The sequence below is a fragment of the Hemicordylus capensis genome, chromosome 1, assembly GCF_027244095.1.
Source record: "Hemicordylus capensis ecotype Gifberg chromosome 1, rHemCap1.1.pri, whole genome shotgun sequence".
In the NCBI taxonomy this organism is placed as follows: domain Eukaryota; kingdom Metazoa; phylum Chordata; class Lepidosauria; order Squamata; family Cordylidae; genus Hemicordylus; species Hemicordylus capensis.
The window spans coordinates 47,612,416-47,684,107 of NC_069657.1; the positions used below are offsets into that span (position 1 = coordinate 47,612,416).

Here is a 71,692-nt window from a genome sequence, read left to right on the forward strand (position 1 = left end):
TGTTTGTTTGTTTGTTGTTAAATTTATATAACACCTTTCATTAAAACAATCCCAAGGTGGTTTACAGCAAAATTTAAAAACAAGATTGTAAAAAAGACACAATTAAAATATTACACTAAAAATACAAAACAAATCTGATTTAAAAATTTAAAACATAAGCATAAAAGCAATACAAAGTACAAAGAGCAGCAGCAGAGAAAAATCACATAAAAGCCCTGGTAAAAAGCCATGATTTAACATGCTTTCTAAAAGCTGTGATGGAGACTGAGGAGTAAATAGCCACTGGCAGAGCATTCTAGAGTCTGGGGGCAGCAACACAGAAGGCCCTGTCCCGCGTGCACAACAACCAAGCCTCCCTCATTGTCAGCACCTGGAGCAGAGCCCCCTCAGATGACCTTGTCGAGCGGGCAGCAACCCTTGGGAGCAGGCGGTCCCTCAGGTATCCCGGGCCCAAAACATTAAGGGCTTTAAAGGTCAAAACCAGCATCTTGAATTGGACCCAGAAACAAACTGGTACCCAGTGCAGCTCTTTCAAAATGGGTGTGATGTGCTCTCACCGGGCAGCTCCAGATAAAACCCTAGCTGACACATTTTGCACTAGCTGCAGTTTCCAGATATTCTTCAAGGGCAGCCCCACATAGCGCGCATTACAGTTATCCAGCCATGACATGACTAAAGCATGGGTAACTGTGGCCAGATCAGCCTTCTCAAGAAAGGGACGCAGTTGGCATCCCTTACTACCTCTTAAAAGACTCTCCTGTTCTGAGAGCCTGATTATTGAACTGCTTTTGAATTAGTTACCACTTTGGGGGTTTAGGAGCCTGGTTCCAGTTTACGTTCAAAGCAACCTAAACATTTTAGCTTTAGGTTCCATTTCAGTTGATGGGGGTGGGGAAGGCACGCTTTCTAAACCAGATTTGGGGTTCAAATTTGGTTTCCCCCAAGGGGCTCACAATCTTTAAAAAAATGTTTTGGGGAATAAAAGGGGCCAAATTAAATCAAAATGATATGGTGGCAGCGGCGGCACAGCAGCGACAGCCGTGGTGGTGGCGGAGAAGGAAGAGGAAGAGAGCTCAGTCCCAGATGTGGTGATGGTAGTAGAACTCTGCCCAGGAGGCAGGTAGATTCGCTCCCAAATATAGAAATGCTCCGTCCGCCTCCTCCAGTAGTAGCAGTAATGCCAATGGTGATGGTTGGAAAAGGTGCTGTAGAGTTCTGTTGCATTTTGCTGAGTTGCTGCACTGGTGTAACACTCTAACTTGAAAGAAAACACTGCTGCAAAGGAAGAGTCCTTGTATCTGTACCCCTCTGGTTTTCATCTTGCGTAGCATTCCATAGGATTGAGTTACATACAGAGCTGTAATCCTATGTATGCTTACATACGTGAAAAGACCATTAAATTCTGAGCGATTTTCTTCTGAGTAAACATGCATAGGCTTGGGCTGTTGTTCTTTTTCTCTAAACTAAGCATACCCAGTATATATGGTTTGGTTTGTACACAAGGAGTTGTAAAAGCCTGCCACACTTCCAAGGAAGTGGCTGGCTAGGTACAATAGAATGTCTCAGGCTGTGGTCTGAAGGCATATGATACAGTCAGACTGCTGAAGCTAAGCAGGTCTGGGCCTGGATCAGAGTTCTACTGCAAACCCCATGTATGCTGCCTTGAGTTCCTCTATGGAAGGAAAGTGGGATATAAATATAATACACAAATTCAGTTTATGCCGCTATAAAAGTGTTGGTCTTTAAGGTGCTGCAGGACACCTTTGGTTTTGTCTGTTCAATGTCTTTGGGTCCCCCATTCTTAAAGGAGCTGAGCATTGTATTGTGATCAGCAGCATACTCTTCTGAAAATGGAGATAGGAAAGGAAGGAAGGAAATAAACTTTATTCTAAAATCACATGAGATTGGAGAGTTCTTGTTTTTCCCATTTTCTTGGCCTTGGCCCTATCTGGAACCTACATTGCACATACTAGACACATCAGGCCCCTTTCCAATGAAATCTGGCATTTAGAGCAATGCGCTATGTTGAAAACAGCACAGTAAGGGGGCGGGCAGAAAGAGACATGTTATGATTTTGAAATATATTGAACCTACAAAGAATTCATAAGGAATAGCAGCGAAAGCGTTTTTCTTTCTCAAGGGCGTAGTCAGGCATTTGACACAGGCAGCCTACCGTGGCCTCTTTTTTCTGACAGAGATGGTGGGTTACAAATTCCAAGGCTGCAGTCCAATGATGATCACTTATGCAACCACGAGGTCTAGAAACTTACTCCTTTCTTTCTTTCTTTCTTTCTTTCTTTCTTTCTTTCTTTCTTTCTTTCTTTAAAATGGAGACAGGCATTTCAGTGTTATTATCCAAGTGTATCCAGCACAAATGTGTGAGACTCCTCTGGAAGGCTTGAGTACAAAGTCAACATTGCTCTCTGCATCAGGGAGCCCCAGCACTAGGATTTTTAGCTTATTTGCAGCCAGACCTAAAAAGGCATTACTAGGGGAAACGCCCCGTCGATTTCAATGGCATTTCAATGGCATTTGCCAGTGATGCATTAAGAAGGGGACGTTCCAGTCCCATTAAAATCGATGAAACGAAATCGGATGGGCTGGGGTGGGGGGAGAGGAGAGGACTTCCCCTCTATTCCAGCACACGCGCACCAAAAGCCAAGCCAAGCCTCCCAAATAAACCAGCCAGCGCTGGCAAGCTTGCATCTCTGGCCCTTTCCAAGCCGCCCCGCCGTTTCCTTCCTGCGATTCAAGGGTTAACCTTTTTAAAAATAAAATAAAATAAAATATTTTACCATCTCAGGAAGAAGGGAACAGGCGAGGGGCGGGCATGGGGGGGGGGTGAGGAGAGAGAGAGAAAAACCACGCAGAGCGGAGAGGCTGCAGATCACAAGGCCATTCTGATAGCCTCCCGTCGCCATGGCAATGGCAACGGCATTTATCAGTTCCTTATGAGAGCAGGCACAGCAAATCTGCATCGCACATGGCAGCCTTCCAGCCTTTCAAATGAAAGAGCACTTTGAACCGCTGCCAAGTGAGGAAGGAGCGGAGCTGTCAGGCCTACTTAATGCCGGCGCATTGGACTGGGGAGCCTTTCAGTTCCCAGAATCCTTCAGTGCCGCGGCGGGCAGCCGGCCAGGTCCTTAGCGGAAGCGAGCGAGGAGGGAAACCAGCCCCCAGCCAGACCATTCACTGCGGAGCAGTCAGGAATTTTCCACATGCACCGTGTCACAAATTCAGACTGTACAATGAAAGCAAACGCCGCCGCCGCCGCCTCATCTAGCTGCTTTGCAATAATCTGCGAGGGGATTCTCTCTCTCTCTCTCTCTCTCTCTCTCTTCACATGTTATGTTTGATATACAATCTATGCATGTGTTTGTGTACAGTGTGTACACTACAGATCTGTACGCACCTACTGTATTCACACATTAACACAGGTACAGCAATAGACGTCCATTTGTGCCCTGCATTTTTGAAGCCATGTATCCAGGTTCTCTGTCAAAATAGTCTGATGTACCAGTCATTCACACAAAAAAGTGTACATAGACATTTGTATGCAGGTACAACCTAATGTCTGGACAGGGCTAGAAAGAATTGTGTGAGCGAAATATATCTGGGAGGGCACACTGACATTTTTAAATTATGGCTTTATTGATGAGTGGTTCAAAACAAGTTAGATATAAGTATCTGGAGGAGAAGCACTGAGACCTGTGGAAACCGTTGTGGGGTTGTTCAGTGATGAGGGAAGGCACTCTGCCCATGCTCGCAAGCACTCTTCTTTTTTCATCTGCAAATAGGTGTTGGATCTAAACAAATTCAAATTAAGCTGAGGTAGTTTTGTTTTTTAAAGGAAAACTCTTGTGTGACTCTTGATGTAGTATGGTGTGAACTAGACAGGCAGGAAAAACCTTGTTTCAGATATCACCTCATCCAGAAACTCAGACTGTCTGTCCTCATCTGCATTATAGAGATAATAGTATTGATAGGTGAAGAAGGTAGGTTGTGAGTTTTAATTATATGTGCTTGTCTGAAACATTTATAATCCGGTTTTCCAACCTAAAGTCTAAGAGACGATTTGTATTTCCACGTAAACACTTCCATACAATATCAAAAGAGACTAAAGCAAACGGCACTTAAGGTAAAGACACAGGACAGCAGGAAAATCGACAGCAACTAACATGAAAAAAGTTAAACAAATACCCACCGAAGACTGAAGAAAACAGATGTGACTTGATGCCTAAAGGATAAGGGGCAAACTACGTATTAGGACGAACGCGAATATGAGGAATGCGCTTAAACCCAGAAGCGTCTCACATTTAACAACTGGCAGCCCGCAGGGAACGATTGATCCAAATCTGGACCTCGGTGGATGGGGTGGGGGTATTTTCCCTTCCCCCCTGCGCCATTTTTCCGTGGAAAAGCTCCTGCCGGCACCTAGTGTATGTCCCCCATAAGCAGCTATTTGCTGGGAAAGAGTTGGCAACTTGGCCGCAAGTGAATGTCTCTAGAAAGGATATTCTAAGATCGGGATGCCACCAGAGAAGAGCCCCGGTTCCTGTTCATACCAGGAAAAGACCTATAATACATGTTCTTTGGAAAGGGGCTATATATGTGCTGGAGTGCCTAACAACCTGAGGCTGTCCAGCTGTCTTTGGACTACAACTCCCGTCATCACCAGCTGAAATGTATTGCGTGTGTGGACGGTGGGAACTCATCCACACCCATCCAACAACAACAGTACAGCCTCGGGTTAGCCACCTCTGTGCTAAAGTCTAAAGTTTCTGCTGTGTCTATGTCGAAACGATCTATAGCTGCATACCAAGATGCTGTGTGACTGGGGGAGCGTCTGTTTACAAGGGGGATCGCAGAAAATAAAGTGGGCTAAATGTTTTGTCATAATCCCGCAATGTATTTAATTTATAGTAATCCAGAAGGAAAATCCACAGCTAGTGCGCCTTTCAAAGGTAGCACGCGTTACATATGAGAAATGATTTATTCTGCATCCATGCATGAGAGCTAGAAACTTAAAGTATTTTTAAAAGAAAGGTAAGATTTCCTCAATTTTATCAAGAGGGTGTCACATATGAATGCACACGTGCAAGATCGAGGTGGGATGAGAGAGCAAGAAGAGGCCAAATATTTTGGCTACCGATGAGTGCGAAATGTAGAGTTCATGTGTCAAAATTAGGATCAACCTGCGACAACACAGGGAGAGTACCCAACATCTGTTTGTCTCACTGGACTGCATAACAGAAAGATCGGCGCTAAAAGAAGGCAAAAGGCAAAAGCAATCGGGTCAATGGTGGCAGAATGCGCCTTTTATAGCAAACAGCCAGGAATTGCCATTGCCAACGGATTAGCAGAATTGTTGTACGGCACTGTGGCTGATATAACTAGATTTCTTCCTGACCTCGTTCTCCAGCATTTTGCTGACATTGTGAGAATCTCTGAAACACTCTAACGATGAATGCCGCAGTGGGAAGAAAAGGGCCCTTGAGTGGGTTTCTTCTCAATGAAGAGTTTTCATGGGAACTTTATATTGTTTTGCATTACTCAAAGCACAAGGGCTTCTATTGGCAATGGAAACAAACTGGCATAATTCTCTGGCTCCCCCCACCCGCCCCTCTCAAAAATCTTCCAAGAGATCAAGGGAAGGGCTTCATTCTCCAGCACTAGTCATGAGTGTCTAGCACAAACAGAATGAAAATCGACGCTCAGGAGGTTGGAAGGAGTTCAGGAAAGCGACGTCTGGCATTCATTCCAAAGTGGAGGTTTGGTTCAGTCCCAGCCCCATTAATGTCACGTTTACATTCCTCGGTTCCTTGTGTTAAACCGCACCAGATCCGGAAAACGAATACAAAAATGACCTCAGGATTAAAACGCATTTCAGAATTGTTCGAGTCAAAACACCAAGAGACAGAATGGGTGGAAATTAAAGGGGTGACGTTGAACCAGCCAGCAGATAAAAAGTTTTGCAAGGCTTTAAACCTCTGCGGGCTTCATCTTTAAGCACAGAGCTTAGATGACATGAACAATAAAAATTATGCAAAGTCACAAAGGATATGCCATGACAGCTAAATGAAGCTTCCATGGTCAGAGGCAGTTTATCTCGAGCATCAAACGCTGGGGATAAATATCATCACACTCACTTGTGATCTTCGCAGGGGCATCTGTTGGGCCACAGCTGGAGAGAGAATAGTGAACTGAATAGACCACCTTTTGTCTGATCCAGCAAAGTAATTCTTTTAGAGGCCCACGACAAAAATAAAAGTAAGCAACAAAAGGAATCTCACACACGTCACACGCCTGGGGGTTTCCAAAAGTTGTATCAAAGGGCTGGGCCCAACACAAACTGTTATGTCATTTTCCAGACCATTCATTATCAGAGGGTTTGGCCACTGGGTATAAGGAACTGCTTTGTATTGAATGTGAGTGGCTCGCAGTTCGACTACCAGCAGCCCTAGTAGTTCAGGCAAACAGTGCTCAGGTTTCCTAACTCTCAGAGAAGAGTTAGGAAAGGACTGTTTGTCTGAAGTTCTCTTCCAAGCAGCACCTGGAAAGCTCTACCAGAAACAGAAACCCCCGGGGTGTAGCTATAATTGAGCAGATGGGTTCAAAGAACCCGGCCCGCAGCTCCTGAGGGCCCAATAGCTCCTCCCCTCCCTATTTTCTTCATTATCTCCCTCACTCCGGCCCCCTCTTCCCTAGCTATGCCCCTGAGAACCCCCCTGAATGCGGAAAGCATTGCCCATCGCCCTCCATGGACCTCATCAAGAGAGAGTTAGGGTTATATACTTCCTCTAAAGAGCGTTCGGGTAGCAACCATGGGCTAACCAGGAGTGCAGACAGAGTGAAAGCTTGAGGAGTAACTCCTCACTTACATATTTTGAGGGGGAGAAAAATATTTGAGGACTGAAGATATGGGTGTTTAGGCTTGCAGGAGGGAGTTCAGTAAAATGAGGGGGGAACTCAGGGGAATGCACAGGGGAAGATGTGCACCCCTGACCGGCTCATCGCATTTTATCATTGCCACAACAACCCTGTAAGGTAGGTTAGGCTAAGGAATAGTGACTTGCTGGCCCAAAGCTGCCCAAGAACCTTCATTCATGGCCGAATGAAAAGTGAGGGCTTACTCAACTCTCCCAGTAAAACTAATGGGAGGGGAGCCATAGTAGGCCCCACAGCCAGTACATGTCACTTCTTAGGACTGCAGCCTTCAAAGGGCTTAACTTTGGCTGGCTCGTGTCTAATACAGGGGCTGAATGAGGCGCAAACCATTCTCTGATTAATTTTCCCAATAGCATTTTTTTAAAGCGAAAATGTCTTGCTGTCGCCCCTTTGCTTCCCCCCAAAATCAGATAAAAATCGAAACCATCGACTCCTCTTTAAATAAAAAATCCTCGTCCCTCAACCCCCATCTCGCGCTTTTCCTTCTAAAGCACTGCCTTAAATGATCATTTATAACGAGGAATATACCATTTAGGCGTAAGATGGGGGGGGGGGAGGAAGGAATGAATCAATTTTCTCCAAAGAGCCTTACTTAATGAATACAACTGCAATTTGCCAATTCACTGGACAGATTCAGTCCCTTCCTTTCCTTCTCTTTAAAAACTGATTTTATCATAATGCCTTTTCATTCCCACTTTAAAGGGGGGGGGGCTTTAAAAAAACTGGTGTATTTCTTTAATAGCGAGTAGAGGCCAAAAGTCGGGATCCCTGCCCCCCGCCCACCTCTCCCCTGGCAACTCGTGTTGATGAATAATCTTGGTACACACAGGCTGGAGGAAGGGGCGGAGAGATTGGGCAGCTGGCTTGCTGCGGGTAGCACCCAGCAGCAGCAGCTAATAATGTTTAGCGGATTCTGCACCATCACGAGAGTGTGTCCCTCGGTGCCTTGGGGAAGAAAAATTACCGATTGTGTTGCTTTAGTCGTGTTGATTGTTTATGTTCCCAGGAGGAGAGCTGAACACAGTCTATGAAAAGGGCGGCGTGGGAGGGAGGGGACGGAGGCCGAGAGGAGGAAGGGAGAAGGGAGACGGAGAGAAAGAAGGCCACTCGTGCAGGCTGAGCACACCGCCGACAAAGCGCCATCCAAGATCCAGGAATCGCTGGCAGAACCCAGAACTTCTTCTTCTATAAGAGCAAGAGGGTTCCTTTACAATAAGATCGGTCTTATTTGGGTTATGAAGTTGAATGTAAATTATGAGATAGGAGTGGAACGCTTTACACTGATGATGATAATGATGATGATGACGACGACGACACTAGTGGGACCTGCACCAAAATGCTGCAGGGTGTCCCCAGCCAGCCTAGAACAGGGACATTGTAGTACTATTGGTGTGTGTCTGTGTAGTTTCAGGAGGGCGGTTGAGGGGGGAAAGGACATCAACTCTGTATGGTTCAGAAAGGCGAATATGCAGACACCCCCCTAATCCCCATCCCCACCCTCCAGAATACATCCTGTTAGAAGACTGAGTCGGCCAATTACCCTCTCCCTACAGTTTCCTTTAAAAACAAAATCACAAAACATGTAAGCGTGCACAGGATTGCCGCCTTTCGAACTGAAGTGCACTGAACGGGAATTCGAAGGGTCCTAAGGGAGCCCGCAGATAACTTAGCCAACAGAGTGGTGATGGTGCACGGATTCGGAGGACAAACTGAGAAGTTCTGTTCATGATGTGTGTGGTGATCGGGTGTGTGTGTGTGATGTGGGGGGCAGAGAGAGTTGGGGTTACCAGGTGAGAGGCAGTAGTTGGCATCAGCAGGCAGAAGACTCGGAAGTAAAAGACCGTTTCGTTTTTCTGTTCTGTTACTGGAAGCAGCAATAATGCATAACGTTTAAGGTGGGGGGAGTCACCCGAGACAACAGAATAAAGGTTACAAAGCACTGGAGTAATTTAAATAGAAAAGATGAAACGGAAGAAAGAGAGAGAGAGAGAGAGAGAGTTTTGCATTTGAAAAAAACAGTACCTGTGAACTGCACACCTCAATTGAAATGAAATTAAAGTACAGAAGGGCGTAATTGCTCTTTTGCTCTGACTAACTTCGATGTTTTGACAGGCACCTTCTGGCAGTTTAAAGGAGAACTTTTAATTGGACCAAAATCTGGAATTAATTCCTAAGCATTTGTGGAATTCAGGAATACATTTTCCTGTCTCTCCACCGCGCACTGTTCGCAGTTCTCATCTTGCCCCCTTGGAAAACAAACGCTCTTGCTTGGCTGAGAGTATATTTACAGCATGGAAATCGCCCTCCTATTTGTTTCTGTGGAAGATCTCCCTCCCTTCCTCCTTCCCTCCCTCAAACGACTCGTTAGATCACTGTCTGATGAACCTGAGCGATAACGTAAAGGCGGGGTCGATGACTACTGAGCAAAAGATGGGGAAATATGTCTTTGTTTCAAAAATACCCCTACTGTTCTTATTTAGGTCAAAAGGCACCCAATGCCATATATTCAAGGGAGAGATTCCCTGCACGGTGTGATCTACAACCATTCAAATTCATGGGGCGTGTGTCCCTAGTCTGAGACACGCGAGTGTGTGTGTGTGTGTGTGAGAGAGAGAGAGAGAGAGAGAGAGAGATGGGTGAGGGGATAGAGAAGAGGGCGGAGGAGGGAGGAGGGAGCGCCAGGCAATCGTTTGCAACGAATATTCTTCTTGCCCTGAAATTTACGGTCATACGGAGAATCTGGCAGCCAATGCACCGAACTGAGACAGGCGTCCGGAATTGTTAGTCTCCCCGCCCCTTCTTCTCCCCCCTCCCGCCCCCCCAGACGCATATAATATTGTGCAGCATTCGTTTGATGACTCCGTAATGGGGCATTGTGCTTTCTCCTTCCTATACTCACTAATTGCATTGGAAAGGTGGCAGCTGGTTTGGGTTGGAGCAGACAACGCACCGCTTCCCTCCTCCCTTCCCACTTCCATATTTCATCCTCGAGGCTGGTCTTCCTGTAAGCCTCTCTGCTCGCCAACGTGGGCATGCAGGGGATGAGAATCAGAGGAGAGGCTGAGGAGGTGGACTCTCCGATGCGAGCCACATGCCCCCTCCCCCGCCCTTCCTCCCAAGTAAAGAGTCGGCAGGTTGGGCAGATTAGATGGCATGCAGTTGAGATCATCACTGGCCAGGCACGATGTCCTCGGGCAAGCCAGACAGCAGCCATATAAAAGGCTGGGTCTGAAACGGAAACGGACGGGGCAAGAAACGCGGCCTTATTCGCTGCTGCCATCAGAGCTCCTTCTCTCGCGCTTTGCTCCTTCGTGCTCCCTGCCTTTGCCTCCTTTTCTCCACCCTACCCCACCCTCCATCTTGTTTGTTTGTTGTAAGGCAATTCAGGCACAGTGAATAGTGCCATTGTTGGGACTCTTCTCCCCCCCCCCGCGCATTCCTTGTTCCCCCGAAACGCAAATTTTAATTCCCAGATTACAGTGGTGCTAAATAAACCTCTCCCGTCTCCCCTCTGCTGCTTCGAGTGTGCAGATCCAGAGACCGGGCACTGCTTGTTAGCCAGGCGGCTGTGACGGCAACAGCAGCAGGACGCTGGCCTGGAAAGGGAAGCCGAAAGTCACGCTGCTGCTGCTAATGCTGCTGGCGATCCCCGGAAACATGCAACCTCGGCGCGATCTCCTTTCCCTTCGCTTGCCGATCAGACTCTTTTTAGCTCGGGTTACCCAAACTGCTGCTGACAAGCCGAGTCCACCCGTGGAAAGTGCCTAAGAGAGGCGGGGCGTCGCTTCTTTCCACGCTCCGCTCCAGCCCTCACTCCACACTGTTCGCAGTCTGGGGTTAATGTTGAAGCAAAGAAAGGGGTGCCGGGTCTCACATATGCACACTACACATAGCTCTCTGATCTGGAAACTCTGGTCTCTGGGAGCCTTAGATGTATTAGTCCTCCTGACCCTGGGCAGCTCAGTGGTGAGAAAAGGCCTTTTGTGCATGCGCAAGGGCACTCTTTTCCTTGTTGTTCTTTCCAGAGCACCCTCCCCGCTCCTCCCCCTGCAAAGCTTCTAGAACTGAAATGTCCGTATTGCTAAATGAAGGGCCTTCAGACAGAGCAGGTGCTCATGGCATGCTCTCAAAGCCTAAAATCAATGCGGATGACTCATCAAGGAAAAACAAACAGGCATATTCGAGTACAAGGAAAGCAAAGGTAATTTGACTGGGTCACAATCAAGGATCGGTCTCTCCTTCTAGACACCGAATCGGAAAAGTGCTTATCTGAAGGTAGATTATGCCAAGGGCATTCCGGGAAGGTGTAGAATTGTCCCCAACAGACCTTGCCTCTTGGGGTCAGGAACCGTGTTGAGGGTGGGGGCTTTAAACCAGGGTGCCTCCAAAGCGGCAGGCGCCTTGGCTGTTGCCACGAAACCAACACAAAATCTTGCGGTACCCGGAAGGGAAGGCTAACCCACTGATTGTAGTTGCCTGTCGTCTACGAAAGCTTATGCTACAATCAAATCCCCGCCGCCCCACAACCGCTAAAACAACAACAAAAGTCTTGACTGTAGTCCCTGGAAGCTTATGCTACAGTCTTTTTTTGTATGTATCATGTATGTATCACACCACAGCGTGTGACGGAAGCCAAAAAAGGAGGTCGTCGAATTAAAGGCAGGCAGGAGAGTCCAAGCAGAAGAGCGGCCCTTTCCAAGAATAGAGGGGCAGGAAGAGGAAGCCTCAGCCTTGAACTACTGACTTAAGGCAGGCCTGCTTTTCGCTCTGCAGTGAGATCGATCGACAGCCACACGGCGATCGAAGGGAGCGAGGCGCGCAGCCTGAACTAGAGGCAACCTCCGTGCAAGTCGAAGCATTTGGGTGAACCCACTCTTGTCTGGTTTGAACTGGCTGGATTATACTAGCGCGGAGCCAGTTTGCTTCAGTTCATCAGGGCTGTGGCTGGCACTCCGATCTTTAAGCTCTTGAAGACAAGGGAACTTCCAGCAGTGGCGTGTGTGTGTAGGGAAGGGGTGCACAGGGCATTTATGGGTGGGCGAGCTGCGTGAAATATTAGATTTCTGAAACATAAATGAGGGGAGGGGGTGCTTGCCCCTCTTGCCCTCCCTCTGGAACTGCCCTTGAGCCTTACTTTTTGACTTCTAGGGAGAGGTGACCAGGCTTTCATCCGAGGGCGAGTCAGTGTCGCGCTTTGACCATCAAGGCAGCAGGATTCCTTTAGGCCTCATTAAAACCGCAGTGGGTGTCATGAAGTATACGTTTTTATAGAGGGTGGTTTGATGGATGCTCCTAACTGGGTCGACAGGGCCTTTCTTTCCTTCTTTTTACATTTATATTCTGCTCTTCCTGCAAAGAGCCCAGAGATGCTTACATGAGTATGCTTATCCTCACAACAACCCTGTGAGGTAGCTTGGGCTGAGAGATAAATGACTGGCCCAGAGTCTCATGGCTGACTGGGGGACTGAACTCGGTTTTACCTGCTCTTAAGGACCTTATCTCTGATTGACTGATTAAGTGTGGTCAAGTCAGTGTCGACTCTTAGCGACCACATAGGTAGATTATCTCTAGAATGATCATCTGTCTTCAACTTGGCCTTCAAGGTCTCTCAGTGGTGCATTCATTGCTGTCCTAATCACCTTTATCTCTAAGCAAGTGTATTTACTGGATCACAGCCTTGGGATTGTCCAACTGAACTCAGTGGGATTTATTTCCGAGCAGAGGTGCACCTAAGTAATTTTGGAGCCTGGACCTAAAGGCCTTTGGAGGCCCACCCCCACCCGCCCACACAGTATTTTTTAAACACATATTTAATATGATCACACCACTGGGGACAGACTAAAAGGGATTTGAAGGCCCCCAGGGCAGGGGTGTGGAGGCCCTCGACTTCGGCCCGAAATACAGAGATAAGAGCACCTTTGCTTCCGAGTAAACATAGGATCAGGCCATCTGACTGCAGCCCTGCAAAGGCTTAGAACGACCTGTGTGGACATTTGTTGTTAAGGACCAGCAATAAAGTCAGGCTGTGTTCCAGCTTCCAACAGGTTCCATCTTGCCTATCTGTTCTGCGCACTCCAAAGTTCTTTGCCTGGGCCGACGCTGCAGTACAGGCCGCTAAACATATCGAGACGGCGTAAACCTGGCGGGAATGACCAGAAAGGAAATGACTCCCTTTAAAGAGACTAGAGGACAACGAAGAAGCATTCTTGCCTCATGCGTTTCCTCCTCCATGTAAAACACAGCTTCCTCCATCGAACACGCCGGTTTGCGTTTGCTGCAAAGCTTCAGATACTCTCCCCCAAAATCGAGACAGCTCTCTAAAGTCCTGACCCCAAGCACATTTTAAGTGAAATACAGTCAAGTAGAAAGAGATCCCGAATAAAGATGCATGGACAAGATTCCTTATGAATTAACACTTCATACACACTCCGGGAGGCTTTGTTGTCATTCTCAGTTAATGCTTCTAGGAAAACTGGGGTTGGGAGTTGGGGAGGGGGATGGGTGTATTACTCCCCGTAAGTGATGGTTGTGAGAACAGAAGGAGGAAGTGGTAATTATTCCGGATTAACGCGAAACAGAAAGAGGTACTCCTGTGTATGCACTCTGAACACAGGGATTCTTTCAGTGTTTTTTCTCCCGCTCCCCACGGAAAGGAAAGAACAGAGTAAATATTATTACAAGGCGCTGGGTTATCCAGTCCAACCCTACTATAATATACTACTATTTATCCGCGGGTAGCATTATTTCTTCTCCCTGGGGAATGTTGACTCACTCAGGGCAGTTCTTACTCCGCGGCAAGGGCTGGAATGCGAGTTGGTGACGCAACGCAGATCGCTGCCTTTGCAACGACCCGCCTTTGCAAGTCGCTTCGCAACAGTCCTGGCAGTGAATGTTCATCACTAGTGTTATTTGGGGCGGGGGGGGGGCGTCTGGGCAGCTGCTCCAGGCTTTGCAGGCGCTGGGAAAGGGCTTGTGCCAGCTGGGAGGATACTCTTCCTGATCCAGCGCGGTGGTGGGGAGAGGGAGTGAGGAAGACGCTGAGTGGGGGCTTAGGCGGGCCACTTCGCCAAGAGAGGCAGCGTAATTTCCCAGTCGTTTATTTGCATTGATTGAGGCATAATTGCGCTTCTTGGGGACTTCAGAATGCAAACTCAGCAAGGGCGGCGGCGACTTCAAAGCAGAACCTGCAATCCAGTTACTTATGCCCGCCTGGCGGGAGCAGAGCGCCTTTGTCCTGCCGCCGCATTAGCGAGCTGCATTAGCGAGACGCTCACCTGGTTTGGCCTCGCGAACCGCCTTGCAAGTCCTTTGCAGCCCGGGCTCGGGAATACGAGTCAACCTCACTGCCTACTGCAGCTCACGCCAAATTCTCCCCCCGCCCACACTCCACAGACACTGATTGTAAGGCCCGATCCCTCAGAAGTTATACCGAATTCAGTGGCGCTTACTTTAGAATCAGGCGACATGGGGCGGCAATATTAATGACAGCAAAATATAAGGGGGTCCAAAAAGGGCAGTATGTTCCAGTCTTTTGGGGAACTGCTGTTCTTTGGAATATGTGTGACAAGAAAGAAAAGGGAAAGGGAAAGGGAAAGGGAAAGGAAAAAAGGAAAGTTACATACACGATGTCTAGAAACCCGAATGTTTTCACCATCCATTTTGACGGCATGAAGCGGTGCCAATGCCAGACTAAGTCTATAAGGAACGCTTAGCCGCTCAAAACGGGGAAAGAAGACAAGACAAGACAAAACAAAAACTCGAGACATTTGTAGGCAGAAAACTGAGCCAGGAGAGAAATTATATTCTGCATGTGCTTTTCTGGCTGTGTTTTCGCTTTAGGGAAACTGCCATGATGAAGGAGGAGGGGAGGGGAGGGAGGGAGAAATCCATCGTTTAAATTTCCAAACATAGCCGTGTGCGTGTGTGTCCTTGGTTTCCAAGCGGTAACTCGCCTCACTTCAGCTGTTGTACACACAAGGGGGAGGGGGAAAGGGGAGGAAATGGGCAGGGTGCCGAGCATGCGCAATTTCCGCGCAACAAGTGGGCTCCCTGTCCGTAGACACAGAGGAAGTGGGGGGAGGGGGAGAAAGAAGAAGAAGAAGAAGCTGGTCAGTCAGTCAGTGAGTGCTAGAAAGGGGAACTGCAACGGGGGAGGGGGAGAGCACGGCGGTGACGTGAGCGCTCCACCCAGGTGGCATCCGAGCTGGGGAGAGCGCGAGCGGGAGGCGAATGGAGCGCCGTGCGAGGAGGAGGAGGAGGAGGGGCAGAGCCGCGCTCCGAACGCGCAGCGGCGGGAGCAGCAGCTGCCGCAGCAGCCCAGAGTGACACTCCGGCGTTCCCCAATTCGAATTCCGAGCAGCGCTCGAGGATGTGAGTGGAGAAGCTGGCGGCGCCGCCGCTTGCCATGTTGCCGCCGCTGCCGCCGCCAACCCAAGGCGCGTCTGCCCACCCAGCCGCCAAAGCGCCAGCGCCGTGAGGTGGCTACCTGACCCCCCCCTCCAGTCACCCTCCTCGCAACAGTAGGGGAAGTGGCCACGCTTGGGTCAGCGGCGGAGCAGCAGGTAGCGGACCTCCCCTTCTCCCTCCCCCCCGCCCGCACTCCGTCGCTTTCCTCCTCAGCGCCCTCTCCTTCGCTACGTCCCCCACCCCCAGCACCACGGAGGAGGAGGAGGAGCAGCATCAGCCGCTGCTTAGAGAAACCGAAGAAGCGCCGGAAAGCGGCAGAAGCAGCGGCAGGACCCAACCCCCCCACCCCGCTGGCTGGAGGACGCTTGGAAGCGCTTCCCGCCTGGCGGCCAGGTAGAAGGCAGCGAAGAAGAAGGACCTAAGGAAGGACCCCTCCCCCCTTCTTCCACCAGCCGGAGCAAAGAGCGGGAAAGCGCGAGCCCGTCCCCACCCCCTGCCAGGGGTGGCCGGAGCAGGCAGCGGCGGAGGCAGAGCCAGGGAGAGAGCCCGCGGCCCGAGAGAGGACCCCGTCCCTCTGCGGCAGCAGCAGCAGCCATGTCGGCGGCGCAGGTGTCTTCCTCGCGGCGGCAGTCCTGCTACCTGTGCGACCTGCCGCGGATGCCGTGGGCCATGATCTGGGACTTCAGCGAGCCGGTGTGCCGCGGCTGCGTCAACTACGAGGGCGCTGACCGCATCGAGTTCGTCATCGAGACCGCCCGGCAGCTCAAGCGGGCGCACGGCTGCTTCCAGGACGGCCGCTCGCCGGGACCGCCGCCGCCCGTGGGCGTCAAAGCCGTGGCGCTCTCGGCCAAGGAAGCCGCCGCCGCCGCTGCTGCTGCAGCAGCTGCTGCGGCGGCTGCAGCACAACAGCAGCAGCAGCTCAACCATGTGGACGCCGCCTCCTCGAAAGCGCCGTCGGGCCTGGAGCGCTATGGGCTGAGCGAGCAGCGTAGCCGCTTCGAGTACCCGCCGCCGCCGCCTCCCGGCAGCTTGAGCGGGAGCCATGCCGGCCGCCTCCCCAATGGCCTGGGTGGCCCCAACGGCTTCCCCAAAGCGCCCGACGACGGGCCGCCGGAGCTGAACCGCCAGAGCCCCAATTCCTCGTCCTCCTCCTCGTCCTCCTCGTCTTCCCGGCGAGGGGCGCATGGCGGGCTGGTGAGCGGCCTGCCTCCCGGCGGCGGGGCCCAGCTCAATGTGCCGCCCAACCTGCTGCCACAGACGCTGCTCAACGGGCCGGCGGCCTCTGGGGTGGCGCTGCCCCCGCCGCGGGGTCCTCCGGCGTCGTCGTCGTCCTCCTCCTCTTCCTCGTCGTCCTCCTCCACGTCTTCCTCCTCGGGCGACCCGTGCGGGAAGCGACCCGGCTCGGTGTCCAGCAGCGGCGACCAGGAGCGCGAGTTGAAGGAGAAGCAGCGCAACGCCGAGGCGCTGGCCGAGCTGAGCGAGAGCCTCCGCAACCGGGCCGAGGAGTGGGCCAGCAAGCCCAAGCTGGTGCGCGACACGCTGCAGACGCTGGCCGGCTGCACGCCCTACGAGGTGCGCTTCAAGAAGGACCACGCGCTGCTGGGTCGCGTCTTCGCCTTCGACGCCATCGCCAAGCCCGGCATGGACTACGAGCTGAAGCTCTTCATCGAGTACCCCAGCGGCTCGGGCACGGTCTTCTCCAGCGCCTCCGGCGTGGCCAAGCAGATGTACCAGGACTGCATGAAGGACTTCGGCCGCGGCCTCTCCTCGGGCTTCAAGTACCTCGAGTACGAGAAGAAGCACGGCTCGGGCGACTGGCGCCTGCTGGGAGACCTGCTGCCCGAGTCGGTGCGCTTCTTCAAGGAGCTGGTGGGGGCAGACATGCTGCCGCAGCCCTACCTCGACGCTTCCTGCCCGATGCTGCCCACCGCCCTGGTCAGCCTGCCCCGGGCCGCCACCTCCTCTGCCGGCGGGGGGGCAGGTGGCCCGGCCTCCAGCCGCGGGCCCGGCGGAGGGGGAGGCGGCGGCGGCGGGGGAGGCGGCGGCCTGCGCAAGAGGAAGGCCTCGCCTGAGCCCTCGGACTCTGCCTCGGAAGGCAGCCTCAAGCTGAGCGACGAGCAGCAGCGGCAGCAGTGGATGGCCAGCCAGAGCGAGGCGCTCAAGCTCACCATGTCGACGGGGGGCTTCGCTGGCGTGCCGCCGCCTCCGCCGCCGCTGGGGCCTCACTCCAACCGGACCACCCCGCCGGAGTCGGCCCCGCAGAACGGCCAGTCGCCCATGGCCGCCCTCATGTCCGTGGCTGACACGCTGGGCAATGCCCACTCGCCCAAGGACGGCAGCTCCGTGCACTCGACCACGTCGACGCGGAGGAACAGCAGCAGCCCGGTGTCGCCCGCCTCGGTGCCCGGCCAGCGCCGCCTGGCCTCTCGCAATGGGGACATGAACCTGCAGGTGGCCCCCCCGCCCCCCAACGCCCACCCCGGCATGGACCAAGTGCACCCCCAAAACATTCCAGACTCGCCCATGGCCAACAGCGGACCCCTTTGCTGCACCATTTGCCACGAACGCTTGGAGGACACCCACTTTGTGCAATGCCCCTCCGTGCCCAGCCACAAGTTCTGCTTCCCTTGTTCCCGGGAGAGCATCAAGGCCCAGGGAGCGACTGGCGAGGTCTATTGCCCCAGTGGAGAGAAATGCCCCTTAGTCGGTTCCAACGTGCCTTGGGCATTTATGCAGGGCGAGATTGCGACCATTTTAGCGGGGGATGTGAAAGTGAAAAAGGAAAGAGACCCTTAAAATATAAACAAACAGCAACTCCCAGCTCCCTTCAGCCTCCTGAAGATGTAGAATTGTGAATATTGAAAACAAAACACACAAGACAGTACTGCAAAAAGTTTAGTCTTATGTATAGACCTTATTTTCGTCGTATGTTTCTATATTTTGAAACAAAGGTATGTACCCTTCTTCATTTGAAGGATAAAGCTGTTCTTTTCTTTTGTTTTGTTAAAAGAAAATATAATATTGTTTGGTTACCACATAATACCTGTTTCTCATTTCTTTGGCAGTGTGGCTAGGTACAGTTTAATAACCCTTAGCGATTACCTGCTGCTGGTGTGTATTTTTGTAAATGTATGCACTTCTCTAAAAGAAGAAAAATGGAAAAAAAATCCTTTTCTTTTGCCAAGGCCAGTGTTGATGCCTAAAAAAATTTGCTACAAAAATGGTGACAGCTTATGTTTTACAAGCCCAGAGTGTTAGTCTTTCACTTTTCCTTTCCCCTGTTCTTTTTCTTTTATGTTTCTTCCTTTTGCAAAATGGTGGGGTGGTATGAGGGATTTTTTGTTGCAACTTTGTAAAGACAGTGTTTCAGTTTGTTTCTATTGATCTGAACGTTTTTAATCTTCATGTGTTTTTTGTTTTGTTTTGTTTTTTTGCTTTATTGATGCACGGAAGCTTTTGAACACTAGAGCAAAATTGCTGTACATGGAAAACATGCTCTGTCTGTCCTTTATACATTTCTGTAGTTAACAGAACACTGTTATGTGCCTTGGAGCTTAGTAAATTGTAATAAATTCAATTGATATTAATAGTTTCTGAGTAAGTTTTTCTTTGCCCAGTGCTTGGACCACAGAGGCCAAAATGTGTGGCCAATTTTGAATGACTTTTCTACCAAAAGTCTACATATTCTCCTAACTTTGCCATTTATACACAAATAACCAAGCATCTGCATAATGATGCTATCTAACTTATCCAGACATTGGCACTGTACCTGTTTACATTTCACCTTTTCATATTGCAGGAGCAGTTGCTGACTAAGCATTTTCTATTCTCCCTCCCCCCTTTAATTTCCCTTTACAGCTTCCCAGCTGCAAGGATTTTCTGTTACACAAGAGACAGCTTTTGTGTGAGGAGTGTGATTTTGAGTTGAATGACACTTGCTCCCAAGTAAAATGCAATAGAATCTAGAAACATAACAAACTGAAGCTGCAATCCTATGCAGTGATCTGGAAGTAAGCCTCACTGAACTACTTAGTAGGAACTTCTGAGTAAACATGCATAAGATTTGGCTGTATAAGTGGGAAAAGGGCATCTACAGAATATTTGGTACCCACAACAAGGATTGGTGATGTGCCAGAGTTATGTAGTATGTATTTTCATTGTTTTTAACAGCCAGTTTCAGGGTTTTTGTTTTTTTCATTTGGAAATAGGTTTTATTTGGTTAAGAGCTACTTGTGTTGGTAGGTAATGCAGGATGTGAATTATTGGCTCTCCCCCCCCTCCACACACACACACACTGTAGAGAGGTTATTTAACTGCCCTAAATCAAATTGCATTCCTCCTAGCAATGGGCAAATGCAATTATTCTTGTGAAAGTGACATTTTGCTTTTTCATGAGATCTGGGGGTGGTGGAATGCCTGTTAGGTGATCAGATCAACAGGCAGAGTAAACACATAGGCCCCTCTGAGTGGCTGGAACTGACAAACAAACCTAGTCTGAACTTTGCCTTTTTTTTTAATTAGACAAACTGGAGGAAAGGTAGACAACAACCCCCACATAGAAATGTCAACAATGTTTTTGCAGCATGAATGAAGGGGTGGCTCCAGTTCATTGTGCCATAGGTTACCAGTAGCATTTACACTTCTAAACAATTGAAAAAGTTGATGTGAAGGCATTTTAAAGCAGTTCTCTTGGCCTTATATTTGGTTACTATTCATGTCAGTTGTGGTAAAGGAAGCCCTGGAGTTTCAGGCTTTGCTGTGCACTTGGATTTTCAGAGCATCAGTGCTTGCTAAGTTGCTTTGTATCTTTTCTTGCCCATTTTGAGATTCGTTCTTGGGCACCACTATGTTATATATGATTTTGAAAACATTTTTATACCTTCTGCAAAGGAAAGTCCTGTTGCTGATGAATCTCATAAGTCACTGATTCTTTCAAGATTGTAATAAGTGTACAAAATGAGATTCTCACATTTGGGTTTTTATCATAGAAGTTATGTTTTAAAAAATGTTCATCACCACAGCAGAATTTACAAGTTAAAATCTGTTCTGAGTTGTTATGTATTAGAAGTAATGTATTCTGTTGCAATGTATGCTCAAATCTATCCTGGTTTTAGAGGTGTATTTTTTTTTAAAGATCATATTAATACCATGACTGGTCATCAATATGCCACTAAGAATATAGCAAGCTTTTTAGGTAGATTCACGTAATTAAAGGAATTGTAGCAAATTTTCCCCCAGAGACCTATGTTTAATTTGCACCCCCCCCAATGTTTTTCAAGGTAGTCTGATTCTCTCTCCCCCCCCCCTTATTTCTGTTGACAAGGAGACTGTCAAGACAGTGGGCATGTGTGAAAAACAAGCTTGCAGTGAATTGTAATACTGTAGTTAATTAAAGTTAACCATAGCTAGAGGGCATTTGTTGTATGGAGGTTTTTTGTAGCCATGTGACCTTTCATTTCACTCTGACCCATTAAGCAGCTACTCTGGGCATAGCGGCCAGCTTTCTTTGATTCCACAGTAGAGGCTTTTAAAAAGATACCACAACTGACAAGCCATAATCATTTTTGTTTGGGGGGGAGGCGGAGAAAAGGCTGTCAATGACAGTGATTGTGACTCCCCCCCCTTCTTTAAAGAGTTAAAAATAAAAAGCTGTGTGTGGGGGTGGGGGTAAACATTTTAAGACGCAGCTTCCTGAAAGTAGTTCATTCCTGGCTGTGTCCTAAAACAAGAGTGTTTCAGTGTAATACACAAAGTATGCAGGTCATGGAGACATGGAAGAAAATTGTGGCAGCAATTCCTTAGCTGAGGAGTCCCTGAAAAACACACACAGATCTGCAGTAAAGAGGGATGAGCTTTTTTCTTTTTTGAGGATCAGGAGATGTGGTCTTCGGTATTCTGGCTAAAGCAAAGTGTAAAATAAAGCAGTGTCTTGCCTAAAACGGTGGTTCAAGTGCTACTCCACTCTTGCAAACCCCAGTATTTGCAAAATGTCAGCCACTTTGAACTGAAATGCTGCATTTCTTCTTCTTCAGGTATCTCCTCTAAACAGCCTTTTCTTTTCTTAATGGGAAAAAGTTTGCTTCGAAGTCTGAAATGCATAGCTAGGCTGTTTGCACAGTAGTGGGTTAGCAAGTTTCCTCTCCCTTTTTGTGTGTGTGTGTTTTTGGCCATTTTCCTTCTGCTCCCTCTCCTCGTCCCCTATCACTGGCCCACTCCATTCATAGCAGGGCTGCTTGCATTGTATTGTGCATCAGCAAACCTCTCTCTCCGTGCCAAAGTGACACATCCTGTTGATTTGCATTAGAGGACTGGAGTGTCACTGTTATGCTGACTCTTACAAAGTTAGGCTTGAAAGGCTCACAGCTTCCCTCTTGGCTTCCAGCCATTATTCTCCATTTACAGCACGCAACTTCTATCAAAGCGACGTCTCTTTAAACCCGTTAGGTGACAGGAGCAGAAGGCCCCCTGGATATCTATCAAACCTACAACGGGACAGTCCTGTTTTACCTCTGGGTGAAGTCTGGTTACTGTCGAAGAGGGGTGATGGTGATCTTAAGACTTATCAGAAAACATCCTACAGTGAATGTTGAATTATAATTCGACTGCAGGAAGGGAAGTTGTTCATAAGAACACGTGGTGGTGGTGGGGAAATGCATCTAATACGAAAACAGTTGCGGACAAGAGCGCTTCCCCAGTGTCCTTTTAAAAAGATTAGGGGTGTGTGTGTGTGTTGTCGCAAGGCGGCCCACTTCAAGCCTAACCTTGTCTCATGACAGGGTTGCCCTCCTCGACCACGTGCGTGAAGTGGGAATGTCACAGTGCCAGCTAAACCCGCATTCCTGAACCTCTACGCCCTTTCTCTCTGTTCTAACCCCTTTATCAAAACCATGCATGCCCGATTGTATCAGAAGTTCCTGCATATTCCAGCTGGATATGCATATCCATATTCCATATGGATTTGCCTGTCGTCTGTGTGCGCGTGCGTAAGTATGGGGATATAAGCAAAGATGTCGATGGGGAGTCAATATAGCGCCTAGACTGTCCAGGAACACATTATCAGGCCGGATAAACTGGTTTCCGGAGAAGGCTGCGGGGAGGCACTCTTGCACAATTCGGGTCTTTCCAGCCCGTACTTAGTGGTTGTAACAGCCAGTGCTCATGTCACTTGATTTAGGTCGGGATGAGCAGGCGATGCAGCATTATTGAAGCTGATTTGCATAGCCATTGCGACTTTTTTTTTTTTGAGGCAGCTAGCTTCGCCTCAGAACACTTTCCCTTTAAAAGCCCGCAGATACGACCACACTGCATTTCCCCGCCCCTCTGTCTCTTGTGCACGTTTACTTTTAATTCCTAGTTCCCAAAGCAAGCGAGCTCATCCCTGTCCTCCATTTTGAGAGAGAACATTGGCCGGGAAATAATGTCCTTTGTGATTTGGGTGGGTTTTCTTTAATTATAGGCTCCATCTCTCTTCCGTTCTCCCTCCCCCCCTCCAGTGATGATGACTATCCCAGCTGCGACAGAACACTCCCCCACCCCCGGCAACGCCTAGCGCTGTTGAGGCTGGTTTGTTTTCATGCTAAAGCGAAAGGAGCTTCCCTGGCTTTGTTTAACTTTGCGGTGAGTCAGAAGGCTCCAGTTGGAAACCCCACCCCAGAGCTCTGCCTTTGGCGGCTTTGCACACGCAAGCCCTGGGAGAGGCGGCCCTGGAATGCCGCGGCTTGTGAACACAGATGGAATTAACTCCACTTGACTGGGCCTCGGACTAGACAGTCACGTGACACACCCCCCCCCCCCCGCCCAACTTTCCGCAGAAAGGCTCGGTATGGGGAGATGTATCGCGTCTGCGCGGCTTCCACAGAATTCCCCCGCTGTCATCCCCGCCCCGCAGGCCGCCGAGGGAGAGGGGCCGAGGCTACAGTTCCGCTATTGTTCAAGGGGATTTGCAGGGGGCGGGGTGTGTGCCGTGCATGTGTGTGCGTGATTGGATTCATTAGCCGAGTTTGAACTCGTCCGGATTAATATTGGGCTGCAAAGGCTCTCAAAGGGGAGAGAGCCGCCCTGAGCCCCTCTCTGTCTCCGCGAGCCTTTGGGAAGGAAAGGGGTTTCCATCGCTTGCCCTTGCAAGGAGGCGAAGCGAGAAGCAGGAAGAGACAGGCAGCAAGCCCAGCCGGCTGGAGGCAGGGCTCACCTCGGCTTCACCTTCTAACCTTCCCCGCTCCACCCGCAGCGCACCAGCCTCGGGCGGCTGCTGCTGCTACTAGTACGCGAGTGCCAAGAGCCTGACTCAGGGTTGGCTTCAGGCTGAGCAGGAATGGGCGGGGGCGGGCCTGCCGCTGAGCACTCTGGGAAGGTTCTTTTATTTTGGCGGCGGCGGCGTGAGGCAAATTGGCGTAGAAGCTGGGCCTGTAGCAGCCGGTTGAGTCGGACGTGTTGTGACTCCTGGCTTATAATAAGAAGCCACGCACTCTCCTTTTAAAGGTCTCCCGGTTTTAGCCATGCTTATCGAGCATCGCTTGCCCTTGCCAGGTGGTGAAGAGAAGCGGGAAGAGGCAGGCAGCAAGTACAGCTTTTTCCAAGGAGTGCGCGAATCAGGTCCATGGTGTACCCTAAGTGGTGGTGAACATCCGAGACTCATTCACACGTTATGTTCAACACTCGTACAATGAGTGTTCAGTGTGTGCAGCTATACATCTGTACACAGGTAAAGTCATCCACATGTTGTTGTTTTTTAAACATTTATATCCTGCTCTTTCTCAGAGGAGAGCAAGGGATTATATTTATCCTCACAACAACCCTGTGAGGTAGGTTAGGCTGAGAGAGATGTTATGCTGAACACAGGCACAGAAGTACACTTCCTATCTGTACCATGCATTTGAAGGGCCTGTATCCAGGTTCACTTTTCAAATGAACACAGGTACAGTCATTCACACAAACACATGTACGACTACAACATAATGTCTGGATCGGTCTACAGTGTGACACTGGTGAAATAGACCTGCTGGGCTGGCTGCAGAGTGGGAGGGCAGCCACCAGTAAAGTCATATTCCTCATCCTAAACTGTAGGCCAAGGCTTTTGATCTCAAGAGGACAATTTTTGACATTGTTTTAGCTTTGTGCTCCAAACTAGGTCAAACTCAAGACTGAAGAAATATTTGGAATTGCCTGGTGCTGACTCCTGTAGGGAATGTGTCTGGGCAACCAGGTACATGAGACTTTTTTCCAGCCCTGGTATATCCTATTTTGTGTCCCAGAACAGGCATATGATATAGATGCAGGTTCTGGCCAGACTGGGGAAGGAGCCGCTTGTAGCCCAGTTACCTGATGTTTCTGAGTGAAGACTGTTGATCTTGCTGCATGGGCTCCATTGCAATAGATGGTTCTTTATCAAGTAACAGGTGAGCAATTACTTGAGCAATACTGTTAGAAAGAACAAAGTTATAGAGAACCTTGAAATGCAGGTAGCCTGCATAGCACAAGGAGAAGAATCTTCACATATGGAACATCATTGTTAAATTAACAGGACGGAGGAAAAGAGTGTGCCTGTATGACTGAATTGAATGCCTAATGGAATGGAATGCCTATGTGTGAATGGAATTAAGGGGAAGCAGCATATGTGATTTAAATAAGGGGTGTGTGCACCATCACCTACCTTGCATTTCTCTGTAAAAATTATATTTGCTTACTGGATTGACTACAGAAATAAACAGTATACTGCAAGAAAGACATGGAGAGTTAATTGGTATGCAGGATTTGCAATGCATTTAGACTACACTCGGCACAGAGGCCCCTATGGCCTTATTATTCTGGCCCATGGATGAATAAATTAACCTGAATATAGTACTGGTGCAGGTACATAACTATCATCTGAGGACAACCAATTGCAGACCTGGCCCACTGTTTATATAGCATGTCCTTCCTACAGTTGGTTGCCAAGTCTGCATCATGCCCTGTTTATCAGGACTTCCAAGAGCTGGGAGCAAGCCCTGGACCAAATTGCTGCATTCAAATCTAAAGATGTATGCCTTACTGAAATTAGTAGAACTCAGCTTTAATCAAACATGCTTTACATTGCAGACGAAGTTACTCAACAAAGTGAAGGGGTTGGGTGGATTGCATCTTAGGGCCTCCTAACATGTCACAAGATTTCTATGAGGAAGGCACAATTATATTTGTAGGCTATACCTTATATTCTAGTGTTTTCAGTCTAGGAAATCTGTCACAGAAGCAGCTCTCATTATCTGCATATAATGTATTTGAACATGATCAGACTTGCAGATAATTTGAACTAAACTATTTTGGGAGCGAAAATGGAATGAAAATGACTAGATTCAAGAGTCCTTCTGCTCACTGTATTAAAGACAGGCCCAGCTTTTTCTTTTCATTTCCTATTTTTTTCATTTCTTAAAAAGAAATAGTCCTAGGTAAATATGTCAGGACATTATAAAAAGGTCAGTGTAAAATGGCTGGAAATAAATGCACATCGTTTGACACATTACAGCTAGGAAGAAGACAGAACATTTGTTTTCAGTGTTTTCATGATTTATTCAGTAACGATAATGTGCCGTCTGCAGTGCATACAAAGAAAACAGCTGCTTCCTTAAAGAACTTAAAACTGGGGATCTTAAGAGTTCCGTGACTCACTTTGGAGCCAGCGATGTTGCTGCAACTTGACACACCTCTTATTTGGCAGCAATGTTTCATAATGGAATTCCAGTTGACAGGCAGCTGAGGACAGCAAACTTGGCCCTCTAGCTGTTGTTGAACCACAACTCCCATCATGTGGCTGGAGATGATGGGAATTGTAGTTCAACAACAGCTGGAGGGCCAAGTTTACCCACCCCTGGCTGTATGACTAAAATGCTGCTGCAGCAGCTACACTGGCATAAGCCACTCAGAGCTTCTTTATAGTGCCCTGGATGTCAGGAAGGCTTTCCTGAGATGCCAACACCATCCCCGTTTTCTTTCTCCATGCAACAACATTCATGGGCTTTGAAGGAGCAGTGCTTCCTGTCATCCAAATGTGTATCTGCCAGTTTTTTTAGTTGCATTTTAAAATGAAAACAGAAAATTACACACGTTCTACAAGTTAGGGCTTGAAATCACTTCACTGTGGAAGGCTGTCTCATTTTGAGGACTCCACCCTCCATTTCCTTCATCTTTGGGGATGTGCAGTTCAGAATTATGCTTGAACATGTCCAAGGGGGCAGGTGTAGCGTCTAGATGCATTGCAAATACTGCACACTAATAAACTTTCCATGTGTTACTTGTAGTGTACTGTTTATTTCTGCAGCAGGCAAATATAATCTTTGCAGACGGAGAAGTTCTTTGACAAGAATTCTGTCATGTCCAAATCATCTGGGGGCAAGTACGATGTGCTTTGTAAATGGAATCCCCAAGTTTCCATCCTTGTGTTGATGGTGACAGTCCATCTGGCTACCATCACCTTTCTCCTTCAACTGTTTCCAGTTATGAAAGGGGGATGTCTGTGATTTTATTATAGATCTGTGAAATGCATAGAGTTACTGACCACTAAAAGCCCTATTCTATTTTTTTCCTGTTGTTTCCAACAAGAAATTAATTGATTTTCAGTTTGGAGATAAGCTGTTATAACCTGATGTTAGCGATGGCTAGCTTCTTTGGTTTGGGGAGCTGGATCCTTCCTTGCCAATTTACTCAGGGGCTAGTCCCTGTCCCCAGTGCTGATATCATCTTGCTAGACAGTGTCTGGCTCCCTAGGCAGAAGCGGCTTGCAACCTCCCTGGCATAAAAGAAGAGGACTTCATTTTAAAAAAAAAAGTCTCTGGACACATCTTTCCTTTTTGAGCTGAGAGAGGCATGTGACAGGAATTTGGTCCTAGTGCTGCTAATCTTCCCAGGGTTTATTTTAATCACGATCAATTATCCTGGGTTAACAGCCGTATAACATCTGATTTGTTTACATCAGTGATGTGGGTTGGAAAATTTTCCAGACACTTTTCCATTGCTATATTTTTCTGCAACCCTCCCCGCTGCCACCGCTTGTACAGTGTAGTATAAAATGAATCAGTAATGTAATGAATGGATAGAATACCAGTCAAGCTGAGTCATTTTAAAGTTGTAATTCAGTTTTTTCAAGATAATAAAGTCCTTTCTCACATTCCATCCATGTATGCAATCAATATGTATGCATGGGGGGATGGTGGCTGCGGGACCCATCCCAGCCGCTATGTGTCCACTGGCCATGCCCCCAAACCTCTGTCTGTTCAACAGAACAGTTTTCAGTGCCTTCTTTTTATTTTTGTAAAATTTAAACAATGTAGGACAAGTGCATGTTATTGAAATATCATGTCTTAAAATATTTACAACTACTACAACAAATATTTATATACCGCATTTCAACAAAACATTCCAAAGTGTAAATAAGATGGCTCTTCCTGTCCCCAAAGGGCTCACAATCTAAAAAGATGCATAAGATAAACACCAGCAACAATCACTGGAGGTACTGTGCTGGAGGTGGATAGGGCCGGTTACTCTCCCCCTGCTAAATAAAAAGAATCACCATGTTAAAAAGGTGCCTCTTTGCCCAGTTAGCAGTGGTGTTTCAACACATTTAATATCTAGATAAACTTTGAATTCATTTAAATATAACATTTAAACCACATTAAGTGTTCGTTTTAATGTTTTTTTCTTAATCAAATATTGCAGTTCAGATACTTTGACTGTCTGGAAAAAATTGAGATATTTTTGAGATATTTTAAATTGAGATATTTAAAAATTGAGATATTTGTGCATGTACGGCACAACCTTACCTTTGAAATTAAGATGACACTTTCTTTAGTTCACAAAAATATGTATCAAACAAACATGCTAAATCAGATCCCATCCAATTTAGGGCACTGAAAAAATTTCCAATTCAAAATATGTGGAAATTCCACATCACTGGTTCACATATTCAGCAGGTGAGTTAGAGGCTGAAGGGAACAGAAAGAGGAGGAAAATATTTTCATAAAACCAGAGGCTCTTGACTGACTCCTCTTTCATTCCAGAATAAAGAATATAGCAGTGGTGTTATCTCTAGTAAACAGAGGTGAGCATACAGAGTTTCCTGCAAGTCCATGCAGACAGAAGCTATGGTCTCTAATCTGAATCTTTAGGTACATAAATAAGCTCTAATGTCAATTGCATCGGTTTTTGACTCACATACCATGGCTCACATATTGGTCTCTGATGCTTTTTTTTTTTTTAACGTGCTTGAAATCTGCACTAACTCGCTGCTGTCTTCCTTTGAATACATAAATGAAACAGCTGGATATGGGAAGGGAGGACATCTGTCAGGAAAGATCAAGAAAAGAAAATGTTATTCTTTGGGGATACATGTCAAGGAGATGTGGAGATCCTCAACCTGGTGTAGCGTGGACATGTGCCGGAGGCAAAGCCCTCTGGGAAGAGAAGAGGGGAAATAATCTGAGAAGTAGGAAGCAGAGAGTGGGGGACCCTAATCAATATATTTCATTAGCACATTGGGGGAAAGAAAGAGATGGTATTTTCTGTATTTTGGCAAGCATTCAAAAACACTTGAGGAATTCTACAGGTATGTAGATAAATTGTTGAATGATATTAAGAATATGTGGAAATGTGGGGGAATTCATTGGAGACAAGCAATGGCTTCCCACTTCGTGCATTTGGAACAGGTCAGCTATTTTCAATTTATATATTTTATATTTGTATGCTTCTAAATTGTAAGCACTACTTTTTATATTCAGGAGTAATACCACTGACTTCAAAGAGGATATCTGGTCTAAATGGATGAGAGACTGTAGCCAGTGGGTCATGATTCAGAGATATATACATTAGGAACATAGGAAGCTGCCATATAACGAGTCAGACCATTGGTCTATCTAGCTCAGTATTGTCTTCACTCTTCACAGACTGGCAGTGACTTCTCCAAGGTTGCAGACAGGAATCTCTCTCAGCCCTATCTTGGAGAAGCCAGGGAAGGAACTTGAAACCTTCTGCTCTTCCCAGAGGGGAACATCTTACAGTGCTCACACTTCTAGTCTCCCATTTATATGCAACCAGGGCAGACCCTCCTTAGCTAAGGGGACAAGTCATGCTTGCTACCACAAGACCAGCTCTCTTCTCCTGCCTTTGGAGACTCTGCCGTTGGAAATGGGCAAAGGCAGTTACTGTGGGCTGTCCATGGCTTTATTTGTACCTGGAGGAGTAATATGCATTCATATATCCATGTGGACTATCCGCCAGTCAGACTGGCACTGCTGTTTCTGACAACACCAAATCATCTGTTCAGTGTAAGTGGGCAAGGAAGGTGAATTGTCAGTGTGAATTCAAGAGGGCTTTGGTCCTCTGCATTTGGGGTAACATTGATAAACTGGTGGGTGCTTCACATAAGCTCCCAATCCAGCCACGACAACATGTCTGCATTCTCAGCAGGTGTTAGGTGTGGGGAGCCACTCCTGAGGACTGCACACAGAATATCATTTGTGTGGGAGTTTCTCAGCCCTGAATAGGGATCTGTCTGTGAAAGTTTTTTTAGCACTGAGGTTTCTGCATATGGATTGTCATTGCTAGATGGAGGCAATGGTCTTTTCCAAGAATGTATGCAAATATGACTTGGAAATGTATATGCAAATATGACCAATGGGTTCCAAGTCCCCTCCCTAGCATCTCCAAGACAGGGCGGAGAGGCCTGCAACCTTGGAGAAGCCGCTGCCAGTTTGTGTAGACAATACAGAGCTAGATGGAGCAATGGTCTGACTCAGTATAAGGCAGCTTCATCTGTAACTCTGTAAAACCTACAGAACAGGATAGGGAATAAATGGAAACACATAAAAATAGCTCATTAAAAAGCCCATTAGTAAGCAGCAATAAGAACAGGAAGACAATGAATAAGGGATTTCTAGTATGGTGTTGAACAAATGGAGGTTGTGGGGTATAATTTGTCCCCCCTCCCGAAGGATATCAGGTCTAATTTGACACCTCACCCCCCCAAAGGATTTCTGGTCCCCTTTCACATGCCAACCCAGAGGCAAAAGGATGGATCAGTGTTTGTGGCAGCATTTCTTGCTGGTTGGGAAGGACTGACCAGGCAAAGTCAACAGAATGACCATCCTGTAAAACTAGTTACTGAACAGGCAGTCTTTATGGACCTTAGGTGGAGAAACAGGATCTGACTTGGAAAAACAAACAGAAATAAACAGCCCAACGTGTTTTATGTTATCAAATGTCAGAGTTGGAGGGGAAAGTCCAAGGATAATTTTGTCCAAACTCATGGCACTGAGGCTGAACTCTCTGGGCAGGTTCAGACAACACTCAAAATGCCAAGCCTCCAGTTCCTAGAGTTTGACAGTGAGCCTGACTTGCAATACATGGTGGGATAACCTGGCAATGGCAAGTTTGGACAACACAACCAATGTCATCTTTGTCAGCCCTACTTACAGTCTTGGTGGTGACATCCAGAGTTGAAGTCAGCTCCAGAACCATAAGTAGGACTGACAAAGTCAACACTTGACAGATTTGGACATAACCAATGTTGGCTTATTCCACCCCCGACCTCCACCGGAAACTTGATTTACCACCTAACTCCGGGAACTGGAGATTGGGCTTTTTGAGTGCTGTGTGAAGTCACCCACTATGTCTGTACTATTTGCCTTTCTTCTGTGGGTAACTCAAGTGTGTGTGTGTCTGTCTGTCTGTCTGTCTGAGATTCTCAGCAAATCTCTCTTCCAGGCCCTGATAGACCTGCTTAGCTTCAGCAAGGTCGCTGCATCATGCCAAATGATGTCGTTCCAATGAGGAGAGTGCTTCTAAATGTACCCTTGTCAACATTTTTCCTTTGATCAAGTTCTATTACAACTGGGAAGCTCTTCCTAATATCTAACCCTGCCCAAACTCACTGATTCTTGTAAATTAATGAAATTGGAGAGCAATTGTGCCCTGTTCTTCCTTTTAAGGAAGATCTTTTAAGGATCTGAAGATTGCTCCTATACTTTTCACTTTATTTTTCTATTAGGGCTAATATTCTTGTTCCTGTTTGCACTAAGTCACCTGAGCAAAAGTTGAACATTTTTACTGTCTTTGTCACAGCCTTCTGCATTCTCTTGAATTTGTTGAAATCATCCCCCCCACCGCAATTGAGTACAATATACTAGAAGGTTTTAACCAGCAAGAAATAAGGGGATATTACTTTTTATGTTTTAGATAATATAATAGTCTCTATACAGGTATTTCCCCCAAAATCTCCAAGTACTTCTCATATATTATTCCAGAGACCCTTACAGTAACCCTTTAATGTAATATTACTATTCACATATTATGCCCGGAAAGCTGAAGCGGGCAATCCTTTCATGAGGCGAAATGAGGCAGTTGCCTCAGGTACAGTGTTCCCTCTAAGGTGTGCACACACTCACACATTTTTTTGATGTCCACTCAGTTAATTGTAGATTCCACTCAGGTTTAATCAGGAAGGTACCAGCCTGAATCACACTGCCTTGATACTGTTGCCCAGAACAAAACTCATTCCACACACAGATTATTGGGGTGCCAGTAGGGTGGCAAGATCCCCTCTTCTGCCCTCGAAGCAGTTCTTCAGGATGATCTGACCCTTGCAAGCTTTCAAAGGAACACCTCTCCTCACACTCTTTACAAAGCTTGTAAGAAGCAGGAAGAAAGGGAAGGAGGCTGCTGGCAAGCTTCTTTCCTCCCCACCACTTTCAAGGCTTGCAAGGACCGGTTTTTAAAAGGGTCTGGCCCCCACTAGGGTCATGGGGCAAGGCAGTATTTGGTGCCTTGCCTCGGGTTGCGCGATACCTTAGGCCACCCTGCCCTGAACCGAAGCTCAGTGGCTTGCCCACGTCTTCTCAGTAAGGCCATTTGACCCAGGGATGGGATGGAGCTTACCAAATTACAATTGATCGTACTAATCACCAGAGCTGTGCTATCTCCTATGCTTTGGCAATGTGTCCCAGTATAACACTTTCCTCACTGAGGACCCTTTCTTAAGCAAGGACCTAAAAGCTGAGATTGAAGAAGGGCCAGGCAGGCCTCCTCAGGGCTTTCCTTTCCTTTCACAGCCTGAGCTTGGTTGCTGGGAAAGCCCTGCTGCAAGTCCCCATCCGTATCATTTTGGCCTGTAGCAGAACCAGGGCAAGGCCTCTCTGGCCTTAGCAGGCTGGCAAATGTGCATGGAGTCAAGGTACACTGGGCCTAAACTGCTTAGGGCTTTAAAGGTGAAAACCATTCCCTTAATTGAGCCCAGAAACAATTGGGAGCCATTATACTCAGCACAAGACAGCTTCATGTGCAAGATGAACTCGCCATGACAGTACTGTGAACATTGCTAATGATGTCTCCAACCAGTGGTGGCTCAACAACACCTCGGTGTGCCTTAAACAAGATGTCAAATCCTGCCCTTGTGTGCAACCTCCCCCCCGCCCCGCCCATGTTTTTAAAAACCTGGCAGCAGAAGAGCATTTTACCACCTTGCTGGTACCCTAGTAATCTGCTGCCTGAGGCGAATGCCTCACCTCACCTCACGGAAAAGCCATTCCTGTCTCCAACAGTAGTTCACATTTGTCACACTGGATTTTGAATGAAGTGTCCTGCTTATGGCCATGTTTGGTTCATTTTCCCCATCTTGCTGACTCTCTTAGAAATTTTAGTATAGGCGTGAACTTGCCAGAGAATGTTATTCCATAACAAAGCTTAAACACATTTTCAAGTCCGTTTAGGTGAAGCTTGCCTTGCTAATGCCTGCTTTTTATCTGCTACAGCAGACAGAGGGCTCCATTTGTGAGTGTCAATTCTTGCACCTTTCCTCAGCACAAAATTCAGTTAATAACAGTGAAGTCAACCCCTTCCTCCACTTTTGTAAAAGGTCATGGTGTTTGATGTTGGAAATGGAGATGGAAATCAACTCCCCCCACAAACTGAGGCTGTTCTAGGCCATGTTCCTGTCAGTACTTGACAGAGAAGACTGACCTATTTTTGAGAAGATTTCAGAGTGACATGAGACTGTGTCACACAATAGATTGTGTGTGTGTGTGTGTGTGTGTGTGTGTGTGGACAATGTATTTTTTTTAAAATAAAAGTCAAAACAACCACCCAATGGCTCAAAAGTGTTGTTATGTCCATAGCACGGTGTGAATCATTTCAGGGGCAGCTGATTGTGGTTGGCAAAATGCAAACACAACATGAAAAGCTGTAATACTTAAATGCAAGGTAAAGCATTGGGATGTGGAAACATAGGTAAGGGTGGAGCTGGGGGCCCTTTTGAACCCTTTCGCTCAATTCTAGCTACATCCCTGCTTGGGTAACCTGGTGTTCCAGACTTTTGGATAGGCCAGAAGAAGTGGAAAGAATTCAAGGATTTTAGCCTCTTCGAGATCAGGGACACTAAGCCTTATCTTGCCCATTGCCAGGAGACTTGGGAAGAATGTCCAAAGGAGAGAGCAGAATTGCTGACTGGTCAGTAACTATATAAATAAAGCACCTGGTCTGCTTCTCTTTCTTTAGCAGTGGTTTGATATCTTTGATATTTCTAGCTCTGTGCCATGAAAACCTCCACTTGCTGATTTCAGCATCCCAAATATCTCTTAAAGGCAGAGGAGCAAGCTGGGTGAGCTTTTTCTGGCCAGTTGGCCACCCTATTTTGTATATATCACTGGATTCTGAACTAAGCAGTTTCTCCACCATTTGGTGAGATGACAGCAATGCAGACTTTCAGTCTCCATTATCATCAGTAAGCCTATTATATAAAAATCTAGAATTATGAATGAATCAGTTATAAATGGCACCTTGTTGAAGTGTGACTAGATAATGAATGGTACAGACAGGGCAGACCAGAAATGCTTAGAGCTGCTTCTCACAGGCTTCATTTTGCTGGGAAATCCTTGTCTGCAGCACATGAATCTGCATATGATGTCACCAGCAGACAGATACAGTGAAATTTTCACATGATTGCTGGTTTTGTTCAGATGTCCACTCATAATCTGAAGTCATACATTTCCCGTGATTAAACACCTGTGCAGAGAAATGCTGGTTCATCCAAGAATGGAGCTACTCTATTGCACCACCTACTGCTGTTTACCCCTCTTTCAAGCAGGGCTTTTAAAAAGGGAAATTCAGAATTGCACAATGGTATGTGAGTGTAACTTGCACATGTAGTGTGAGCTATTGCAACACACAGCTGTGACTTTTCCTTGTCTGTGCACACTTACTACATTGGTTAGAGTCACATTCCATGACATTTAGAAGCCCTCACTCTTCTCTCTTTCTTTTTCTTGTTATCAGTCACTGTTTACAACACATCATCTAACATAATGCAACTTTTGCATGACTTGAATTTTTGAACTGCACAAGTTTTCCTTTGGAACTGCCCTCTTTTTTAGAGCTGCACATTTTGTGTCTGCTAAATAAAGCCCTGTTTTGAACACTTATAAACTAGATATGAAGTAGGGGGTCGATCCATGGTTAGGCACCAGCAATGTGTGGAGTTTGGGGAAAAATCCTTAGTATGAGAATTGGTTGTTAAGTGTGAAATGAAATGTGTAGGCTATGCGCTTGGCTTGTCTACTTTGGTAATCTGGTATCATGTGCTCTGAATGCACTTTATTATCTGATTTCCATTTGTGGCATGTTTGTAGTTGGAACTGTATACCACACCTCCCAGGTTACTTGGCCACATCCTCTACACATTGTATATTATGCCTCCCAGGTTAATGGCAGTAATTGGCAGTAATTCTTTGTATGAGAATCGGGTTGTTACAAGTTTATTCTTATGTTTGCCTGCAAAGTGTAGGAGGGTTTGTGCATCCCTGCTGTGCAGACAGGAACAATGTCTGCAATGTTGCAGCCTAACAATGTGGACATGGGGGAGTTTAACAGCTAGCTCTCCCTCTCTCTCTCTTTTAGGGAAAAGGTATCCATATACTCACACATCTGACCTTCCCAACAAATGTACTTTATCTCCACCCCCTTGAGTTACAAAGTGCAGCACAGATGCAGCAAGCCTTATGAAGTAAAAAGCATTTTAACAACCCAGTCCTGCAACTCACACCCATTACAGGTTAAGCTTAGAGTGAGTCTCAGCAACTCCTCCAGCATCGCAAAGCATGACATTACTCTGTCACTGTGGGTGGATCAGCCGGTGAAAATGTTTAAGACTGGGATGCCTGTCATAGTCATTCCAGAGCTAAGGAAATTAGTACGACTAATTAGCGCCTAGTGGGATAAATATTTTTGTCTTGGCACCCGTCTTGTGAAAACTGATTGAAGCCAGACATTTATTTCACAAGCACAGATCACCCCAAAGCTATCTGATGGCGACAAGTTTTGTTCATGCCAGCAGGGGAGTATTGAAGTCGGAGACCCCGAGGTGAAAAGGCTCCTCCCCTTTTGCAATTTTCCGCAGGATAAAGAAGGCTTTGTTCAAAGGGTTGCCCTCCCTAGACATCCCTACTAGAAACATGCAAATGAGAACACACGTCAAAGAGAAGGGAAAACATTTCCAGCCTTGTGCCAATTCACGATTGACTTCGTTATTTTCATTGACTTCAGTTCTCTGATTCAGATGTAGGACGTAATTTAGTGCAGCATTTCTCCCCCAGAGAATGAAGGTTTTCCCCAGAGTGCCTCCTGTCTCATCCATGATTGGCAACTGTTGAGGCCCTCGCTAATTCTGTGCAGATGATAGCAGAGCTAGTTGTCACGAAAATAATTATTTCTTGATTGCCTCCATTCCCACTGAATTGAATGCAGGATGCAGCCTTCTGCCATAATTAAGGCATTGAAGAGCATTTATATCCAGAATGCTTTCTTCTAGCTTTAAAATAATTGGCCAAAATGTTTACAGTTGTAGAAGTGCACGCAAAGGCGAACATAATGAATTTTTGGTAATGAGTTTACATATTCCATAGGCATTCATTTTCTGTTTTGTTTTGTTTTTTTAATTGGAGCCTGCTCAGCAGAAGATTCCCACTATAAACCACATCATCTTCATTCTTTTTGTGTTCTATTGTTACAGATTTGTGACGACACCAGTGGTTGCTCATATGTAACATTTTGATCCTGTCTCACTCATTGCTGCAAAACTGTGCATATATATGGAAGGAAAGATGAAGAGTTGATTGAAAAGGAGAATGTGGCAGAGTGGCTGAAATGAGCAAGAGTAAGGTGTGTGGAGTGAATGAGAGTTTTGCCACAAAATTGGCTTTAAAAGCAAGCAAGCAACCAACATTACTGTGATGAAGAAATAAAAATGTTGCTGTGATGTAAAAAGAGGGCTGGAATAATAAAGTGATGATTAAAGAAAAGGTTTGTCCCAATGAATCAAAATAAGATTTATACCTCTTTAATGAGACAATGAGGTTCATTCATTCATTTGATTTCTATACCGCCCTTCCAAAAATGGCTCAGGGCAGCTTACACCAAGAAATAATAAATAAATAAGATGGCTCCCTGACCTCAAAGGGCTCACAATCTAAAAAGAAACATAAGATAGACACCAGCAACAGTACTGTGCTGGGGGTGGATAGTGCCAGTTATTCTCCCCCTGCTAAATAAAGAGAATCACCACCTTAAAAGGTGCCTCTCTGCCAAGTTAGCAGGGGAGGTTAGCAGGTTGTTCAGATGACCTCAGCCACATGCTCAAGACAAGAGCTGGGGGCTGGGGAGGCAGGAACTTGCCTGCCTTCCCCTGCAGATGAGGAGTGGCTGTCTCGGGCTCCGCCATGCTGTTCGCCCACATGAACGGTGCTCTGGAGGAGTCCAGAGCTGGGATCAGGAGGTGGAAGTCCTCCCTCATCCCAGTTTGCGGCTGCTCTCAGCTGCAGTAGAGCAACTGCTCCATTCAGTGCAGCCATTCCTTCACCCTGGCTGGCTCACTGCCTCAAATGGTGGCAGGCCAGAACGGGGAAGTCCAGCTATCCTGCAGCAATCATACAGATGATTGCCTGCCCAGGTACAATGCCAGGTACAAAAGGTGGGCTATCCTCGACTGGAGGGGCCGGGAGCAGAGGGGTCCCAGTGCTCCATACGACACGAGTTGCCTGGGGTAACCCAGACAGCTCCTGCCATGAGAATGCCCTCATTGGCTGACATACTGCGCATTGCGTGCGTGTTGCAATGTAACATTTGTGTAATTGCGCTAAACACAGTTGTGCAAATGCAGTTGTGTACAGTTGTGCTATTGATGGCCATTATTTCTAAACGTAGCCTGAGTTAGTACACAGTGGCTAACTTCCTGCACAGCAGGAAGTTGACATAAGAAGATCTGCAGGTGTGCAGGGAGTCAGCCTCCGTATGGTGACAGCTTGCACAGTTGAATGGGCACAAAGGAGAGGGGGAGCAATGTTTGCTTCTCTCCAAAAGTCCTTTCCACTTGCAGGAAAATGTGCTTCAGGGCTGTATGATTCACAGCAACATATTCTTGCAAGTGGAAGGCGCTTTTGGAGGGAAGGGAGAAAAGCGAAAAATCACTCCCCTTCTCCCTTTTGTGCCTGCCTGTCTGTGCAATGCACTGTCACTGCAAGGATGGTGGAGGCTCCCTCTCTGCAGATTTTCCTACACTGACCTACTGCTGCTGCACATGTTGGCCCGTATTACCAGGCCTGGAATACCTACAACATTTCAGGAGAGCAGATACAAATGTGCACTAAAGAGCATTTCCCTATTTTTTATACATAATTAACTCACATGTACACACATGATGAACATTAATGTGTGTTACTAACATTAATTACTAACATTTGTACACACATGACTACTCAGAGCATGAACAATCTCATTCCATGTAGCATGCATAAGATTTCACCTTTAGAATTTCAGACTAATTCACTCACACATTCACAAAGCCTTTCTGCTACTCAGATGCACAACACGTGTCCAGTGATTTGGACAGCAAAGGATATTTTTGAAGGCAGGGACAGGGTAAGATGATTATAAACATGCCCACTAATGAAAAAGAGCTAAGGGAATCTCAGTAGGAAATGAGTTTGATAAATAATGCTGAACCATTTTCATTGACAAAGCAACAAGAAAAGGAGGGGCAGGGGGAAGTAAGTGGATGGATAATTCAAGTTTTGGATTATTAATGGACATGAGAGAAACTGAGAAAAGAAGCTCAAAGGAACAGCAGTGAAAACTATGTGAATGAGACCGTTACCATTTGCTTTGGAAGGATGATTATATACAGGCACTGTCAGTGAAATAATTCAAGATTTATACCTCTGATGGAGAGCAAATTTTAGTCCACAGTAGTTGTCCGTGTGTGTGCGTGTGTGCAAGAAAGACCAAAATTGGGTGAGTGTGCATGGGGGAAAAGCGAGAAAGAGAGTGTCAATTAAAAATATACAGCCATATATTGGATTATGTATATGAGAAGCACCAAAATGTTCTTGTGACTCTATGTGCACCTGAATGCTGTCTTGAGTGGGAAGGAAAGAAATTCCTTTGTTTCTAGACTCCTTGGTTCAGTGAAAATAGCTCCTGGAAATGCCATTTCAGATTAGAGAGATGGCTGGAGAGGTGGAGATTTCATTACTTTCCTCTTTTGTGTGATGTTTTGGAGATGGTAATGTAAGAGGGGAGCTATAAATAATCCAATCACAGCTGCAACATTCTGGAGATTTAGAGTGCATGCTAATATTACAGATCTTTGGGGTGTTTCACTGTGCAGCAAAGCCAAGCGAGGAAAGATTGTTTCCAAACAGCAACCAAGCAACAAAGATTGTCTGTCTTGACCTACCTGGCTGGAGTAAGGGCAACAATAGGAGAAACATTTCTAAGCACTGAATCAAATATTTGCAATTATTCAAAATGGTTATGTTCTCCTCTGTCACTTTTTGAATGAGGACCTTGTAGGCAAAATGTTTAATTCACTTTTTGAATGTAACATTTTAAACTGAAAATTCAAAATGTGAATGCTTTAGGCTTGTTGACATCTCTTGATTGTTTTGATTTTGGCAGGATCCAACTTCTAAATCTCATAAGCTGCCAACTGTCAAATACTAATCACCACTGCGTGTTATCTATCACATTATATCAGATACAAATTAACATTGCATATTGACTAACAAATGCTATACGGTTAAAAATACAGCTCAGCTATCAAGTACTGTCAAGTGTGACATAGCAGAGGTTTTTAATCAAATTTCTAAGGAATCCTGGGTTCTTCAGAAGCTTATTAGAGACTCTTCAGTGAAAAGAAGAGCTGGGAGACAGCTTGGTCACTGCTGCTGCATTCTTAAAACCATTTATTTGTTTGTTTGTTTTTAGGATTTATATTCTGCCTTATTCACTTAGTATCAAGGCAGCTGTACAATAAGGAGTCACAAGGGAAGGGCATACCTGATCTCAATCCTAATTAACTAATTGTGAACCACCTTGAGAACTGGCTGTTAGTGAAATAAAAACATGCTTGAATAAATAAATGCACGGGGAAGGAGCACAGGCATCCACCCCACCCCCACTGTGTGCACCATCTTGCTGCTATTTGCAGGACAGGATGATTCAGATGAACCATGTCCCTGCAAGATTAGGAGGCAACAAGACAGCACACCAGATTTGCAGGGGCGGGGGGGAGGTGGGCGGCGGAAATGTACATGCCCATGCACCTCCCCTGTGCAACTAACTAGAATGGGCCAGTGGATGTATTGGTCTAACTGGCCTAATGGATTGTGGTGATGCCCAACACTGCTCCATGTGACTTCACCTGAGAATGTGAATTCTTTGCAATAATCAGGGTTCCATGCCAGGAATGGAAAGCAAAGATTGCTTGAAAGATGTCTGGGTGGGAAGTGTTCCCCAAAGACAGACAGTATGGAAACTACTGTGATATTTATTCCATCACATATCAGCTATCTATACTGTCAAGTACTAAATATCACTGCAAGTCAGGTGCTAAATATTGGGTGTGTGTGTCTTGAAATCAAATATCAATGGGTGTCAAACAGATATGTAATATTAGGAGAATGCCCGAGCATTGGAGACCAGCAGGAGAATATCTGACATCAGTCTTTGCAAAGAAGAATTTTGGTCAGTTTGTTTCTACTTTACAGCTCACACCCCAAAGATTTATACATGCCAGCTTGCGTGACTTGCACCACATATAAGGGAAATCCCTTCTGTACCTCACAGGTCTCTTCAAGAAGTGGTTCACAGGCTGCCTCTGGGGCCTTAACCGAGCACAGGGGAAAGGGGCACGGAGGTCACAAGCAAAAGCCTGCTGCGTGCAAAGCTTCTGGCAGCCAAGGCTGTATTTTTAACTGCTCTAGATTCCCTCTGCTGTCACGGCTTGGATGTGATGCTCATTTTATTGCCACGGGGATATGCCTAGAATATCAGGCTGCCTGAAAAACAGCCTATGCGGCAGAGCAGCCGAGATTCAGCTGAGCTTTGCGTTACTGCTTTTCTACCTCCGCTGCTTGGGCGGGTAAAAAAAAATAGTCCTTGCTGTGCCATTCCTGCGGCAGGCAGAGGGAAAGGAGCTGTGATTCCCTGAGAAATATGGCTCTGCAGGAGAAATGATTCTGAACCGCTATTTAATATCAAGCTGTAGCTCAAGGTCGTGCTTGGCTTGGGAGGAGGAAGTGAGTTTTTACTATTTGATCAATACATTTTCTAATCATTTCTGTAGCACATGGTTCAGTGTTCTTGAGGGGTTAGGCTAATAATAATTTATTTCACCCGTGATTAATGCAAGACCTCTAAACAGACTGAGGTTTTCATTTTCTGGGGCCCCTGCTAACTGGGTAAAGAGGCACCTTTTTAAAGTGGTGAGTCTCTTTATTTAGCAGGGGGAGATCAACTGGCCCTATCCATCTCCAGCACAGAACCCCTCCAGGGGCTGTGGCTAGTGTCTATATTGTGTTTCTTTTTTAGATTGTGAGCCCTTTGGGGACAGGGATCCATCTTTATTTATGTATTATTTCTCTATGTAAATAATAAATTTTCATATTTTATGTAAATTTGGAAACTTTTGTTGAAAAGCGGTAGGTATATACATATTTGTTGTTATTGCTGCTGCTGTCAACCCTATACAAAAATCCATACTTTTCAGCAGCTGCTCACCTAGTGGTCTAAGGCCCGCTTCCTCCAAGGAGCCCAGACCGGTGTATATGGTTGTTTATCCCCACCACAACCCTATGAGCCAGGTTAGGCTGAGAGTCACCCAGTGAGTTTCATGGCTGAACAGGGATTTGAACCCAGGTCTCCCAGGTCTGAGTCTGACACTCAAACTACTACGCCATGGAGGTCAACCTGGGTTTGTTACTGCATGCAGTCTCAACCAGGAACTCCAGCCAATTTCTTACTGAGTGTATGAATGACACTAAGGTGCCTAATGTTGCGATTGGTTGTATCAAGCATGTGTGCACAAATACATGTCTGCTGCATCACACTTTGTATTTTAGTGTACCCTTCAAACATCTGAAGTGTACATCTAAAAAGATAATCTTCAGGCTGTAATCTTCATATAGGGCCAGCTCTGGTTGTGTGGATTTGAAAGTGAATATATAAGCACAATAATTCATTGTGTTTTTTTGCACTCTCTCTCAAATATAGCCTAGCAACTCTCCTCCTAACTCTTAATCTGTACTTCTCATCCATCCAAAACCACCATCAATTTGAGTTCAGATGACATTTGGGGTTTGGAAAGGACAGTTACCAATTGGTTTGTATCTACAAGAACAGAGTCACAGTGGCAGGAAGCAGTGATATAGGAAATTTGCTTGGATATTACTTCTTCAGAAGATTTCAGTCACAGTAGATTTTAGTCTCTTGGGATGTCAGGACCACATTAAATTCTCAGCAGAGAAATAAACCCCAGTAGGCAGTGAGGCATTCTGTTTGCCCTCAGAGCTCATGATAGAAAGCGGTTGTTGCTCACCGAGGGCCGTGTGTGGTAATTTATCAGAATTTTGCTAGACACTGTAAGCAGAATCTGTCCTAGCCTCTGAAAGAAACTACATCTACAAAGGTCAGTAGGAAACAAAGAGTACAGAGGGATGGTTACATACATGGCCATTATCCAAGAACAATGAAGAAACTGATTTTGCAATAAAATGTTATTAAAGCATTCAGCGGATACCCTTTCTACAATGTTCACAGATCCTCCTACTCATATGTAATATATTTAATCAGTGCCATTGCCAACAATAGATTGGGCATTAAGAACAGAATGTAAACATCATTTCTTTTAGAAAGCATGTTAAAATATGGGTGGTTTCACATGTAACAGCAGCAAAGAAGTACCGGAGAACTGTTGGTTCCTGCCAAGCACACGCTTCCGTTACGGCCACCACTTTTGTGACATCTGAACCTGGAAATGTCAGATAAAGAATGTCAGTAACCCACCTCAGCCTGACTTTGTCAAGCCAACTTCAAATATTGGTTCCAAATGTCAGGTGGATGTTGGGCTGAGGTGGGTTACCTGTAGGGGAAGAATGGCAGTTCAGTCCCCAAATAGCAAAGCAAAAACAGTTTGGTGAGAAAGCAGCAAAGCAAGAGGTCTTGAGACAGTTCTTTAGTATTGAAGAACTACAAGGGTTTATTTAAAGAAAAGGTTACAAATGAATGTGAAAAAGCCTGCAGCTTAATTTCAGCTGTAGCTCCTGGATGAAGAGAGACACCAAAACAAACAGCCATCTCTGGAGAGACAAAATGGAGACTAACGCTGGAAGAACAAAGGGGATGAGTCCAGTACTTTTATCCATGACCCTAACCACCCCCCCAGTGGTCACTATGAGACATTGCAGCTGAGAGCTGATGCTGCCAGGGTCCTAACTCCAACATTCTCCACCTGACATTTCTGAGTTCAGATGTCACAGAAGTGGTGGCATTTAGAGAGTCTGCTTGGCAGGAACCGGTGGTTCTCTTGTACTTACTTGCCATTGTTATGTGTGAAGCAGCCCTCTATCTCCCCCCACTTTCATTTCCTTCTTTTCTACCTTTGATTCTGGTTGAATAAAGATTGAAGTATTTGGCATGCTGTATATTACACACCTGTCTTTCTTGAACATTTAGCCTGAGAAAAAATTCTGTGCTGAAAACCAGTATATAAATAATAGTAGTGGTAGTACTAGTTCTGTGCAACCCGAAAGCCTGAAGACTGCATCGGTCCCAATTTTACTGACTTTCTGAATTTGTCACAGCACACCAACATGCATATCTGATACAGCAAGTGTACAGGGCTTGTTTTTTCTTTTTGTTGCATACACAGAAATTCTTACTCCTTATTTTCTTCCCCTCCCCTCCCCTCCCCTGTGATGCTTGTCTGTCTGGATCATAAATTGATAAATTGCCTAGGCAGGAAATTCTTTCTATTCCCACCCCCCCTTTTTGGCGTAGTGCACTTTGGTACAATAAATAAAATAAAATTCCAAACTCCATACACAGAGGGCTTACAATTGATGTGTGTTGCTGATAATAAGAGTGAGACCCCCCCCCGCCACCTTTCCCCAACTGCTTGAAATCCTTTGTTCTCATATCTGGAACCCATCTTGATGATTTTGTGGCTCAAGCTGATTCCAGACAGCAGCTTCCCACATTGCTGGTTGTGCAATTCAGTGGTAAACTGGCTGTGCAGAAAACAAATGAGGAACACAGAAAGCTGTACTTGGGGGAAAGGAGGTAGCATATTGCAGGGATTTTGTGCAGTTATCCCTTGTTCAGACTGCACCACTCATACCACTTGTGCTTCCCTTGCTAATCTCCCACTTAAGCAATGGGAAGTCGGAATAGGATCTGGGTGACTCACAGGCAGCTATCAGGTGCCCTGAATGAAACTGCCTGTCAGACATCTGAAAAACGCTCAGTCTGAAAAGGTTTCAGTGGATATGAAGACAGAATGGTTTCTGCCTTCTGTTTGGCACAGAAGTAGAACATAAGAAGATAAGCAGAGCCCTGCCATATCAGATCAAGCATCCATGAAGACCACCATTCTGTTTCTCATTGTAGCCAGTCAAGTGACTCTGGGAAACTCCTAAACACAGCAAGAAGTCAATATATAGCCCTTTTCCTGCCTCCTCAGCAATTGGGATTCAGAGGTGTGCAGCCTCTGAATGTGGAGAGGCTCCACGTGGCCTTCATGACGAGTAGCCATTGATAGGCCTATCCTCCATGAATTTGTCAGTCGAATCCCTTTTTAAAGCCGTCTAAGCTAGGGAACCACCACATCCAGCAGCAGCAAATTCCATAACTTAATCCTGCATTGAACAAAGTACTTCCCCTATCAATCATGAATCTGCTGCCAAACCATTATATGGAATATTATGTGTTCTAGTATTATGAGAGGGAGAAAAGCATAATATACTTAATTTTAATCTCATAAACCTCTATCATGTCCCCCTTTAGCTGCCCCACCAAAGGCAAAAACAATAGGATATCTGACTTCCAACAGGAGAGGGGGAAAGTGGCAGGGATGTAGCAAGATTGGAGTGGGCCCTGGGACAAAAAGCGATGCCCCACCTTCTTCCTCAGAGAGGCATGGGGAGGGGAGAGCCAGCTGTCAGGCCCCCCTCCCTTAGGGGCCCAGGGACATTTGATTCACCCTCCTTGCGCAGTTGTAGCTATGGCCCTGAAAGGTGGTCTGCTAACTCTGGCTTGAAGTTATTCCTGCAGATCCCCCAACATTCCCGGCTGTCCCCGGATTAAGCCCTCAAAATAGCCAGGGTTGCTTTCAATAGTTATCTGGGGATGTATGTCAGTTTCTGGGGTCTCCCCAAGCCAGTCCTGGAGGACTGGCATCTCTACTTGCTGGAACAAGAGCATGGCGAATGGGCTGCTACTTTGGCTGAAACCGAACAGATCTGTATTTACTGCAGGCTCTGCCGCCAGAGGAAAAACAGGCCGCCACACAGGTTTTTGAGGGGGGCTTAATGCACTGAGAACCTGGCTGAACAAGGTCAAAGAATTATTATTATTGCTATTATTTAATAATTATTATATTATCATCAGCATTAATTAATTAATTAATTAATTAATTAATTTATTCTTTCTTTCTTTCTTTCTTTCTTTCTAACAAAAGGGTTCTCAGAGTGGTTTACATAGAAAAAGAATAGTAATGAGATGGTTCCTTGTCCCCAAATGACTCACAATCTAAAAGACACACGAAGGGAGACACCAGCCACAACCACTGGAGGGATGCTGTGCTGAAGAGGGCCAGCGCGCTGCTTGACGCAAAGAGAAGCACACCGGGCTGAAAGCGGCCTCGTTGCCCCGTTAGCAAAAGATGCCCTCCTCACCCTCACGTGATCAGCCGCTCCACAAGAGTCGGACCACGTCCCCCCTCCCTTCTCTTCAAATAGGAAGCATCTTACGAAGCGAAGGCCTTGCACCGAGCCGCGTTTCTTCTTGCCTTGCAAGGGAAAGTGAAAATGGAAGGGGGATTCCTCCTCCGGGCTGGGCCTGGACGGGCAGCGCCATCCTTTTGTGAGCGCCGGTGATGTCATCGAGAGACTGGCTTGTTCCGCGCCCTCCCCAGCTCCTTGAAGCGGGAGGAAAAGTCATTAAGCGCCGCAGTAAGAGCTGATTCAGGCCACTGGGGTTTAGTCCTTTCAGAAAATGTGTTCGGGAGGGATGATGGAGGAGAGATTGCGGAGTATGCTCACTGCTGACCTGCTGAATTATGACTTTAATGCAGTCACTTTAATAACTTGCCGTAGCTCCAACCAGCAGATGCAATTTATGGCCGAGCAGGCGCCCGGGCGTTTTTCTTTCTCTGAAGACGAAGCAGATCTCTGATTATGCCACCCGCCCCCCTCCACCCCCCGCAAGCCCATTACTTCTCCCTGCTTGCTCTGCTAATGGAAAAATGCGATGTAGCTCTGCGATTTTTCTTCCCCCAAGCCTTGTTTTCAGGAAATGGTGGGGAATAAGAGAGTAACGTACACGATTGAACAAAAACCTCCCTTTTCTCCGTCTCCTCTAAAGACCGCGCACATTTCCTGCTTGAGGCCCATCTTCTCTGTCTCTCTTCCTGGAAGCTTTGTTGGAGGCTGAGCCAAGGCAGGGCAGACAGAAGAGCAGCCTCCGTGGGAAAGAGCGGTGCACAAAAATGGTTGCATTGGGACGGGCTGTGGTTTGTTTGCTCCTCATCAGATATTTGCAAATAGGCCAAATGACACATTTGCAAGTGACATCATATTGTCAAAACCCCTGACATTTCAATCACCCCTTTATGACTGGACTCCTCAACTTTGGGCCCCAGATGTTGTTGGTCTACACTACAACTCCCATCATCCCAAGGCCCCAAATCATAATGGGCGGATGAGGATGATGGGAAGGCCATTGTGTCTGGGGGTGATGGGAGTTGCCCAATAATATCTGGGGACCAACGTTCAAGAAACTGCCCCTCCCCGCCTTTGCAGTCATGAAGCCCTGGACTGGTGAAGGGCATGGCCACTGATAGAAATATCATTTCAGAATGTATCTTTACCTACTATGGACATAGACCCCCACAGACAGCAGGATTACAAATCAGGTAAGCAGGTCCACCATCAGCAATGTTTTACTTTAAAAAGTGCTGGTCGTCAGGGGAATGGAGTCTGGAAGAAACTGAACAGTAAGGGGAGGAGCCACGGTTGAGTTCTGTGGGCCTGGGGAATAACCAGCCTGTTTGGCAGGGCTGTCCTTAGGGCAGGGTGACTGCCCGGGCCCCCGCTCTTTTAACCCCCATTCAAATTAACTGGAAGAGGGTCCCGCACTGGCTGATTTGCCCTGGGGCCTGCAGCCCGCCAGGGCTCTCTAAGGACAGCCCTGCTGTTTAGAGCCCTCAGGGACATATTTTCAGGCATCACAGAGGGTTTCGGGGGAAGGGGAGGTAGTTGAACCCTCCCTCTGTGAATGCTGGCATCTACCTCCAGCACAGTACCTCCAGTGACTGGTGCTGGTATCTATCTTACATTTCTTTTTAGATTGTGAGCCCTTTGGGGACAGGGATCCATTTTATTTATCTTATTTATTTATTTCTCTGTGTAAACTGCTTTGGAAACTTTTGTTGAAAAGTGGTATATAAATATTTGTTGTTGTTGTTGAGTTGATCCCAGCTGCAGCACCAGCACATCTCATGGAGCACCAGTGCTTTGTTAGTTAAGATGTCTGCTGTTATGTTTAAATGTATAAATGATAAAGTATATTAAAATTATAAATTGTACATTGACATGATACCGGGTATACACTTTACATAAATACATAAAATAAGATCTGGCAGGAAGGCCTGCCAGAATGTGGAATTTGGGAGAGGAACCTGATAGAATTGGAAATGTACTGGTTTTTCAGACCTATTCATTTCTGGCTACCTGATAAAGCAAAATTTTACTCATCCTACCACAGAAATTCTGCCTGTAGATAATCTTACATGCAGATAACAACTTCTTGTTTTCTGTATGATCAAACTGTGCCTTATGAGCCACATGCAGTTCTCAGGACATTCAAGGGTGGCTCCTGAACACTTCTGTGAGGTAAACAGAAATGGCTAGGGTTGCTGCCAAGTCATCCACACCTTGACCCCGGCATTGAGCAAGGTAGGCCGCAGCCATTATGAAATATTAAGCTGCCTTATATTGAGTCAGACCTTTGGTCCATTTAGTTCAGCATCATCTACACCAGGGCTGCTCAACTTCGGCCCTCCTGCAGATGTTGGCCTACAACTCCCATAATCCCTGGCTATTGGTCACTGTGGCTGGGGATTATGGGAGTTGTAGTCCAAAACCAGCCGGGGGCCTAAGTTGAGCAGGCCTCGTTTGCACTGACTGGGAACAGCCATCCAGGGTTCCAGGCAGGGGTCTTTCCCAGCCCTACCTGGAGATGTCAGGGATTCAACCTAGGACCTTCTGCATGCAGAGCAGGTGCTCTACCAGAGAGCTACAACTTCTATTATGTCTCCTGCCCAGGGTGGCCCAGGCATGAAATGCTGATGCCTTGTCTCATGCTCCTAGTGAGACCCAGCAGGGCTGTTCTTAGAGAGCCCTGGCGGGGTGCTGGGCACAGGGTAAATCAGGCAGTGCGGGGGGCTCAGTCACCCTGCCCTAATGACAGCCCTGGGGGCCATCCCCATTTCAAATTCAACCCTTGAAATCTTTGAAAATGCATAGGGGGCAGGGAGGAGAAAAAGTTTCTAGTAGCCTCCTCTTCTCTCCTTGGACTTCGTGCAAAGTTTACATGGAGTGTGAGGAGAGGTGCTCCTTTCAAATTTTGCAAGGGGTTCCAAAGAGCTGCTCTGGTGAGGACAGCTGGGAGTCTGCTGCCTAAGCTGGCTGTTTCCCCTTGCTTCGTGAAAGGGCTGCCCCTGCTCGTCTGCATCCATGCTCCTTCTCACAAGTTATCTCACTTTCCTTCCTGATCTGTTGTTCCGTGGGGCAAAAGAGAGTGTGGCACATGTGGGGCAAGTGATGGCCACAGCAGGCAGGAGAAGAGAGAAGGCAAGAGGAGGAATAGAGTAGGGAGTCAAGACTCAATTGGTGCCTGGATGCATTTAAAGCCATTGGTATTGCCTCTAGGTAAGAACCTATTCTAGACCTTCCTAGGAAATAATAGTGCATCACCATCTAGTGTGTCTGCTAGAAGTGCTAGTGTGACCTCCCACTCTATTGCTTCTCCAGACCAGAGTGGAAACAAACACAGTTCGCTGTTCCTGAAACTAGTCCCTGAAGAGTGCGAGCTGAGGGAACAATGATCTGGCCTCGAGAGATACTTTGGGGGAAAGAGTACAGTTGCCCCTTTTATTCTGAGAAAGCTCTTGGGCTTTTAACTGCTGCATGATAGACATTCAATGATTTAACTTTTGTCAGAAAAGAAAGTCAATTATGGAGAAAGCATCACCTGTACAATTTCTGCCCGTCATCTGGCTGACAGAGGCAGGGGAGTCCTGCCAGAGAAAAGTGACAAGTGGGAGAAAGAAAGGGAGATGTATAGCATGCACACTGGTTGCAGTGATTTGGCCTTTGGAAAGGAGAAGTGAGGTTGGTAAAGAAAAATGCCAGTGGTGGAATTAAGATGTCTTGTAGTTCTCAGCTGAAAGGCAGGCTATAAGTATAAAAATAAATGAAACCCTTAAGGCTGCAATGTTGAGTTCATTAATCAATTAGATTTCCCCATTGTCCCGAATGGGAAAATCTGCAGAAGCGCTGCTTGCACAACTGCCACTTGTGATGTGCCCTGATGCTGCCTTTGAAGGGTCCATTATGGAGGCACAATGCTGTTCTGGATGTCAGCCTCTGAAATTATTTTAAGCATAAGCACTTCCAAAAATTGCAGAAGGCATGTGTCAACATAGAAGAGGCATTCCCTCTTGTGTGGGAGAGAAGAGGGAACACAGCACATATGCAGCATCTAAAAACAAAGGAAGGATGCATTTCTCTTTAGAATGATTGCCTTCTCTCATATGCAATTTAGTTGGTCTATGTGATTTAACAGCTGGTCATTGATTGTAATAAAATTCAGTTCAGTTCAGTTCAATTTAATTCATTGTATGGCTTTTATTCATTGTATGGCTTTTAGTAGAGTAATTGATTTAAATCTTTATCAATTAACATTCATCTTATTCATTAACTAAGATGGGATTGCAGGATTATGCAGTGGGGCTTACTCCCAAGTAAATGCATCTAGTATTGCAGCCTTAACTGAGTGACAGCCCTGAAAAAATACAGCTTCTTTTACGTTTGATTCATAAGCTTAAGAATTTGGGGTCTTTCTGGTCTACTCAGCTAGGGGTTAGGCTTTTCCACAGCTTCTCTCTGGTTCATTAGGTTAATTTGTATGTATCACTATATTCTAACCCATTAACCTCCATCTGCAGCTCTTGAGGAAAAAAACAAATCACTAAAATGCCAAAGCCTGATCAATACATTCAGGCTGTTTCATACTGAGAACAAACCTAAGGTGGTGGTGGAATAACCAGTACATCTGCATAATTTTAAATAACTGTGATCTTTTACTAAATAAGAGTTTGCCCAAATGGGTCCAAGTTGTTTTTAAATATGTGTCTTTCTGTATGAGATAAGAATGTGCATGTTGCATTTTAGTATGTTATTCCTCTCCTGGTTTCTTTCCCAGAGCACATTCTTCTATCTGCAACAGTGAACAATGGGATCTTTCAAAAGCCTTCTAAAAATGGCATCACAGAGCAGTCCTTTATGACTGTTAAATATTTACTAGCGAGTCAAATCCCTACTGTTACAGCAAGCATAGATTCTAATGACCTGGGTTGTGAACTTGCAGATAAAAGTTGCAAATTCCTTGAATAGAACATCCTCCTTCACATTCTGCTAGGACATTTTCCCCAAAGATTAGAATTAGCAAGATTATCACACACAGTGCAACTTACTCAGTAAAGAGATGTGGGATGCAAGGTCATAGGAATTTTTGAGAGATAATCATAAATTATCTGTTACACTTCCTACAGAAATTTGAGCATATGTCTAGAATTCATTGTCCTTTTCACGGCGTATCCCACATCAGAAAAACTACCTTGATCATTATAGTATGATCTTGATCATCCCTGTTAACCAGGTAAAAGAGGCCCCTTTTGAAGTAGTGGCTTTCTTATATGTAGCAGGGGGTGAACAACTGTCCCTTTCCAATAGCCTCTCTCCAGTGGCTGTTGAGGGTGTCTCTGTTTGTTTGAAATTTTGGGACATGGAACAATTATTTCCATTTGCTATTTAAACCACCTTGATAACTTTTTGTTAGTGGTATGTACGTATTTGCATTAATAATAATGGCTGGCATGATGTGCAGTCTACCATCCCCATAACGCTCCACCCTGGGCCTGCTACCTTGGAGAGGAGAGCTGGTCTTGTGGTAGCAAGTATGACTTGTCCCCTTAGCTAAGCAGTGTCCACCCTGGTTGCATATGAAAGGGAGACTAGAAGTGTGAGCACTATGAGATCTTCCCCTCAGGGGATGGAGACGCTCTGGGAAGAGCAGAAGGTTCCAAGTTCCCTCTCTGGCTTCTCCAAGATAGGGCTGAGAGAGATTCCTGCCTGCAACCTTGGAGAAGCCACTGCCAGACTGTGAAGGCAATACTGAGCTAGATAGACCAATGGTCTGACTCAGTATATGGCAGCTTCCTATATTCCTATGTACCTGCAACCTGCAAGCACTTCCCAACACTGTCCAAAACAAGTAGTTTTGCAAGTAGCACTCTTGCATGCCACCCCCCCCTCCGCATTGTGGCCAATGGGAAAAACTGTAGTAGCACTGCCTGTGCAAACGCTTGGTCTGAACAGTGTCGGGTCTACTGAGGAGTCCACAACAGCCCTGGGGCAGAGTGTTACAGCAATGGAAGCCTGAGCATCATGTCAGCCAATATGTAATAATGTATTTCATACACACACAAAACAACAACTAAAACACTTCTTTTAAAAAAGGCTTTTTAATGTTTCACCTGTTACTTATATCTGGTAGGTTCTTTAGTTTTTACAGTTCTTAGTTTTTAGTTTTTAAAAATAACTTTTAATTTGAAATTTTAAAATCTGATTGTGGTTCTAGCTTGTATTTTTAAGTTGTTTAGCTTAATTTAGTTAATTAGTCTGATTTTACATTGTAACTATTTTATAAATGTTGTGAGCTGCCCCGAGCAGTAGTGTACTGGAGGAGCAGGGTATAAATATTTTAAATTAAATAAATAAACACAAACACACACACACACACGGCTGCAGAAATCTACTAGTCTGTGAAGAGTGAAAAATGTTGCCTGAGTGAAAAAAGTCCTGATGAGCAATGTACCAAGTACAATATTTGTCTGGCTGAAAAACTGAGCCAATATTCCTTTACGTGTGTGTGTGTGTGTAGATATATAGAGAGATCCCATTCAAACATTATGTTCAACACTCATACAATGACTGTACAGCATACCCAGGTACAGATCTGTACACAGGTACAATTATTCACATGTTATGTTAAATGCAGGTACAGCAGTACACTTTATTTATGTACCATGCATTTGAGGGGCCTGTACCAGGGTGTAGCAGGGTTGGCGTGGGCCCTGGGACTAAAGTGAATAAGGGCCCCGGCCCCTCTCTCCCCATCTCACCACTTTCTTCTTTTGAGAGGCAGGAGGGGGAGAGTGAAGAGCAAGCTGTCACTCAGCTCGTGGGCCCCCTCTCCCTCAGGAGCCCAGGGACATTTGCCTTCCAGTTGTAGCTATGCCCAAGCGGCAGCCAGTACCCAGGTTCAGTTTTAGAATGAACACAGGTACAGTCATTCACATAAAAACATGTAGGAGTGTATAGACGGCTGCACAACTATGTCTGAATAGGGCTAGATGGATCAGGTTTCCCAGTTCCATACTCATTGATGGTAGCTACACCTTTAAGTGTTCAGAGCCACCAAGCAGCTCCGGACTGTGCTTCTTCCCCATTCTTCACCTACTGCTTGTTCCTTTGTTGTGGCCGGCAAGACTGCAATTTGTCCAACAGCAAGCAGATAAAGAATGTGGACAAAGAGCAGGAGACTAAATGGCTGCACCCTTTCTTGGTGCCTCAGCTGGGCACACTGTTTCCAAAGGTAAGTAGTGCTGGACTGTGGCATTTTGCTGCTTGAAGCACAGCACCAAATGGTATCCTCCTTGCCTCCCCTCCCTCCTTTTAACTATTAAAACAACACCCCCCTCGCCCATTCTTGCTTCTTTCTCTCCCATTCTCCTCAGTTAGGAAATATGACCATTAGGGATGTGCGAAACGTTTCGGATACAAAACGTGTTGTACCCAAAACAGCCTGTTTCGGGTGTTTTGTAGACAAAACACCCATTTTCCAGACCCAAAAGTTTTGTATACAAAACAAAATGTCCCTGTTTCGGCTACAAAACATTTTGTTGTTTCGGACCTCCATTTTGTGGTGATCTCTGAGTCAGTCTCCATTTTGTGTTTGACATCTCTTTGAATTTCCCACCCTTCCAGCCTTCTGATCGGTGACCTAAATCATGGGCTGACCTGCTGACAATTCCCTCCTTGTTCCCCATTGGCTCTTTTGCTTCTTCCCACTCTTTATTGACCCCACATTGGCCAGGGGAAGGGTGGCTAACCCATGGGGTGCTGGGTTCTGTTGTTTCTGTGGTGTTCTGAGTTTAGATTCTCTGGTAGCATATGAGAGTGGATTCTTGTTTTTCACTGAAAATCTCATATGCTACCAGAGAATTTACAATGAACACCTCAGAAAAAACAAAACCCAGTACCCCACAGGCTTGTGGGTATGGGGGTGGTTGGCACCCTATGTACACTACACAACCCCTCGCTCTGGGCAACACCAGTGCCCCCCAAGTGGAATTATGGGGCTGCTGAAACCTCCATTATTCCCTATGGGAGAAATCTTAAAGACACGTAAACTTCAACAAATCACAAAAGATCAGCCCTTTGCCCAATTCCTTTGAAATAATTCTGGAAGTTTCCTTGCCCCCATTGGGCACTACCACCCACCACACTCTGCTCTGGGTCATCCCTTTCCCCTTGATTTGAAGCAATACATTTGCTGGAATCCCCATTATTCCCTATGGGAAAATTCTTAAAGATGTGTAAACTTAAAAAAAAATCACAAAAAATTCACCCCTTTGCCTAATTCCTTTGAAATTTGGGTGGTAGCTTCCACCCATTGGACGCTACCACCACCACCCACTATTTTTGCCCTGGGACCCTTTTTAAAAATCCAAATCGATTTGGATTCAGAAAATTTGGCTACAAAACAAAGCAGGGCTGATTCAGATTCAGAAAATTTGGGTACAAAACAAAACGGGGATGTTTCGATTCGGATACAAATCGAAACAAGAAAATTCCAAAATGCACACCCCTAATGACCATACCTCAGTGGCAGAGCATCTGCTTGCAAGTAGAAGGCCCCAGGTTCACTCCCTGGCATCTCCAGGTAAGTCTGAAACTCTGGAGAGCCAATCAGTGTAGGCGATACTGAACTAGATGGACCAATGGTTTGACTCAATAATCCAGCTGCCTATGTTCCTAAATGGCAGTGTGCTGCCATTTTGGCTTCTTTCTGAAAGAGGTGGTAGGTGGGCTACCATGCTGACCCTGAAAAGTAGTTTACAATCTGCTGTGTGAAATGGCTCATTTCATGGTAAGGCTGGTTCTGAGAAGGAGACCTGGAGATTAAATGGGCATTTAGATAAATGGGGTTTCCACTGTGGATGTGGAAAATCAGATTTTTCGAACAGTTAGCTAAAAGAACAATCTGTTGTGTGAATCTGTATGGCTTTTCCATATCCACCCACATATTTACAGCATGAGCTTTGTTGATGAACCCTTCATTGAATGAATTTGAGAATATAGCTGGTTACCTTTTAAGACCGCCCATATCCTGCCTGATGGCTGTGCATGATGTTTAGTAAGATGTTTGGTCTATCCCACCCAAGTCAGGCAATAACCTACAGTCCTGCTTTTAAATTATCTGCAGAATAGTTCTGTGACATATCACTATTTCCCCCCATTTTTTCAGATTTATTATTATTATTTCACATCACTCCTTGACAAAGAAGTGGCATAAATAGATGGCAGCAGGTCTTTTTTCCTGGACCAGATCCCTGAGCTAAAGGCTTTTGCTTACAACTCATGTAGACTTTTAAATGGCACTGTAAAAACCTTCTTGCATCAGAGGCGGAGAGCTGGAAGTGTTTTCACTGCAGAACAAACATATGGGCTGTGAAGCCTGTGATTCAGAAAATTCGCCAGCAATATTCCCCTCAGCTGTTGCCATAGGTAACCAGCCTCTGCAAAACACTATTTACCCTGGAATGCAAGGAGACTTGGAGCTCAACAAAGGCATTCCAGTTAACCCTTTCCTGGCAAAAAGAAAGGGGAGGGAAAGTATTGTGTTTCCAGCAAGACCAAAACAAACTGTTGCTATTAATAAGGAGGCCACCTCTTATTTTTTGGCAGGGGCCTGTGCTTTTAACAGCTACATGGCAGACAGAAATTCAGCAGGAAGCACCCTTTCCCCCAGCTCCTGAGTTACATGTATGGAAGAAGCTGAATTCTGGAATGTTCTGCAGCTTTTAAAGACACAGGAGCCTTTACCAAAAAAAAAAAGAAAGAAAGAAAGAAAAATGAAAAGGTGGTAACCTTAGGCGGCATTCCACTCTTCACCTTCGGCACAAATCCCTTTTCATAATTCCCATAGTTTATCACTGTACCTCTTTGTGAGAGTCTCAGCCAGCAAACACATATTATTTAAATGACTGGAAGACCTCTACAGAAACATTTAACATGGTTAACATCTTCACTAATAAGGCACTTTGGCTAATACTCGGGTTGTTGTTTTTTAAAGGCCCTTTTACCAGCTGAGGTTCTTGTGTTGCTCTGCTTTGGTCTCAGGTGCTGGGAGCCTTCAAAGAGCTTAGCTTTAATTATTGCTGACTCACTGGGGCAGGTGTGGTTGTGAGCCTCCACCCTGAGGGCTCACTCCTTTAGTCCTGACCTTACCTTCTTCACACCTGCAGCTTAAGAGGCCTGTCTTCAGATGAATGCAAATACTTCTGAAGGTGCCTGTCTAAACTCACCACAAAGAGGCCTCTTTGGCTCACCAGCTTCCAGCCTTTTGCTCACTGAGCACCTTGTCTGTGAAATAAACACAGGCAGTGTAGACCTATGTAGAATGAGCCCTTCTTCGGGGTTGGCTCTCATGACTATATTGCCCATTACAGGCTCTGTACTTGTTCAGACAGTGGTGTAGGAGTTGGAATCCAAACACACTCCCATCATGCTCAGGGAATTGGGAGGGGGGGCATTGCTCAGCGGCATCCGTGCATACACAAGGCCCCAGGTCCATTCTCTGGCGTCTCCAGGAAGGGCTAGGAGACACTCTGTCCTGCCTGAAACCTTGGAGAGCCACTACCAGCATAGACAATAGTAGTGAGCCAGACAGACCAATGGTCTGACTCAAGTATAAGGCAGCCTTCTATATTTCTGGAGTTCTTCCAGTTCTCAGATGAAGTGGAAGACTCAGCAGCCATGGCTTCCCCCTTCTGCCTCTCTGCTTCCTGGTGAGCAACCCAACTGGAATCTTGCATGCTTCAGCATGTGGGAAGAGACAGATGGCAAATAAGGAAAGCTTATTTTTATTTATTTATACATACATACATACATACATTTCTATCCCGCTCTTCCTTGGAGGAGCTCAGAGTGGTATACATGCTCATTTTTATTCTCATGACAACCCTGTGAGGTTGGTTAGGCTGAGAGATACATGACTGGCCCAGAGTCACCCAGTGAGTTTCATGGTTGAATGGGGATTCAAACTCGGATCTTCCCAGCCCTAGTGCAACACACTAACCACTACGCTATGTTCTTAAGTTCTGCTTCAGTCTCCTGGATGCAACCTGGCACATCTGTCCTTTCCCCTCTCTTCCAAACAGATGACCATGGTCTTGCATATGTTAGCACCAGTCCTCTGTTAGCAGAGAAGAGGAGGACATCACAGTAGCCTGTTGTTGAGCCTAAGCGTATCTAAATCAGCGCCACTTTCTGAGGGAAATTCGCATCTCCTTCCTGTTTAATGGGAGTGGAAGTTGTCCTCAGCAAATAAGAACATAAGAACAGCCCAAGGCCTATCTAGTCCAGCATCCTGTTTCATACAAGGTGCTTCTGGGAAGCCGACAGGCAAGTGATTAGGGCATGCCCTCTCTCTTGCTGTTGCTCCCTTGCAACTGGTATTGAGAGGCATTGTGCCTCTGAGGTTGGAGGTGGCCTCTAGCCACTAGACTAGATAAGAACATGGGTCATATTCTCAAACAACAACTTACCTGTGTGACCAAGAAACAAACTAGAGTAAGACAAAGCAGATACATGCTGGTAAAAAATGAATTACAATTTGAAACACTATTGCAGAGGGTGAGGGGAACCTGACATTTGCCTCAGACATTCTGGAATGGTTTGGATGATACTCTGTATCTGACTTAGTGTCAGATTTAGGCACAAGCTAAATAAACTACATTTTAGGGCTATCACATTACCTGTAGCCAAAAATTGGTGGGACCATAAAATTGAAAAAGTTGAATAAATTAAGATGTAAAAATATTATGGGACTTCCGACTACAAACAGACAAACATCTGCCACACAATACACCAGATATAACTGTAGCCGAGAAGAAAGAAAAACAAGTTAAAATAATCGACATAGCAGTACCACGGGCTAGCAGAATAGAAGAAAAAGAAATAGAAAAAAATCACAAAATACAAAGATCTACAAACTGAAATTGAAAGGCTGTGGCAGAAAAAGACCAAAATAATCCCAGTGGTAATTGGCGCCCTGGGTGCAGTTCCAAAAGACCTTGAAGAGCACCTCAACACCATAGGGGCCACAGAAATCACCACCAGCCAATTACAAAAAGCAACTTTACTGGGAACAGCCTATATTCTGCGACGATATCTATAATAATAACAGCAACTACATTGATAATAAAATTCAGCCATCCCAGGTCCTTAGGAAGGACTCGATGTCTGGATAAAACAAACCAGTCAATAACACCTGTCTGACTCTGTAAACAACAACAACAACAACAACAACAATAACATTTTTCAAATTTTATATAATGTATTTTCATTTGAAGGTATTTCTGTTACAAATAGGCTTATTGAACTGTTTTTGTTAGATTATTAGGTTTTTCTTTCATCTTTGCTATTATTTCTATTTTTCATTATCCTTTTTTAAAGAATATTTTTAATATATATTGCTCTTCTCTCCTGAGCATGTGCTCTAGCACTTATTCTTTGCTAAGCCATATGTGGTGTGTCTGTTTAGCTTACTTACTGGGGTACTCTAATGAACTTTAAAAAAAAAATTAATGCAAAATATGTGCATCTCTTTTCCTCCACCAAATGCTGACAAATGTATATAAATTGCATTCATATCTGCAGGAAAGAAAAAGATTACAATTTCTACCTCAAACAACTCCTGCATTCATTACACTGTGCAAGAATTCTAGGGTTATCACCTTTTTAGTTTTTAAAGGCCCTAAGGAGTAGATCATTAAAAATAAATAGGTTTTGGGTATTCAAAAAACAGACAGGCCAGCCAGAAACCAGCCAGGTGGCAATCCAATCTGACTGGAAGCCAGGAGTGTGACGACAGGCTCTGGATGACCAGGAAATGAACCCAGAAACAGCCACAGTATTGAGTGCCAGGCATGTACACCATTCCCTGATCAGAAAGAATAAAATCTGTTCAAATTTCCTTTGTGCCTCTCTCTTGCCTTGATGCTGCACAAGGTAACATTTATGAGTAGACACAATTAAAAAGAGGTGAGGACTGTCTGTTCATGTTGATGCTGTACATCACCATCGTTTCCCCTGATTATTGCTGTCTCTGTTACCATTCCCCCCCCCCGCCCCCCGCAGTTTCTCTTTCTTTCTTTTTCCTGGATTAGTCACGTAGGTCAGTGTTTCTCAACTGCTGGTCCGTGGACCAGTGCTGGTCCGCAAGGTGTTGAGTACTGGTCTGTGAGGCATCACTAATAAACATCACCCCCCCCCCAAAAAAAATTTGGGCTGCTGGGGGCCGCCACTGGTAGTTCTCTGAAGCTCATTTCCAGGCAGCCCTCACTGCCGGATAATGCTTATTTTGAGGAAGCAAAATGAATGTTAGCCAGTAGCAAGGGCTGCTTGCCTAGAAATGAGCTCTGGAGAGCTTGCCTGGGCTCTGTGGACCCTGGGCTGGGCCCCGCCCCCTTGCCCATAACATCACTGGGGGTAGGGGTGGTGGCAAGGGGGCAGCCCCTTTACTAACTGCTAGTCTGGGAAACTGCACACGAAGAATATAGTGGTCCATGACTCTAAAATCATTGAGAAACACTGACCTAGGTGATCCTACCCACTCAGGGATTCTGAAGTGACCATGATGATTACATCGCAATGCTAGATAGGCAACCAGACTGACCAGTGATATCATTGGAGGTAAGTAGGGGCAATTTCAGTGAATAAGCAAACATTTTTTGCAAGTATTGCAATAGGCCATAAGCAACAACTCATGTCAGATGTGCAGACACCAGTAATAACCTAGCCATTCACATTTAAACAAATCACTTGGAAATTCAAGGCTCTTGGAACCTCCAATTTTCTCTGCAATTTCACATGAATGGACTTGAGGGGATTATTTGAATCTACAAACACAGATAAAGGGAACAAGACTCTTTTTCTAGACCATGGTCTGTTGGTTTTGGAGAACTCCAAAATGCACATAACTCTTGATTTAAAAAGGTGACGTAGGATCACCTTCTGTCTATGTAGGAGTGTGCAAGCTTTGGAGTTTCACAGAATTTTTCATCTTGCCGGTAGAGGATTTAGTGCAAGTTTGCATATATTCCCACATCAGTCACAGTTGGCCTAGCAGAAGAAATTATTTTGCTCATTTTCTCATTCTCTGTGATCTTCATAACAACAATTGAATGCAGCCTTTCAAGGTTTGGCTTTGCATAGCTCAATGACAATATCTACCGAGAATCTCAAAGTGTACATTTTGCTGAGTTCATGTAAACCACCCATTGTTTGCATGCCTGTATGTATAACCAATGCCTTCCACTTCATACAAGACAAAGTTGCTATGACATTTAGATAAAATATCTTATTTGTTTTCCCTCTTCAGTAGAAATAGACACGTTTTTATGGGGAAACATACTCTATCTGAATAAAAGACTCCCTGAATAAAAGACTCCCCCCTTAAAAATAAAATACAGGTCATATCTGTATTTCTCCAAAAGGAACAGGACTCTGAATTTGACGGCTCCCCAGTGACGCTCTTACCCCTGGACTTTGGGGCCGAAGTCCAGGGCCTCCACACCCCTTGGGGGCTCCCAAATCCTCTTTAGTTTGTCCTGGGTGTTGCGGTCGCCACTGGCCCACACTGTGCCAGGCGGCTGAGTGCGATTGTGACCTGTGCCAGGTGCTTTAGAGACAGAGTGAGGAAAGAAATATGTGGGCTGGGAATATGTTAAGCTGTGTGTTGAAATGTTTCTGCTAATGCATATTTGCATAAATATACCTGTTTTATATTCTTACATTCATGTGAGTTCAGTTGTGGTTTGTACCCTCAGGAACCCACGTTAAAAATACTGTGTGTATCACGGTGTGTGTGTGTGTGTGTGTGTGTGTGTGTGTAAAGGGATGATGTGCATCCCTGATGTGTAAAGGGATGATGTGTGTGTAAGGGGCTGACGTGTGTGTGTGTGTGTGTGGGGATGTCTCTAAAGGCCTTTAGGTCCAGGCTCCAAAATTACCTAAGTGCACCTCTACAGCTCCCTGATGATTTCTAATAAAGACATTGGAGAAAACCTAGTCTTGGATTCAGGTAAATATGATAGCCTCAACAGTGTGCTGGGAAAGTTTTTCTTCAAGGGAAACCTTCTGATTTTGCAATAGGTAAAAAGTGTCCTTCCCCATAAGCTAGCAAAGATGCTCTGAACGTTCTTTGTGCTGTCGAATGCCTAGCCTGCTCCATTTGGCCCTGGGCAGGAAAGGGTTACTTGCTGTACAGCTGCATTCTCTGGCAGCAGGCAAAGCCAAGTGTGAGACAGTGAGGTCAGCATTACCTTCCACTGCTGAGGGCCCCTTGCTTGACAATGTTGACATTCCAGTACATTCCAGCCGTCCACAATAAGAGCCTTCATTTGCTCGTATTTCCTGACCCCTTTGGATTAAAACACGTGAAGTTAAATATATATACAGCCTGGCACACACGCACATAACACTGCACCAGAAATAGACGGATGGGAAACCGTCTGCAGCTGTTGCTGCATAACACTCATTATCTGTGTCAAGCTCATCAGTGAAAGAAGCGCATAGGGTGGGGGCGAGGAAAGCGAGAAGATGACAGGATGTGCCGTTCAGGAGATGTGATGCATTGCCCGTCTGAATGGTGACATATTTCGATAAGGAAAACTACCTGAAAGTGAAGGAACTGGACAGGAAACATGGAATGCGAGATGTTAGGGCGCACAAAATGCAAATGCCACCAATATGGGTGGTGGTGGTGATGATAATAATTTGTGTAGTGCTTCTGAGTTTGCATACAAGACATTTCAAATACATAACTTATTGCAATCCTTACAACTGTGAGGCAGGCAAGCGTTATCACCCCCATTTTGCAGAAGGGGGCAGCTAAAGCCGAGAAAGAATGACTTGCCTACGGCTTCCCAGTGAGTTCATAGCAGAGGTAAGATTCAGACCTGGGTCTTTTTGGTCCACATTTCAGTTTCTTAGCCTACATTCTTAGGGCTGCATTGGAGTTACACATGATCAAGAAGATTAGGACTGTCTGCTACCATTAACTATGATCGCTAAAAATGGAACCACCATATCAGAGAATGGCATTCCGAGCAAGGAAGCACCAGCGCAGCTAGGGGAGACTCTCATCACTTCCAGACTAACTACACCAGTGATGGGGCAATGGGCTACCACAATATGCCACCTGGGGAAGCCCTCTGTACCACACCACCACCAGAAAATATGTCCCTGAGGACTGCCAGCGTAGTGTAGTGGTTAAAGCATTAGACTAGGAGCAGGGAGACTCTAGTTCAAATCCCAATTCAGCAATAAAACTCACTGGGGTGACTCCTTGGAGGAAGAGCAGGGTAGAAATGTGAAAATAAATAATTAAAATAAAATTTCAATGTTATTAAAAGCCAGTGTGGTGTAGTGATTAGAGTGCTGGGCTAGGACCGGGGAGACCCGAGTTCAAATCTCCATTCAGCCATGATACTTGCTGGGTGACTCTGGGCCAATCACTTCTCTCTCAGCCTAACCTACTTCACAGGGTTGTTGTGAGGAGAAACTTAAGTATGTTATACACCGCTCTGGGCTCCTTGGAGGAAAAGCGGGATATAAAATGTAAAAAATAAAAAATAAATAAGTATTATCTCTGATTCCTGGATGCTGAGAGCAAATAACAAAGGGCAACACTACCATACCTTGTTTGCGATCCTCCTTGAGTGGCTGCTGGAAAAAGCATGCTGGATTTTGATCTAATCAAGTGAGGCCATTCTGACATTTTTAAATAAAGGACAGAAAGCAGACAAGAGCCACAGTTGTGATTTACATAAATTAACCTTAATTATTTTAGAGATGTGCATTTTAAAAACACTGGTGGCAAAGTGAGGTCATATGTGGTTTAGGACTGTTGAGTTGCGGATAAGGAACATGTTATAAATAGGCCTTGCTTACGCATTGCCACTTGAAACAATGGATTGAAATGCTGAGGTATGGTTTCTGCAGGGGAAGTGTATCAGAACTAGGAAGATTTTGGATATGGTTGAGACTGCACCCTCAGAGCCACAGTGGGGAGCAACTTATAGGCCTGGCCAGTGCCCTCTCTGCCCTGAATGTATGCTCTGAATATGTCCCAGAATCCTCTGCAATGCACAGGGACAGGGACTCCATGGTAAACAGGCAGGCAGGGGTTCCTTGAGAGAGAAGTCAATGCAGGAGGGATTCCTGAAGGAGGGAAACTGTGAAAACCACTGCTGGAGTCTCCCAAAAAATTCTGATTTGTGTAGGAGTTGAACTCCTTTCCCCACTGTGCTTCTGGGACATTCCCTTCTCTCTGCCTTCCCTTCTGTTTTAAGCCTTGTGTTGTCTGAAAGCCTTGGTCCTGTGAATTCCTGTGGGCAGTGCTCAGCTGAGATGCCTACCCTTCTCATGGCCCCTGACTGAAAGATCTCAGGCCTTGGAAAGCAGCAGCAGCAGCACTGAGGTGGAAGGCAGGGCAAAAGAGAAATAACCTCTCCTGTAAAAAGCAGCTGTATCTTCCCCCAAAGGCATATTGGGGCCTCATAGACAAGTTTAGATTGTAAAGCCTTAATCGGGTGCTGGAAGGGGTGAGGCCAAAAGTTTAATGTAGGATAAACATGCAAACCCCTTAAATCTCTTAGTGTTTGGCTTAACCTTGCCTTGACTCTGCAGAGATAGCACTAAGGAAGGATGAGCTTCTGTTAGAAACAGGACTCTCTCTCTCTCCCTCGCCCCTCCCTAGGCTAGTGCCACTACTACAACATATCAGTGCAGAGTAAATCTTCCATATTGATTTCTGGCTGTTACGGATGGAGCATGCACCCCTCCCTCTGTACTCCATCGATGCAATTGTGACTGAGACACTGTATGGGTCAGATCCAAAATTATATCTGGCTGGGCATGCATGCTTGCTTTAGTTTGAATTTAACACGGTCCCTTCATTAGTCAGAGCAGATTGACTTTTATTAGAGAATGTTTAACATACGGTTTACAAAAGCAACAGTGAATAGAATTTCCCGATAAAACACGGCCGCGTACTAACGAATGTGTGGTTGCAATGGTAGAGAGAATATAGCACTGTACGCGAGTTCCTACGGGTTTGGGTAGAGTCCGGTTAAAAGAGTTCAGTGAGAGGAAAGTCCAAAAGGTCCAAGGGAGCGACAGATCCCGGCCTCACCTTGCGTGTGGCCGGCAGGGCCGTGCCAGTCTTCTTCTGCCAATTGCAGCCTCTGGGCATGGGTCCTTGATGCAGGGCAGAGGGTCTTCTCCAGGTCCAGGGGGTCCTCCAGGGGTGTTGTCAGCAGGAGTTCCTGGCGTGGTCAGCCGCTGTGCTGGCATGGTTCGTTTAGCATGCAGATATGTTATAGTTCACACGGTCCCTTCATTAGTACATCCCTATCGTAGGCTTCTCATTTCATTTGCATAGTCCTGGCTGCTTGTCAGCCACTGCCCTTCAAGGAAAGGCTCAGGGTGGAATACTGCAGCTCTTGAGGCCTGGTCCTCTGCCATCTAGCTCTGCCCTGCCTGCCAGAAGGCGCTCTTGATCCCCCCCCCCATACTGCATAAAAACCTGGGTGGTGCAGTGATCCAGCCAGAACTATGCAAATGAAGCAGGACTGATGCACTGGCCATTTGAAAAGGGCAGAAGGTTGTCTGTCTCCCTCTCTGGAGGTCCAGGAAAGCATTTCTGATGCCCTTGCATAGGTGCATGGCTGCACATAGGTTTTTCTGTAATGGGGGGGGGGAAACAGAAATCCTATTGCATGAGTCATTAGTCCCCACTTCTGCACAGAGCCCAAATCCAGTATCCATGGCATCTGACAGATTGCCACGGCTGTCTGTGAGCTTTAATTTTTAAGAGGAAATAAAGTGCTGTTTTCCTGGTGATCTTGAGAATTGCTCATGACATTGCAACGTTCTGTTCTGTAAATAATTGCAGGCTTTGCTGATGAGCCAGAAGAATGAAAAGGAGATGAAGGAATCGGGGCTTTTTCTCGCAGCCATCCGCTTTGCTGTCAATATTTCACCTCTGTTGTCCAGGGGACATATTATGTGCGATCTGGGAATTTATTTCTTGAGCAAGTGCTGCTTTTCATTTTGGACCGCGTAAACAAAGGTGTCAGCCAAGCAGGAGCAGCTGCCAAGGGGCGGGTGGCTCACACTCCAGTGCCAGGCAGAGGCGGCCACTGCTGCTCGAGAGATGGATTGATCTGAGATTATTAGAAGGTGTTATTTAGAGGTGGCTGAAATTATTTGGCAAGTTCCAGTAGCCTAGTCATCCAAAGTGGGGGGCAGTGGGGAGGCTTCAAACAAAAAGCCACCTAGCACCATCTGTATTTGTGAAATCTTTAGACCAAACTAGCTCACAAACAAGGTATTGTGCTTGGGGGAATGACTTGCGGAAATGCTAGGGATGTATGAGTTGGTTCGAGTGTGAGCTGGATCGAGTTTCAACCAGCTTGGTTCGAGGGCTTGCCTTCAAGCTGTACCAGGCCCAGTTCGGCTCAAGCCAAACACCACCACCCCCCGGACAGTTCTGGGGTGTTAATAGGCATAACTCCCCCCCCCGTATGCCTCTGTGGCCCCAGGGTTTTTTGCTGCAGCCACGGGGTGTGTGTGTGTGTGTGTGTGTGTTGGCTTCCCTTACCTCCCGTCGGCCTCCCCGCAATCTCCAAAGGACCAGCTTGGCTCATTTTGAGGCCGTTTTGACCCTTTAAGAGCATGCAGCAGCTATTTTTGAGGCTGCTGCACATGCGTGTTGGTGCACATTTGCATGGCTGGGTCATGAATAAATAAACTGGGCAAACCGGTTCCATCCTTAGGAGATGCATGTTAAGAAGCCACCCACAGATCAGTAATCCTAAACTGGGCCACAGCACAGTACTAAAGCAGCTGCTTTGTATGCAGAAGATCCCAGATTCAATCCCTGGTATCTCCAGGTAGGGCTGGGAGAGACTCCTTCCTCCCTCCTGAAACCCTGGAGTATGCTGGTCAACATACTGAGCTAGATGGACCAATGGTCCAACTCAACAGGGCAGTTCACTCAACCAACATTAGGTTAGGAGAAGCCTCCCTACTCTAATTTGGGATCTCTGTGCACTCCCGATTTTTGATTGCATGTCAGTGAATGTTGGAGATGGGGATCTTGATTGTGAGCTAAGCCCCAGCTGGGTTGCACCTGCACACCCTACCCAGATTCCATCCTCAGCTTCTCAAGCAGGTAGGAAGCAATGTCGATTGTGTGAACGGCCCTATTATAAGGCAGTTTCCTAAGTGAGGAAATCAGCAGCATGAGCACCAACATCCTTCTTGGCTTTCAGTAGATAAAAGTTTTGGCTGTTTAGGGAAAAGGAAAGCTAGATGATTTAGAGAAGGAGGTGCCGCCACCTTTTCATGGTGGGTGGACTGGGGAGTTGGCACATGACAGAAGATGACAGCTGTAACCCAGAAATAACCCCCTTGATGAGGAAGGCCATGCAGCACAGAAAAGAATTTCAATAAATGGGAGGCATAGAGCTCTGGCATAAAATGATCTTAGCCAAAGGTGCACGCCAGAGGCCACCAAACAATGGAAAAAGAGCCAGCCAGTGGTTCTCAAAGTGCTTTGGATGCACATATCAATTAAGCATCACAGCATTACCTTGGAAGGCATATTATTCTGACCTCATTGAGGTACACTGACAGGTTACCTTAAGGCCAAAAAGGAATCAGTGGCAGATGACAGTAGAAAAATAATAGTAATAATAAAGATGTCTATAGTATGGGTATTGGGGAACGAAATCAGAGTCAAGGAGCTCCTTTATTCTGCATATTAGGAGAGAGCCATTACAAATAATGGCTGATGTGATGAGGACAATTACTCAGAGTTTCTTCCTTGAGGATCTTGTTGCAGCCTAATAGGATCCCAAAATCCTTACTTTCTCTCAACAGAAGACATAATGTCCAACAGGAGTATAGCCATAATTGAACAAGGAGGGACAAATGTCCCTGGGCCCCTGAGGAAGTGGGGAAGTGGAGAGTTTACTCTTCACTTTTTATAGTTCTTCTGCATCCAAGTTATGGGTGGGAGGCAAATAAGGTGGGGGGGGGTCTTCACTTTTTGCCCCAGGGCCCACTTTGATCTTGCTACGCCCTTGATGTTCAATAAAGCTTGGTGTCTCTTCAGGGTGCCATTCTTGGCCCATCCATTCAGCTTTGTTTTTCCTCAGCTGTTGTGCTCAGATGGAAAAACTGTGTTCATCCAAAGAGTCAAATTTGCATTGCAGCCTATGGTGCTCTTTAAACTTCAAGCTACTATGCAGGTAAGTGCTGAAAGAAGTGTGACTACTTGTGTTCCAAGACCTGCAACAACTAAAAGATGGTTTTTGAAACAGGCAGCTGAATAAAGAGATTATACAACCCTCTTGGCAAACATTCAGGCAGGGGTGCTAGTCCTGGAACTTTTGCAAGACTTCTGCAAGAAGCACAACACAAGCCAAACTGCTTGGCTTGGTAAAAGGATATTCTGACAAGAGCGGCTTTTAATTTTACCCAGATGAACGAGTTACTATGAGTTTGATTCATTGGTAAACTGTAAATGTAAGCACAGCCAGTACGTCACACCCATGTGGTTCTACCAAGGACAGAAGAGGCTGATAATCCCAGAATCAGCTGTTTCAACCAAAAACAGGAAGGAGGAAACCTGGAAGTTTCTTCAAATGATCAAATTAGATGAGGCTCTGGCAACACAGATTTCCACTGAATCAGCAGAACCATACAATTTACAAAGGAGATGTATTCACAGATGAATTATTCAACTGGCTTGACTACTATCACTGCAACAATAATCCTACAGCAAGTCTTGCATACGCATTCAACCACATTCCTTCAACCACAGCTACAAATCAGAATCAGGATGGTTCCCGCTACCAGTCAAACAGGAAAAATAATTTCCTTCTGGGAACAATGCTCCATCCAGGCGTTCCCAACCTTGAGTCCCAAGATGTTGCTGAACTACAACCCCCATTATCCATAGCCACAATGACATAGCCTTTGGCCACTGTGGCTGTGGATGATGGGAGTTGTAGTCAACAAAATATGATCATTGTGGAACTCAAGCTTGGGAACCCCTGGCTTAGGGGTTTGCCCCCTTTGGAAATTCCTAAAAGCCACCAACAGCAATAGGATGAAATTCATTCTATTTTACTCAGGCAGAACCCCCCCTCCCTGAAGATGATTTTAAAAAGAAAATTAAATGATAAAAAATTTCCTTGGTCCAGAAGATTTAGAGCGGCCCTCAAAATGTGAAGTCTTTATTTGGGATGAATATTGCAGCTTTATCTTTTACAAAAGCGGATCAGTGGATTTTGGCACCCATTCCAAAGTTTGCCATGCTTTTGATGAACCTGCTTATAATACTTGATGCATTTCAGATGTTCAAAGCATTTTGCATAAGGTATCTCATGGGAGGAGAGCTGGTTTTGTGATAACAAGCATGAATTGTCCCTTTGCTAAGCAGGGTCTGCCCTAGTTTGCATCTGAATGGGAGACTACATGTGTAGTGATCAGCCACCCTTCCCCTAAAGAGTTAACCGGAAGTGAACCCTGTCCCGACTGACAGGCTGGTGAACTCCAGGGCTCAGCCAATCAGCACACCAGGTGGGTGGGACCTAGAGCACCGTTGGGAGGAAGGAGTAGTTCTTTGTTAGGGGAAGAAGCAGGCTAGCAGTGAATGCAAGATGTGTGACCATGGAGTATGGCTGCAGATCTTGGAAGGCAGAACTGCAGGAGCTTGAATTTTCATCCAGGATTTGGTGAGTTCAAGACAAAGGAAGCCAGGGCTTTGGCAAGTTTAATCTAGGGAAAGTTTGTTTTGTCCAATTTTACGTTAGACTTTCCTGTTTCTTTGGTGTATGCTTTGTATATCCCTGATACTGGTCTAAGATAGTTTACCTGTAATGTAACTAAACTAAGAAACATTAGCCTTTGCCCATCCAGCCAGGGCATTGCAAAAGACTGTAAGCTTTTAAAGGCAAAGGTACATATTTTCCTATGTATCTTTTCCGTGCAACTGGGCAACCATGATTTTTAAATCATGCCACCCCAACATCATTCAGGGTGTTTTTTGAAGTATTCTTGTAACCTACTATTTTTACCTGTAACTAAAAGCTGATAAAGCCTCAGATGGATGTGTCTGTAGCATTTGAATAAAACTGTTTTCCTTTTTGTTCTTTTCTTTTGAAGCCTCTCCGAGTGGATTTTTAATTCAGGAGAAAGTGTGTGTGGGAGGGGGGCCTGAAAAGTCCCCCCCACCCTCTGGTGCAAACATGCCTCAGGCAGTCAACAGTTTTCTCACCACTTGTAGGCTTGCACGTGGAGAGTTTTCCCTGGAATTCCACCCCAAGTCCAGGGAGGTTCAAGCTCTGTAATAAAGAGGGGTGGCGGCAGTGGCGGAAGCCATGTTTTAACCTACCAAAAATAAAGAAGAGTTTTAGAAGCCTAGTCATGCAGCTCAGCAGGGATGATTCAGCATTTCCCCTTCCCCTCAGAGCTTGCTCCAAGACACAGGCTTTAATCCTCTACAACATGTGTGAGCACTTTATGACATTCCCCTTGGGGATGGGCTGCTCTGGGAAGAGCACCTGCATGCTTGCATGCAGAAGGTTCTAAGTTCCTTCCCTGGCATCTCCAAGATAAGGCTGAGAGGGACTCTTATCTGTAACCTTGGAGAAGCTGCTGCCAGTCTGTGTGGACAATACTGAGCTAGATGGACCAATGGTCTGACTCTGAAGAAGACAGCTTCCTATGTTCCTAAGTTCTTACAACAGGCCAAATGATGTAGGCCAATATTATTGTCCCCATATTGCAGAATGAATGGTGGCTGCTTGTAGGGTTGCCAACTGTACCTCATTACATAGGACGACCCTCATTTCAGGGATGAAATGTTGGTCCCTATAGGGACAGCATTTGTCCCTCATTTTGGTGGTGGGGTGAGAAGCTTCTTAATTTGAGAGGTTTTTGGTTGAAAAGTGGTATCACTTGAATATGTTCTAAATCAGGGATTCTCAATGTTGGGTCCCCAGAAGTCTTCAGATCCCATAATCCGCAGCTCCAGTGGCCTTTGGTTGGGGATTATGGGAGTTGAAGTCCAACAACATGTGGGGACCCAATGTTGAGAGAATCCCTGTTCTAAATAATAACAAAGCTGGCACTATTCAATAGCATATAATTCAATTACACATATGTCAATGATACTCAGGCTCTTGATTATTTATTTATTTGACTATCACTGCATAATCTGCCGGGACACCTACCGACCCCCCAGCCACCCCCCCCCCAACTTGTGTCCCTCATTCTGACAATGAAATGTTGGCAACTCTAGCTGCCTGTGACTACCTAGTAAGTTCGTAATTGAGGTGAACATTATTATTATTATTATTAATTATTATTATTATTACATTTATATCCCGCTCTTCCTCCAAGGAGCCCAAAGCAGTGCACTACATACTTGAGTTTCTCTTTCATAACAACCCTGTGAAGTAGGTTAGGCTGAGAGAGAAGTGACTGGCCCAGAGTCACCCAGCTAGTATCATGGCTGAATGGGGATTTGAACTCAGGTCTCCCCGGTCCTAGTCCAGCACTCTAACCACTACACCACGCTGGTTCTCATGCCAGCTACAATTCTTAGTCACTAGACCAGGGGTTTCCAACCTTGGGTCCCCAGATGTTGTAAGACTACAACGGTGGCCACTGTGGATAGGGATGATAGTTGTAGTCCAACAACATTGGGTGACCCAAAGTTGGGTAACCTTGTACTGGATAATGGACTATAGCCAAGGCCATAGCCAGCCTTCCTTGAGAGGGATGCTTGAATTAAATGTATGGAGAGTCGACTATTTTCTCATAACCCACAAATATAGCCTGTGACTTTGGTGTCGATGCTCTACTAGCATCAGGAACTTAAAAGTTTTTTTGAAGTCCAGATACTATTGCCTGCTCACTTTCCTTAAACAAATAACTCCCTTAATAAGCAATCAATACAGAATGTAATAAATCAGTAACTCCCTTATCTTTATGCACCTGGCCATTACTCATAGTCATAGTTGCCAAGGGGCTTCTCCCACCCTCCAGCCCAGAATAAAGATCTTGAAAAATGCACTGAGTTGGGGGAAACTTGGGTGAGCAAAGCTGGGAGGGGTTTGGAGTGATTTGGGGGGAAGGGCAGCATCCACGATTGCTGTTTTTTTTAAAAGCCAGAATTTTTCCTATCCTAAAAAGCCACTCTTATTCTTTAAATGGAAACAGTCATGTCCCAAGTTAAAAAGCCTGTTGGATTTTTCTTCTTTAAATGTAGGTGTGGCTTCAAGTGGAATGGTATGTCCTCTGCCACCTTCTGCTACAGCAGCTCTGAGCTACACTTCCTCCATGAAAGTTATGTGGAACAGAATGCTGCACAATGCACATAGTTCCATGCTGCTATAATGACTGATCCAATGGACTCACTCCCTTAGATCAGGGCAAACACAGACTTTTCTGGCAGGGCTGCACCTTCCATACATCTCTCCAGTACATTCTGAATGTGCTGTGCTATGTGGTTACAGAGGAAGCTGCCATATACTGAGTCAGACCATTGGTCCATCAAGCTCAGTATTGTCTACACAGACTGGCAGCAGCTTCTCCAAGGTTGCAGGCAGGAATTACTCTCAGCCCTATCTTGAAGAAGCCAGAGAGGGAACTTAGAACTTAGATGCTCTTCCCAGAGCGTCTCCATCCCCTAAGAGGAATATTTTACAGTGCTCACACTCCTAGTCCCGCATTCATATGCAACCAGGATGGACCCTGATTAGCTATGGGGACAAGTCATAATTGCTACCACAAGACCAGCTCTCCTCCAGATTCCATGACTGTGCTTTTATTCCTTCATAGTGGATGCAGGGTATGCTCTTGGATTTGTTACCGATGGTTTTCATATTGCACTTTATGCAAAGAACCTGACAGTCTTTGGGCACAATCCACCGGGGAAATTCCCCTGTGCAAGCTTCCCTGAAAAGAATGGGAACAGTTCCCTGATGGACTGCACATTTTATTGTTCAAACGTTCCTGCAGTATAGGTGATTATAGTCCCCTCCCCATTTTTACAGATAGTG

General features: G+C 45.9%; 1 protein-coding gene and 2 long non-coding RNA genes across 4 annotated transcripts; 2 read left to right on the plus strand and 1 right to left on the minus strand.

Moving 5' to 3' along the window:
* The first annotated feature begins 15,780 nt into the window (after positions 1-15,780).
* IRF2BPL (interferon regulatory factor 2 binding protein like) lies at positions 15,781-18,941 on the plus strand. Its single transcript, XM_053284619.1, has one exon. It carries the CDS (start codon positions 15,949-15,951, stop codon positions 18,148-18,150), a length of 2,202 nt encoding a protein of 733 aa, XP_053140594.1. The 5' UTR covers positions 15,781-15,948; the 3' UTR covers positions 18,151-18,941.
* Positions 18,942-23,335: 4,394 nt separating this feature from the next.
* LOC128339217 (uncharacterized) lies at positions 23,336-36,740 on the plus strand. Its single transcript, XR_008312910.1, has 3 exons — positions 23,336-24,055; positions 24,606-24,749; positions 36,374-36,740. It is a non-coding gene; the product is annotated as an uncharacterized LOC128339217 (long non-coding RNA).
* Positions 27,609-46,424, minus strand: LOC128339218 (uncharacterized). 2 transcript variants are annotated; one of them, XR_008312912.1, is made up of 3 exons: positions 45,666-46,424; positions 28,538-28,661; positions 27,609-27,874 (listed from the first exon to the last, which is right to left on the minus strand). It is a non-coding gene; the product is annotated as an uncharacterized LOC128339218 (long non-coding RNA). The 2 variants fall into 2 exon arrangements; XR_008312911.1 differs by having other exon boundaries at positions 45,591-46,424.
* Positions 46,425-71,692: the final 25,268 nt, after the last annotated feature.

Coding starts and splice junctions, on each gene's coding strand:
- IRF2BPL (XM_053284619.1), top strand. CDS start 15,949: ATGTCGGCGGCGCAGGTGTCTTCCTCGCGGCGGCAGTCCTGCTACCTG.